This window comes from Alosa alosa, chromosome 5, assembly GCF_017589495.1.
Source record: "Alosa alosa isolate M-15738 ecotype Scorff River chromosome 5, AALO_Geno_1.1, whole genome shotgun sequence".
Classification (NCBI taxonomy): Eukaryota; Metazoa; Chordata; class Actinopteri; order Clupeiformes; family Clupeidae; genus Alosa; species Alosa alosa.
The window spans coordinates 7795892-7867846 of NC_063193.1; the positions used below are offsets into that span (position 1 = coordinate 7795892).

Genomic DNA, 71955 nt, shown 5'->3' on the forward strand with positions numbered 1-71955 from the left:
TGTGTATGTGGTACTGTTGTCCTTCTTTGTTTCCCCATTCTGTAAGCAACTGAGGGTCTTTGAAAAGTGAATTAAAATGAATTATTATTATTATTATTATTATTATTATTATTATTAATATTATACAAAGCCTATATTCTGTGTACTAGTTTATGCACATACCATCATGCTATCAAATTATTTTGTATGAATAAAAATGGAAAGAAATCCCTCTGCTGGCAGAATTGTGTTGTTTGTGGTATATCTGCATGGATGGATTATTGCATCAGGTGCTTCTGGGCCCAAGAGCCCCCCGTCCCACCCACCTCCAACTGACAATTCTATCAGGGAGCTTAGACTCTCTTGCAGTGCCACTGAAGCACACACTGTGTAGATATTCAAAGACCTTACACATGGTGCAAAACATACATTTAGTATGTTTATAATGTTTCTGGTTGAGGACCAATTTATCCTTTTGTAAATTGCTAGAAGCCTTTTAGGGTCAGCCTTGTAGTCAGTGGAGCTAACTAAATTTATGTTGGTTTTCAGGGACCCTGACCCCCTGTCATCTGTGGCCCCCTGGGCCAATGGCCGGGAGGCCCCGTGTATAATCTAGGCTTGACATGGCTGTCATGTGGATGAAGGCATGTTGCAGCAAACAATGTCAAAGACAATCTCTGACAGCTAGTCAGGCTTACATATAGCCCCGCTAGTCAGGCTTACAAAGAGCCCCTTTGGATATTGTTTTTGTATTTGACATCATTTAAAACATTTGTTTAAACAGTTTGTGTTTCAGCTGTTCTCTCTTGCATTATTTTTCTCTGCTTATTATTTGTTTGAAAGAATTTAATTGACAGGCTGTTGTGATTGTTGGAACAGTAATCATTTGTAGTTGCGTGGTGCCTCTCTCAGCCCCTAAGGACACTATAGAGTTAAGAGGCTGAAAAAAAAAAATCATGTTTGTCATGCCATGTTGGGGCCACACAGCACTGGCTCCCTGTGTCTTTTGCTCTCTGCAGAACACTTATGTGATTCGCTTGTGCTGAACCATTTAATGGCATATCTGGTCAATGTGTTTACTGTGGTTTCCAGACTGTTTGCCATTGTCACTTCACATGATGATAATTAGTCTTTGAATCTACTTGATAACTTGAGAGCCCTTTGGCTAGTCATGCATGACCCTTGGACTGCAGCGCGATGCTGCTTGGAGAGGCTTATTTGAGTGGAAAAGCAGTCGTATGTTAGCACTTCAAATAATCGGCCTTTGCTTTCTGCATGGGGAGGCAAATATGACATGCCGCTTGCCAAGTGAGGCTGATGTCTGTAGAATGGAGGGACTGCCACTGCCTGCCATTAACAGCAGTGACTCAGGCTACTTTAATGAAAGCTCTATAATGGATTTACGCTTTTACCTGGTCAAAAGATTGGGTAATAGATCATTGATATTGCATATGTATTTATATATTATTGGAGATAAGTAACAATATGAGAAATATACCAACATGCCCACACACTCCATTCACATTCTTGGTAATCCCACAATTCCACTGTGTCAACTTGCAGATATATATTCAGATATATTTAATATTTTAGTTTATTGAAATAATATACTTAAATTACTTAAATTGTACAAATTATTTACTTTGTATATTCATCCATTAGACCTAAGATTAAATGGTGTTTTGTGCTGCCTTAATAAATCCCTGAAACAGGGCCTGATTGCGCAGATGGGGTGTCTATGATTGAAGTTATTTTTACTCCATTTTTCCCCCACTGTGATTGAGAGATAAAAATGCTTTAAACAAGAACCACACGAATTGAATAGCTCTGCATTTGCGGCAAGAGGGCTGCAGGTCCACAGACATGGCCCAAGCAATTGTATGTGACCGAGGACTTTCAGTGGGTTGACCTTGCCGTTGCCATGAAATGATAATCAAGGAGACTCTGAGCATGTTTGTGTACCATAATCATAACCGGATATATTGGTGTGTGTGGGCATTGGGCATTGGTGTGATATGTATATGGAGGGGGGTTTCGAAGGTTTTAGCCTCTGGGCCTTTGCATGAATAACATCAAACTCATCTAAAACAATTGGCAAAACCTTAACATGTCAAAAGGCTTGCAGTATGGAGAATGACGGTCTATTTCTGTCATAGAGAGTGTCCATTTATTTTTCTTCTTTGATTTCAACTATGATCATTCACACCACATTTCCTCGCTGTCATTGTGACATTTCCCATGGTTAATTGGTTGCAATGAGATACTCTGGGGATTTGAGGCAATCCGGGGTATAATCCCTTGGCATTCTGTGAGATAAATCCAGGATTTCCGACAAGATCTTGACTTAATTTGCACTGATAATCTGCCCAGGGTAATTCTAGCCATCAGATATGCCAACAGCCGTTGTCATGTGCAGCACTACTCCAGTGGAGGTCGAGTTAATGGAACATATAGCACAATTATCTCCATTAAAGAGAAGAATTTGAGCAAGCTTTCTGAGGACATCTGCAATTATCGCACCACTTGACACACACACACACAAACTGGACAGAAGAGTGTTTATATCTTTAGATGCGGCTAAATATTCCCAAATGAAGCCAATCCTTTCCGGACAAATCTTTTAGTATGCAGCAAGGGTGCTGTAAATAAAATCAATTTTAGTCTTCTGCAGATCCCTGTCAGGTGCCTATGGCATAAAATGCAAATATCTCCGCACTGTACCATTGCTGTGAGGGAACTGCTAAGGGGAAACGTGCAGTGATTACTGGGGCCCAAACACTTCTGCTTTATGGACTAAACTATGAATGCCATTATGCACTTTTACCTACATATTTTTGCACAACGGGGAGCATCTTCCGTCTTCATCATGCTGCAGACATCTATCAAAGTGTTGCTTTCATATGAAACAAAGGTCAGTCCAGAATGTGTTACATGGAGTTGGCGGTGTCTGAAAGAAATAATGTTGCTTCCTGACTCTCCTCACCTTTGAGGGGGAAAAATCCATGAGGAATAAGACTTCCTGAATGTCAGAGTGAGGAGGTGGGAGAGCACCTGTGACTTTAGAGATGGTGACCTTTCCTCTCGAGTAAACATGAAAGGCAGCGTTGCCGCACAATTCGCCACACACACACACACACACACACACACACACACAACACACACACACAAACACACACGCCGCTTAAATTCTGTCTGGAAGCACTGGCGGCCTATGCGGGCTGGTTAAACCACGAGGTCTTGGCCAAAGCCATTCATACTGGAGTGTGACAATCTCTCGGCAGCCAGAGTCCCATGGAGTGGGGCGGCAGAAGTAGCTAAATGTGGAGAACTGGGATTTGATACGAGGCCAGATTTGTCCAAGCACTGGGTCATCATCCGCAAACAATGAACATATCACAGCGGGATGACCATCTGCTTGCGAGCTGAGAGGAGATTGCACGCCGCATATAGTAGGATAGTCGGTGGTGTAAGGCAGCGTGTTTTAGCCGTCTACATCGGATTACATGGGCATTTTTTTTTCCTTTTTTGGGAAGCTACAAGTCTTGCCATTGGTAATGGATGAAGTGGGGGTGGAAACCTCCACTCTGCTTCTGTTGTATTTGTCTACATATCGACACAGTTCTCATCACTGGCCCCAGCTGCTCTTCAGAAACCCATTGTAAGACATCAAAGTGAATTTTTGAAGCAGCTCAGCCTAAATGGATTTCAAAATAGGTTACACAAGTGTCTGCTTTCTAAGCCTTACTCCCAAACAATGAACAGCATGTGTTAATAATGACTTGAATGAAGACAGCTGCTGAATAAGATAAACCGAGTATCAAAGCAGTGTTTTATAGCTCAACATGCAGGTCCGACAAGTATTTTCAGAATAAACAAAATTGACAGGATATTACCTATTATTATATAACTTTCTCCACATGATTTGAGTTTACTATGAAATATGTCAGCAACTGAAATACTCATGCTGTGTTAAAAACTGAGAAGTTATCTTTTATGTTGTGATGATCAATATAAGGCAATTACCTGAAAAGTGAACTATAAAAGTGTATGTTTTCAGCAAAGCTTTCCAATTGCATACTTTAATTATAATTATAAATACCTATTCATTAGATATAAATGAATATACTCCATAAAACATCTCTAGAAAATGAGATATTTTATTTATAATATATTTATACTTGTACAACACTAAAATAAAATGCATATCTATAATTCCATCGCAATCTTGGTGAACATTTAGACAGCATTCCTCAACAAATGCCATCTTTAACCATGGTGTGATGAAATCAGAACTCATATTTGGGGAGAATAAACTTTTCTTTTCTTTACTGAAATATTTAGAAACATAAAAAAACGCAACAATTTTGAACAAATGCATCACTTTGAATAAAACGTAGGGAACAGAGATCCTGTCACTTCCCAGGTCTTACAACAGCAACATTTTCTGTGTGCATTCACAACTGCAATACTTTTTTTTTTATCTCTGCCCTTGCTTTTCCTCTGGGCTGTCAACTGTCCTCTTCGTCTTTCAGTACAAACTTTGCGAGGGAAGGGGGAAGGGGGAACTCTCCAAAGTGTTGCTTAGACACAGTACAGTAAAGTACATACGACAAACATGTGGGCACCAATTCTTTTATATACATTAAATCTGATGGGTTCTGTAAAGGCATCCATTTCTTTGATTTATCCTCAACGTCATCGTTTTTTTAAATTCTTTTGTTCTTTGTCAGTTTTCGCAGCTGTGGCTCAAGCCCGCATTCCGTCTCACAGTCTCTGCCTGCGCGTAGAGGTTCCTGCAGGTTCGCCGTCATGAGCATGATGAACAAAAGACATTTTTTTTTCTTTAGCATTAATTAAGACATGGTCACCAGGAGCCAGAACAAGGGCAAAAGGACAAGGCTCAGGGTTTCCACTGTAGATCCGTGACCTTTAAGACACTGAGTGTCTGATTTAGGCTTCTTCACACATTTCTTTTTCTTTCTGGAGGGGGCTGTGGATGGCTCCAGGGTTTCTATCAGCTCAGGCTGTACGTTTCCGAGAGACTGGTCCAGGCCGTTGGATAATGTCCCCAAAGGCCCATCATTCAGGCTCTGCTTGGTGCGGGTGTCGTTTTTTGTTCGCTCCTCTCGAGACTTAGTCTTTGATATGTTTTCCTTGTCCTTCAGGGGATTGTTGGTGATTTGGCGGCTGTTGTAGGACGAGGGGTCAGGGATTGTTTTGCTGGAGATGATGGAGGACTTGTCATAGCCGGTCAGACAACACCTGGGAATGGGTTCCCCCAGCATGTCGTCTGACGAGAAGAACTTTCCAGAATGGCTTTTGGTGCTGAAGATACTGGTTTGGACCTGGGACGTGGAGTCGACACATCCCTCCAAGTCGCCTGTTTTCAGCCTTTTCAGGTCCTTGCCTGCCAGTGTGGCTGGCACGTGGCACTCGAGCTCAGAGCTGGAGCCTTTGAAGCGCTTGAACCACTCCCAAAGGGTTCTGGCACGGCAGTCGCAGATCCATTGGTTGCCATTTAGTCTGAGGTACTGGAGGGAAACCAGGGGGTCCATTGTCTCCCCAGTTAAGACTGTTAAGTTATTAAAGAAGAGGTACAATGTGGTCAGTTTGCTCAAGTGACTGAAGGCTCGCTGCTGTACAAAGGTGATCAAGTTCTGGTGCAGGAGCAGTTGGTCCAGGCTGTTGAGGCCGCGCAGCATGTGGTCCGTCACCACTTTGATCTTGTTGTTGTACAGGAAAAGAATGGTTAGGTTGGCCAGGTCGAGGAAAGTGTCGTCGTGCAGGGCAAGCAGATTGTTGTCCTGGAGGTAAAGCTTCTGCAGGGAGAACAACCCCCTGAACACGCCCACGGGCAGCTGCGACAGGCCGCACCTGTGCAGGTGCAAGGTGTGCAGCTTGGTGAGGCCCTGGAAGGCGGTGGGGCTGATGAGGCGCAGGTTGTTGTTGTCGCTGATGTCCAGCTCCTCGAGCCGCTCCAGGCCGAAGAAGGCACCGGCCTCGATGTGGCTGATGTTGTTCTTGTAGAGGAAGAGCACGGTGAGGTTGCGCACCAAGCTGAAGCTGGTTGAGCGCACCACCGTCAGTTTGTTGCTCTGCAGGAAGATGCGCTGGCTCCGCACCGGGATCTCGGCGGGGATGGACAGCAGGCTCTGCTGCTGGCATGCCACGGTGGGACGTGGCTCGCTGAAGCACACACACTTGGCCGGGCAGCCCTCCAGCAGTGGCACCAGATTCAGCCACACCGCCAGGACCATGAGCCTACCACCTGGAGACAGATTAGGGGGAGAGAGAGAAAAAAACACACAGCGGTTCAGAGCTGGGTCAAATAAAAGTCGGTCAATTTTCTCATGCAATCTATCCATTTTAATAGCTATTAAGTGTCCATGAAATTTAAATGCTTATAATCACTGTAGATATAACTAAATTACCAACTTGAATTATTGTGGAGCAATTATGAGCTGATGGTAGATTATGATACATAGCACTTCACAGAGACAGTCTTCACCCACAGATAAAACAGAAACCTGCTAATTGACTTTTCAAAATGTGAAAAAGGATTAATCTCTAAGGCCTCAGTTTCATTTATGAAGATTATAAAGAATCCCGAATTTGGGTTTGATCCTTACATGGGCTCTTATACAGCACAAGTGAGGAAACAGAAATCTTTCATTTTGTATGGTTCTTTGTGATATTGCCACAATTTAAGTCACACAAAGTCACATTTAGCACTGCCAAAGACAACAAAAACATTTTCCATTTCCTTCCAGCTATGGATTCTGTCAGTTGGAAGGACAGAAATGCCAGTCATCTTGGACACTAACATTAAAAGCATTTTAAGTCATTGGATGTTCACCACTGCACTTTATAATGCATCCAAAATGGCGGTCTGCAATCTGCTCGACATCATAGCACTAAAAGCGGTATCTGTGCCAAGGGACCTATTTCCAGTGCTATACCAGTGAAAGCACGAGGAGTTGAGAAATCGCCCAGAGTCCTCAGAAAGTGATTAACTAAACATGGGGAGGGTGCCTTGCGCAAAACTAGCTGCTGTTAATAGGGTGAACAGAACTAATCTCGTTCCAGCATGGTTGAGGGTTGACATTTAGCCTGCTGCGTCAAGATAAGTGTGGTTGGTCTTTCATGCCTGTGTGGTGCAATGTGTGTCTTTTTTTTTTCATTCGAGAGGAGAGAGGAGGAGAGGGAGATGTGAGATGGGAACCTCCTGGGAGCCCAGCCTGTGTGGGCAAGTGCTTTTTTAGAGTGTTGCATGAGATAAGATGACCCTGCCCTAGCTTTGGACAAGACGTGTGAGAGAGAGAGAGAGAGAGAGAGAGAGAAAGAGAGAGATAGACAGACAGAGAGTGAGAGAAAGAGAAATAAAGAGAGAGAAAGGGAAACAGAGAGAGAGCCCTTCTTTGAAGCGTTCGGGTGAAAAGGGAGAAAGGGATCAGACCGTGTTTCTTGACCATAATTGCAACTAATTTCCATGGTCTCGGTGACCTAACATGAGCAAATCATGATATTTATCTCTCTGTCAAGGCCTTGGTGTATTATTCGCTCTGCAGAAGGACCTGCTGACAGGAAACATGTTAGAGCATCACGAAAAAAAGAAAAAACCCACAGCAAATATTCAAAGCGAGCCAACAAAAAAAAAGACTCTTTTTAGATTTCAAATGACACATCTAAACACACCAGATCTCTTGAATATCCCACGCTCCCTTGTTTACTGTACCTCTCAATATGCTCCACCAAAAAGTTACTCAAAGAGCACCGATAATGTTTTTTTATTTCGCCTTGACTTTCATCAGCCGTCATAGGCCCCCGCGTTTCCTGTCTCTGTCGCTCATTCTGGAGGCTTGTTTAATGGAGCCTGGGCGGTGTATGACAGCACCCCTCTGTTGCACATTCTCTTCCATACCCACTGTCACGCAGCTGGGCTCCTCCGCAGCAAAGCTGTCATATATCCCAGTCATTTCTGCATCACAGCCCTTTTTCCTTTCACTATTTTCTTTTTTTCCTGTTCATGTCCCTTTTTTTATACAGCATGCTTCACGAAACCTGGGATCCAGTGTCTACCTTTCTTCTCCCCTATTTTTTTTTTTTTTTTCATTTAATGTATTTGCCAGCTCCCATAAGCGCAGGCACGGTGTGGGTGCGAGGGGTGCGAGGAGTGGTTTGTTAAGCGCTTCCTGTCTAGCTGTACTTCAAACCTTTGCGCCCACTCCTATTGTCATCTATTGGGTGCCAGTGTAATCCCCCAAATTGCCTGCCAATTATTTCCGTGCACCGTCTCATTCCTAAACTCGTGCCCAGTGTCTTGCCCTCCCGTGCTCACCCAGCATTGTAGACCATTTAGCTGTTATTGACCCCCCCACACACACACACACACACACTGCACGCTCTTTTTGAACTTTTTTTGATAGAGTTCACTCTTCCAGGGTGGGACTTCCTCTGTAACAATTTCTCTGGGATCAAACTGCATGGCCCCTGCATGACTTCTCACTCGCCGTCTCTGAGGCAACACAGACGATTTCGCCACAAACTGCCCCCACATCTTCAAGTGTGTGTGTGTGTGTGTGTGTGTGTGTGTGTGTGTGTGTGTGCCAGCGCTGTGCTCTGATGAGGGGGAATCATGTGACTACCCTATTTGTTTTCAGTGCCATGACTGTCAAGACCCCCCGAGCTCTACGCAGTAGCTTCTGATAAGTATGACACTCTGCGCGACAAGACTATTGAAAGAACAATCTTCACCCACAGCCAAGTGAATTGTTGTCTTTATGTCATTACAGAGAGTCTTAACAGCGTACTCAGTTTTGCATGAAATGCATTGATTGCAGCTCCCTCCTCATTTGAAAAGCACTCAGCCATGTAAAAAGAGACAGGGGAGAGGCATGCAGAGCCAACCAGCCAATGATAAAAAAAAAAAGTCGAAATCGGGGATACCTCTCTTTGTTGTCTCCTTAATTATTTGACAAATAAACGAACGACTCCAAAACAGCAAAGCCATTGAGAGAATACATAAAAGGCAGGAGGGAGGAAACAATGCAGCAGCCACACACTTGAGATAATTGTGGAAGGAGAAGCAGAGCGTTGGGCTCCCATTAGCACAGTGCAGCAGCGTGTGACAGCTTGACTCAGAGCGGATTTGCATTCGTCCTGGCAGAGAGCGGGCATGGGTGAGAGCAGAGCGGCATCCGGTGCCGCCGCGCTAACACCGCGCTAACACCGCGCTCCATTGTTGATGAAGACAAGAAGAGCGCTTGTTCACGGACCTTTTGGGACTGGAAATAGGGGCTCTATGTCTACGCTGCTGTACATTATGCTCATGAAAACGGTTGGATTTACATGCGAGGGGGAACCAGACAAGAAGAACATGACAGGGGTGTTCTGTGAAGCAAGCAGGGCAATGAGGAGCATAATTAACAACATAACATGGCAGGGCAAGTGGAGGATGGGATCTGAAGTTTACCATTAACTCATCCAAAAACACAGAAAGGGATAATGTCAGTACTGCACTGCTAGGCCTGCATGGGTTGGGTAATGCTGTCAACCAGATAAAGCCAAATATATGAAATAATAACTCAAAAATGTGTTCAACAGGTTTATAACGTGACATCCAAATAACATTCTGAGTGATGTGGTTAGCAAAATATCTAACATCAAAAAGTACCACCAACAATACATGTTATATAAATATAAAGAGCTCTTTGCCGTGATTGTGCTCAAGCTGCAGGTGTAGTACCCAGGTTCAAGGCCGAGTGAGGTGACTGCTCTCTCCCTTCACTACAAACTCCAATCAGTTATCAGCTTTTCATTCATTTGCTCTCTTCACATCATGCATGGGACAGTTTTCAGTGTTTCTGATGCTAGTCAGGCTACTGGTTTCATTGTCAAAACCAGATGTTCAGAAACATGCCCACATGAATATGGAATGGGATATTATAAAACATGTTATGCTATCTCAGTAAGTTATATAATATTCTGTTTGCTAAACTGAAGTGCTGAATGGGAAAAACAGGAAATGAGAACAGACTTCAATTATTCAACTCGCGCTGACAACGACACAGACACAAGCCACAAGCTAAATGCAATAACTGTAACAAATACCGCACTCTTCTCGGGTTTTCAAATCGCCTTTTAGTGCAGGTCACTAAGAGCCACACTTTCCCTCTTAGCATGAGACAACACCTAATGGATATATAGTCCCCGGGCCCCAGTCTCCCTCTCCCTCCAGCCACCACAAGAGCAGACCTGAACATCTCTCCAGCCCCATTAGAGGATACTGTATCTGCTGCTGTGCGGAAATCAGCTGCCCTACTGGATATACATGTGTCTATTATTCGGTTGCAACCTCGGCACGAGGGGGTAAAGGGACAGATACCCCCCCGCCACCACCAGCACCAACCTTCTTTTTTATATACCAAGGCCTGTTTTTTTATTTTTAGGAATGGCGGAGCGGCATGTGAGATGGCTGCTGATGCTGCAAGGCTGCTGGTCCGGAATGGAAACGAGGACACAATTAGCGCGTGGAGCAGAGCAGGCAAGGAGGATCAGGACCTGTCGGCCTGCTGTCTGACATCGCACTCATCCCAGCAGATGGCTCATCCATAACACAGGGAATCGGCCACATGGGGGAAAGGAAAAGGGAGGGGGGGGGGTACGGGGGTGTCGGGAATAATGGGGGGGGGGGGGGGGTAAAGGAGGGAGATAAAGAATGAACAAGATCAAGATTTGGCACTTTGGGATCGACCACCAATTATGACCGCACTTTTTGAAGAAGTTGTCTCATTAGAAGGATCAAAGTTTGGAGGATGAGAACAGGGGAGCTGGCGGTGGGCCAGATGCAGAGGAATCTCAAGGCAGAACTGGGGGTTTTGGGGTAACATTAAGTGAAAGGGCATGAAGAGCCCAGTGTTGATGAGCGTGTGATTCCTGTCTTGACGAGGTGCTGGGAGAAACCATAGCCTGCCTACTCTCCACACCTCTGGTGTAGCCATAGCAACAGTGAATGCAAAACTCTTAAAAAAAAACTTCCAAATATTTTGATGTCCTGTCCTCTTAAAACTTGGTTGGCAAGATTCTCTGAGACCTCTGTTACAGTAATTTGTTCTGGAGTGCTCCACAGCATAGTTCAAAAACACAATGAATAGATTGGTGAAAGCAACAGAGCATCATCCACGTGATCTTTCACTTGGCAAAGATGAATGTGTGAAGTAAGTAAGTGAAAGAAAAAAAAGAATACTTTAGAGATACAGACATCTGCTGAGTAAATATGAATGGCTAATCTAAATATATCCCTGGGCCTGCTGAGGAGGGGAAGATGTAAGTGTCCTAGTTTTGTGCGCTGTGCCCATAGCTCCACTGCAACATGGTGGGACAGATATACTTTTTGCCTTCCTTTTTTTGAAAGGGGAGCACAGGGAGGAGAGAAGGTGGCTGCCTAATTAATTTTAGCTTGTGCAAAAGCGTTCTCCTTAATGTGTGCCAGATGCAGAGAAACACACACACACACACACACAACTGGCTGGTTGGAGGGGCCCAAAGCACAAATACGCCACCTTTTTTTGACTTTGCCATTAATTGTGTTCCAAATGAAGCCATCAAAATGTAATCTCCAGCCTACAAAAACAACGTTCTCCCATTGCCCCAGACTGAAATGTAGCGCATGTTTTCAAAGCCTTTATTAGCGATAGAATTCAATTGGAAGTTTGTGGGGTTGCCAACCTTTTGAGGGTAAAAAAGGCATTACCCCAGAATGAAAGGAAATAAGCTCCTAATGATTCACAGTGGCATCAGCGGCGTGCAGCTTCATCATCAACACAGGCTTTTTCAACGATGCTATCATATCCCATGTGAAGTGGTTTGTGAAGAATTGAGAGTGATGATTGTGTGTGTGTGTTTGTGTGCGGGGGCTGTGTGTGTGTGAGGGGGGATGGTCTCTGGTGAAGAGGGCCAACATCTGATGTAAAACATTCATTAACTAAAAGGACATTTTTTCTTTCCCCCCTGCTTCGAAGGTAACATTAATGTGAAAGGTTCACTAACATCGAGATACGTGACATGCTCCCCAGACTGTTCTGGCAGAACGCATAACAAGCTTCCCCCATCTTGATAGTTTATTGAAATAATTAACCCACCGAAAACAACGGCATCAAAAATACTGTATTGATCTTTCTGGTTCATGATTTTCTATTTTCACCGTCACCTGCTATACGCTGTTAGATGTATATATCAGCATACTTCCTATTTCCATTATGAACGCCCACCAAGTACACATTATAAGTCATTTCAATGAGGCAGAAATATGAATTTGTATTGATTTAGGGGTAAACCACCACTGACACATTCCTTATTGCGTTGATGTGTCAAGTAAGCTCTCTTCGCGTCGCCTCAGGTTTTGCAACCTTGCACTCTAGTGGTGCAGCACGCTGACTATGCTGACAGGCGGCAAATGTGTGTCGTGTCGTCCGCCATCACTTCAAGTTGAAGGAGATTGGGTTGGACCCAAAAGGTATGCTCTGACAAATGGAGCTTAATGCATTTGGTACAGCAGTCGGCTCTGCCCTTGGAAGCTAATCTATATGTCGGGAGCGAGGGGCATAACTTCCTTCGCCCTGCAAGTTTGTAAACACACAAAGTTGCTACGCTTCAAAATTCAACACACATCCCCGAGGTTGGTAGAGTAATGAGTCTCTGCACTCAAAGCACCTGATTATAGCGTCATGCAGAATGACTTCATGTTCTCTTAATTACCTCACGGTGAGTAAGTAAATACTGTATAAAATGCAGAATGTTCATCATTATTATTTATGAAGTATGTATACAGTTATCCATGTTGCTCTTCAAGGCTGAATACAGGAAATGTATAATCATGGCGCCAACACAAGTATGCTGGAGGAGAAACTGGATTTCTCCTGCTGAAAGAGACTTTTTCACTTAAAGGAACCATATGTAAGAAATGTATTTCAATTAATCATAAATTGTCCCAGATATGTCATTAGACATTAAGAAATCATGTTCATTTCAAATACTTATATCACTGACAACAGTAGTCCAGCCAGGATATTGTCATTTAAAAAGTGAAGTTGCAGCCCTCAACTGATGTTGATGTTGTGTTTTGTCATGTCGTGTTGTGTTTTGGCCTGATGCGCCACCCTCCACCTATCTACTAATCAGGAAGTCAGTAGTGTTTCGGCATCCGGGTTGGCAACTTCGAGTCAGGGGGGAGGGGGAAGGGATACACCGCTCTACAGTAATTTGAAAGTGATTGCAGTACCAGTTTTGGTCACAATCTTACATACTGTATGGTTCCTTTAATGTTATTGACATTTGTATACAGCCTCAAAGGTGTGAGTCTTTGATTCTACTCAGAGGTTGATATTAGAGAAAAACAGCAAATTAAACCCATCCATTCCATGCACCTGAAACAATGTGTTGATTGCCTGAAATAGTGAAACTTGGTTCATGCCACATTGCTTCCCATTCAAAGGAGTCATGTGGGATTTGGTAGGCTTTGAGTTGTCTTGAACCCAGCCACGCGGCACTCTTACACTGCCTTGCATTGCATTTAATACAGCTGGCACCAGCCATTAGCTGGTTTGTATGCTAACTTCATTGGATATCACACAAAGACACAAAGCACTCGCGTTTCTGCATTATGTTGCTATTACAAGCATAAAAAAACAGCATATGTAAAGCCACAGGAGTGATAAGCTGACTTTTTAAGCACATAGCCTACACTGGACAGAAAACCTTTAGGAATACAATGAATTCAACAATAGACTATAATAGACTGCCGATTGGTACTACATCAATTAATACAACTGAAATCGGACAAATTATACTGAAAGAAAACAAAATGCATTGCTACAAGTATCCCCTACACACTGTTTACAAGGAAGCATAATCATCAGAGAAAGAACAATAGCCTATTTACGATGCTGGAATCAAAACAAATAACTTCACAAAAAATGAAAAAGAATTAAAAATGTAGAGAAAAGATAGTGTTTTCTATCACATCAGCATCACAGTGAAATACCACAATCATCTATAGGAAGACTGTATAGGAGGCGAGAGAAGAGGCTCTTGATGCTCAGGGAGAGCTGAGGTACCCCACCTCTCCGCACTCTGAACTAATTCTGTGCAGCCTCTCAGAGATCTATCTAGTTTCCATGTGTACACACCCTTGAGGCGTTTTGACCTGGAAAGAGAAAAAAAAGCCTCAGCAAACTGCACTCCTTTCATCTCTGCATTCACAACATGTAAATCCTGCTTAGGCTTTTTCTCAGGAAAAGATAAATGGGCTCAAGCATTTGCAAGACTTCTACCTTGGGTTAAACAAAAAAAAACATGCCATACTTATACACATTAGACTGTGATGAAGCACTTTTAAGATACTCTCAGAGTGCCACTTTATATGTACACTCCAGCGTCATTTGTCAGCGTTACTTTGGACTGTTTTACTTTGGATGGTAATCTCCCTGCACCTATTAGTCCCCACAAGAAGCGCCTCTCTCTGGCTGGATTGGTAACCTCCGACGTCACTGATGGAGCAGAGTCAATCAGCTCCATCAAAATCCCTGTCTGGGCAGCCTCACAGCTGCAAAGATGAGTGTAAAAAATGAATTGGAAGGATCAGATAAAGCGATGACCTCTTTATGCAAAACAGCTCTGAGAGCCCAAAACTGAGCGGGTGAGTAAGGCAGGGGAGAGATGTTGCGAGGTCAGGGGGAGGGTGGGTGACTGGGTAGAGAGAGATGAGCTGTGGAAATATCCTCTTCTCACCATCGGTATATGGCAGACAGAGAGACAAGCTTAAAGCCCCAAACTTGAAGGCAATCAGCTAGCTGCTGAATCCCGTCCAGAGAGGGATGTGCCATCTGTTTGGCTTTTGATGTTTGCTGCTGTCAACGGCGTAAGCCAGCAATTACAAGGCAGAGCACAGGGCTGGACTATGTTGTGGGAACAAGACCATCACTCTCCTGCAATGGGTTTTAAAATCACCATCATGGCTGGGGCCATCTTAGGGTTTTTTTGGGGGGGAGAGGGAGTGGCCAGGGATTTGGGCATTCGGGGAATGGGGCTGAGTGTGTAATGGTGCGTTTTTTGTTCCCTTGTAAAAAGGCTCCACCATTGCCCAGGGGAGTGAGAGTTTTTGAGGTGGGACTGTTTTTCAATGTTTTTCGTTTTTCACCCCCCCCCCACCCACCTACAAAAAGAGGAAAGGAGGAGGGAGTAAGAAAGCAGAAGCTGAGTGTCTTTAATAAGTGCACTTCAGACAATCTCTTGGGCTCCGCGCACATCTTCAGCGAAATAAAGAGAAAAGCCCGTGCATTATTTACCACCTGCGTCTGCTCTGCGGCATCCGCCGATGAGCTCCTGACTGCAGAAAATGGATTTGCTGCAAAGGGGCGGCAGTAAAAAAAAAGAAAAAAAAAGAGAGAGACAAACACGGCCCCCAGCCAGCAGGGGCCCAGTGCCCCCCCATACAGTCTACTGTACCTCCTAAGCCTCTGTCTGCCTCAATGATAAGAAAGTGCTTTACATTGAACCCCTCCCTGGATCAGCCACCCCTGCAATTCTTCCTAAAGGTCATCAGCTGCCTGCATTCAGTATGCCTGCGCTCACAGGCAACGGAGACCATCTGTTTAGTTTTTTTCTCCAGTCCTCGTATCTTGCATGACAAGCGGGCAGAGGAAGAAAGACGTGAGGGTGACGAGCAGTGGCACAGCAGATAGGGGGCGCTAGAGGATGACATGTGTGTGTGTGTGTGTGTGTGTGTGGGGGCCGCTAGAGGATGACATGTGTGTGTGTGTGTGTGGGGGGGGGACGAGCAGTGGCACAGCAGATAGGGGGCGCTAGAGGATGACATGTGTGTGTGTGTGTGTGTGTGTGTGGGGGGGGTGACGAGCAGTGGCACAGCAGATAGGGGGCGCTAGAGGATGACGTGTGTGTGTGTGTGTGTGTGTGTGGGGGGGGGGGGACGAGCAGTGGCACAGCAGATAGGGGGCGCTAAAGGATGACATGTGTGTGTGTGTGTGGGGGGGGTTCTGAGGAACCTGCATCGTGGGGTGGCCATCTGATAAATGGAAGATACATCCGTGGAGTCGTGTCCATGACAACGGCGGGAGTCAAGCGACGTGGTTGGGATGGGTTCCCTATCAGTGGCCTCCCTGTGAAGGAGCCAGCTTCACAGGAGCGCGAAAGAGAAAGAGAGAGAGCTCCAGCAACATGATGCTGATAGGAGGGAAAGATAAAAGCAGTTGCCTGCCTCCCTCCCACCAGAGAGCTGGGACTCGGAGCCACTGTTTCTTTGCCCTCCAGCATTTTCACAGGGGCACATGAAGTGCACAAAAACCCCTGATATGCAATTTAGCCATTTGTCACAACTAAAATGTGATTACAGTCCAAAACATCATGGGCCTCTTCTGGAGCACAAGTCGGTCTCAGACTCTTTTATAACCCGTCTTAAGAATGTGCAGTCATTCCTCTCATCCCCCAGGTCTGCTGTAATTTGCTCCCCCCATTGCTTTCCCATGAGTCCATGCAATATGTGCGCTGTAATGACCCAAATGACATGGGACTTTTCTTGCTTTGTTGCCCGGCTAATGAGTCACCCCGCCCAGGAGAGCAACAATCTGCCTTTTTTTTCTTTCCGTCTTTAAAGGGAAAACAAAAGAAAACAGGCGGCGTGTCTAAGATCCTGTTTCCTGTGAATTAGATGTCACTTCCACTGACTGTGAATGTGAACCGCCACCACGTCCTCAGTGAGCCATTAGCTTTGCTCATTAACACCAATTAAACCGTTTTTTGGTCTTTACCAGAGTGGAACCAATACTAGTCGTTTCAGCTTCAGGATTGTCAACATGTTATGACTCCTCTCGTTGTGGTGGGGTTATAAGCTGATGGTGAAGTATGATCACCCATGTCTATGTTTTAATGCATGGATTAAGGCCTAGCAGTACACTGCAAATCGATTAATATCGCCTTATACTTTTGATCCTGATTCACAACATATATTTTCCATGGGAAACAAAATGGCCTATATTTACAGGCAATTTCAGTAGAGATTAACAGAATTCAGTATTCTAGACAACCATTCTGTATGACTGTATGTCAGCAAAATAGCAAGGAACATGATACACAATGTGTAACTTATGATCACATCTTGTGTATGAGATCACACTGCAGCAGACGTCCCAGGAACTCACTGGAAATGACCTCGCCTCCCAAGCAAAGCACTGGGGCTATGAATTTTGCTTACAAAGTCGACGGCCATCTTTGCCTTCCCCAGCAGCACATGACAAAAGCCATTTTTGTTATTCTGCTGAGCCTCTACATTTTCCCATTACGCTGTGAGTGTCATCATCAAGGACTGTCACGCTAATTGCCTACTGTGTCAAAGGAAACGCTCGCACAGTGCACTTTGTCGAACCTCCTCCGGCCTGTGTTTATTGACGCGGTTACACGCTCAGACGACGCCCTTTTTTAATTAATTCCAAGTGACCTTCCCCACACAACTTAATGCTATTAGAACACAGAAGGCCAAAGACTTTAGGTTTAGTTCCCCTTTCCAGGTAGTGTTAGTTGGGTCATTTCCACTATTGTTTCTGCTTGGTTTAGCGGTTGAGTCTCGGAGAATGTGAAATGAGGTTTGTCCGCTTTAGCACTTTGTCCTCAACCTCATGGGTTGTCAGGGCATCTTGTGTAAGCTCTTGCCACTGCTGAGATCAACAGACAGACATGTTCTGGCTTTTCTAACCGGTCCTCCTTCAGTAATAAGTAGAAGAAATCATGGACTTTGAACCCTGCCAAGGAAATGGCACAATATGATGCACAAGAGAAAGGAGGAATATGGAACAAAATAAAGGGTGTTGGCTATCAGAGGTGTCTAAGCACGGCACCATTATAAGCTCATTACACACCCAGAGCAATATTCTACTAAGAAGGGCTTCATTCATTCCAACGGGTGTTCAACGGTACCATTGATTCCTTTTTTTTAGCATAGCGTGGAGCCATCTGCCTTAAGTACTTCGCTGGAAACGACAGGCAGGAGCACAGCAAGCCACTCCTGCTGTAGCGAGGGATCTGGGGGGAAGCACAGTGGCGCAGGTACAAGGGAGTTAAGCATGGGATAAAAAGAAACTGTCGCCCCGTAAGGATTTGATCGAGGCCTGAACTGACATAACCGGCAGAGGGCTGATGCAAATCGAAGCAGTCACTGCAAAAGCAGGAAGAATTGTGATGGCAAGTGCCAGGCATCATCAGCAATGCATTTTTAATCCAGATGGAAAGATTACGGTCCAAATGACTTCCCTCAATCAGAATGCTATGTTACTACCAAACATTATTTATACATTAAGATTAATGTGAGAAACTTTCAACCCTCCAGAGGGGATGAGAAAAGAGAAAAGGAGAGAGGGAGTGACTTAGAAGAAAAGGGCAAGTTTAGAGGTCTTCTTTACAGGGCTATGATGCATACTATAGAAAAAAGCACAAGCTTGCCCCCTAGTGTTCATGATGAACCCCCATGACTTGTAATCAAATATAAATGACCTCCTTCTCTTGCAGTAAAAAGGCCTAAATATAGCATTCTTTGTACATACTAGGCATAATTACATGATTCCCCTTGCAACTCCCAAAAGTCTTGGCTTTATTTCTAATTCAGCATGCCGCCCTGACAGCCTACACCATTTAGCCCAGGCTGAAGTAGTCAGCTGGATGTGTGCAAGACTCATGGCCTTTTCTCTCTCCATGCCCCTCGGTAACAGGCTGTCTTGGTGCTGCTGTGTCACCCGCAGAGTACACAACCACAGACATAGTTGCTTCGACGTAACACACTTGCCAGTTTGGGGCTGGTGGTATTTTCCGCGCAGAGCAGCAACACGTTTTTTAACACTGTTCTGAGGTTTCTAAAAATAATAATAAAAATAAAAATAAAAACACACACAGCCACTTTAAATAACCAGATGCATCTGCAGTGTTGAATCATGCATCTGTGGTTCCTGTTCCTTACATGGGCAGAATGAGAGCAGGCAGAGAGAAGGCGGGTTGGGTTGGGTTGGGTAGGAGGGGTCTCTTCTGGGGGGGGCGTGAAGAACGGCCAACGCTCATTAATGAGACCAGAGAAACCAGCAGGCATCCTCCCTCCCAGCCTGCGCCCGCCCGCCTGCCACTCCACACCATTTGCATTCACTAGCACATCTCTGAAAAGCAGCGGCGCCCACCGGACTGAATGAATGAGCCATGGCTGCAGCTCACTCCCTCCATGCGCTGCATAGAGAGAGACACACTGATAGAGCAGACGGCTCCTGCCATCTTATCCAAACATCTGCTTTCTGTTTTCTCTCTTCAGAAAAGAAGCACTGTTGTGTACAGTAAACACAACAAATAAACAAATAAAATAAATAAACTGTATACATTGTAATATACATAATATATGCCTTCACACTATGCTATGCCTATAAGGCTTTTGTTTCCAAATGAATCCATAAGCATGCCTGTTAAGGAAACTATTCAGTCTCTAACAGAGTCACTAAAGAACTAACATGCCTCTCAAAATATACCAAATGATGGTCCCTGGGAAAGAGCAGTGCCAGCCTCATAAGTCATCTTAAATACATAGGCAACACAGACACTTCCTGATATCCTGCTGAGTGATGAGTGGTTTCAATTTGACCGAGGAGGGGTTGACATCGGAGCCATCCGCTATGTGAGGGCATGTCCTCCAGACAGCATTTATCATCATCTTCACTGCGGCCCTAAAAAGATTTTTCTTATCCCCACTGGCCATCAACTGCCACCGAGGGTGATGTGGAGGAGATATATGCCGTGCTCCGTATTTATTGAAGTGAGTCCACACGTCAGTCTCTGGCCACGGGTCAGTAATCTAGCAAGATTAGAAAAACAAGCCCTTCTCCTCTAGCTCGCTTCCTGGCACGGCTGTGCACTGTGCCTTTGGTTAAGGACCCCTTCTTAAACCTCTGACAGCACAAATCCCCTTTGCTGTTGGCCTGTTATACTGATGAGATTTATATTTGTCCAGCGGCTTTTGCCATCAGGATGAAGGCTATTGATGGCTGTGAACGCAAATCAATGGCAAGGCTCAATATTCAAATGAGCAGTCACATTTGTCCAGTGTTTTTAGCTGCGGGGGTCAGATGCAATTTGGCTGACATGCATGTCCCTGACATTATTTAAACAGCTCCCCTTGCATTGCGGCAGCTTTCACAAGCCCAAAGCCTGACACCATTTTCCTGTAGTGTGAAGAAGTTGAGCTCACAGTTTGGTTAGCCACTGTGGCTGCAAGGAGTGAAAAGAATGAAAAAAAAAAAAACCACCATGATGGAAAAATTCTCCTCAAATCTCCTCTATTTGATGTCATCCCCCAGAGATAGCTTTTGGAAATTAGTTTCAAGCCGTGGCTTGCTTCACACGAAGGCAACGATTTTCCTTTCTTATGACGATCACCTGTAAGCATTGATCACAGTGACTGAGATAACTGCCTATCCCGTTTAATTTGCAAATGGTGGCAATAGTAGTATTGACTGACAACATTGCAAATAGAGAAGTGCATAGTTTAAACATTGGCCTAATTAAAACAAACCAGTTGCTGAAGTTGCTTTTGTTCGGCCAGCTAGCAGGAAACCACAGACCAACCTGAGACCCACCCAGAGCAACGATAGGAAGAAAAGGACAGATTTAATATGCAGCAAGCCTTTGAAAGCAGTCTGCCCTCCTGCCATTGCCTTCCAGCCAATCTCCGCCTGACTGAGGATACACGAAAGCAGTCTGCCCTCCTGCCATTGCCTTCCAGCCAATCTCCACCTGACTGAGGATACATCTTGACAGAGCTTGAGAACTTTAAAGCACGAGAGAGAACCGGCTTCAAAGTGTGGGACTGCCCCAAAGCCCGGACTACTGAGAGGTTAGACCAGAGGCAAAGCCCCCCCCACACACACACACACACCTGAAAACACTCCAAATATTGCTGACATACGATGCGCTGGAGAGAGTTGATCTCTTTAAACTCACAGCTAGCTACTCAGGCAGCAGTCTCATCCTTTACAGCGGTGGTGCATCTCTGGGTGTGGACAATCCCCATTCAAGTTGCTCATAATAGTAACTCAACCTTCACTTCCCTTCCAAATATATGACTGCCCTAAACCCTGTCTGCTCATTATGATTTAATAAGGTATGGCAAACAATGCTGACAAACCCCATGATACCTAAACCCATTATCTAAGCATTTCTGCTTTCCCTAGTGGAACAAATTGGTCGGCTTAAGTGCAATTCCAATACAGGTTGCTGTAAAAATGGAAGAAGCACCCTCGTAATATATTTCCTCGTCCGAAAGTGCAATTTAATACCCTTGCCATTTTTTTTGTCCCACTGGACTTTTATGTTCTACAATCACATCAGCAGCATTGATCTAACAGGAACAAATCATTCCCTGTCCCAGAAATGACCAGTTAATTAGGGCCTGACATGAAGGTCATGTCTGTCAACATACAGGCTCAGCTTAGTGCACAAACAGACAGTGGAGACAAACACAATGATTGGCTGCCCTTTTTAGATAAAGTGGGATAGCCTGTTCGGTATCGCGAGTGTTGACCTTATACCGTCTTCTGCTCTGCTATTGAGCAAACGGAGCACGACCACAAATCCCGCTAAGCCATGCTTATATGCCATATTCCATCAAGCATGCTTTTCTACTAAAGAGATTTGTTTGTTTTGTCAAGGTATGCTCACATAAGCATGTATGACAAGGGATTTAACTTGGGACGACATACGGACTTCGTAAGACAAAAACCAACATTCAGCTAACCTGGTGAGAGGGAGAGAGAGAGAGAGAGAGAAAGAGAACTATATAATATACTATAGACAGATAGATCGATAGATAGATAGATAGATAGATAGATAAAGAAGACAAGTTAAAGAAGATCTGCTTGCAAACACTTCTGTACAGACAGTTGCACTTTCAACTACCCCCCGCCGATTAGTGTCAGGTTAAAGCATCCCAACTTTGTAATGGGATAAGTCACCCTCTATTCCACCCCCCAAAGATAAAGATCTTTATCACATGTCCTCAAGCTTTGTTATTCTTGGAGGGTATGTGGTCAAATTGGCTCTCTGAAGATAAAAGGTTTTAGACCCTTTTGCCAGTCAGTCCCCTCCACTTCAGCTGAACAGCGGATGGGGGACTCGCCCCAACCTGGACAGATAAGATATACGTTGGCCCTCGACCCCTGCTTTCATCGAAGGGGGAGAAAGTGACGGACCGATAAGGCAGCATCAGTCAACACAGCCTCCATCAGCGGTACCCACAATATAGATAGCAGCCAGAGAGGCTGCAGGGCAGCAGGTGATGGGCAGTTGCCAGGGCTCCTCAAGAGGTGTGTGGAGGAGGAATTAAAGTGCTGAGGGGGTTCGGGAGCTTTCCCCTCACATCTCAACGGCCTCTTTGAACAAATGAAAGGCCTTCCTCATTTTCTTTCCCTTTTTTCTGAAAGAACATTTAGAAGGAAAAGGCATCTTGGGCTTGACTACAAAGTCTTTTCCTAGTAAAGATTTTTTTATTCTTCTTCTAAGAAGACATGTTTGGCCACAGTGCTGGAAAGTTACAATGACATGAACAAAGTATTTTTTTTGGATGGACTGTGTGTTCACCGTTAAGCTAAGGCAGGGGTGGGCAAACTTTTTGGCTCAAGGGCCACATTGGGTTTTGAAAATTGGCCAGCGGGCCACACAACAAACATACAAAAAGTATATATTTTTGTAGCCTATAATTTAGTATCAAAAGTATTTATTTTAAAATATTAATTGCTTAAAAAATACTGCTAATTTGATGCTGTTGAACAAATGTATAAATTGTGCACTGTTGCTTTAACGTTTTTAAATTCACATAATTCACGTTTATTTCTCAATGATCTTCTGCCTGCTCCGCTATGGCTAGTGCTGTACCTATGGCTGTGCCCTCACACAGTTTTTAAATGGTCAGTAGTGGGAACTACTGTTGCCTTAATGATTTTCTTTTAAAAGTTTCTTATAAGAAGCAGATATCAATTATCAACAATGACAAGCCAGCTGGAACCTGCCGCTCTCTCCCTCTCGTGAGTGCAGACGCGTTCCCAATTAAATGGATCGCATAACGTTCACGTTAGATCTGCTGCAAAGGAGATAACTAAGAGTAGGCCTATCATCTCTATTTAACATGATGTTTTGACATTGACATTATAAACGTTCTCTAAGGAGAGTGAAAAGCAGTTTGCAGTAAAGCTAACCATCGTCGTCTCTATCGCTGGAAAAAAAATAGCGAGCAGCCTGATAACCAAATTAAATGCTCGGCGGGCCGGATGAAAGTGCTTGGCGGGCCAGATGCGGCCCACGGGCCGCAGTTTGCCCACCCCTGAGCTAAGGTAATACTGTGAATGTACACACAATTCCTTAAAAAGGAAAATATACCCTAATGCAAAAAAACAAACATCTACATTTTTACACACAGTGTTACATAATTAAATTAATATTGGTTGTGGAAAACAAAATTTCCTCTTCAGGCAAGGTCTTCCTGTGGTGAAACTGCAATATGGCTAAAGCAATTGCTTCACTTCTAGTCCTGAATCTGATCTAACAGTGAGGCACTACTGTTGAATTAAAAGTTCACCCAAAGGCTGTTACCTTCACTTCTAACATCCTGACATGGTCAAATGAGCCTGGACATTTCATTGTGCTCAGCTCAATTTGTCAAGGCCCTCAAGAAAGTAGAGTCACTGGAACGGTCACTTCAGTGAGCCCAGACATGGCTTCTTCTCTTAAATGAGATAACAATGTATCTGAGAGGTATAAAAAATAATTTATGCTTTACTGCATTTTGCATGTAACCAACGAAACCTAATACTGAATGTGTTTATTGTGAAATAATATAATTCACTAACAACGAAAACAGTAAAGCCTGTGGTAAGTTGCTATATCACAAATCAACAGTGTCAACAAAAAGATAGATATTGTTTGCCTGTCAGCATATGCTGTTTGCTATTGAATTAAAGAACACTGGCTTAGCAGGAGAGATAACAGAGAAGTTAGAGTTAATTCCCAATCTGATGTGGCCAGAACTAATTATTGCATCACAATTTTCATCAAATGATACTACAGGACAACATAACCTCTTTAATAGTCATTCAACAACAACTACAATTCTAAAAGGACATGACTGTAGGTTGGATGGTGTCATCACATGTTTTGATTTTGTGTTGATGCTCTAATTAGCACTCTAGCATTCAAGCTGTTTACTGTCAATTGTAATGTGCATGTGTAATGTACATAAGCACTATAAGTCCTATGTCAATCACTAATTTGAAGCTAATTTCAGAACTATATTTGTATAATTAATATATAAATTATATACAGCCAAAGATGTTCTCTCACCTTTCTGTTCAGCTCCTACATCTGGGTACAGTTCAGTAGCACACCAAAAGCATAGCGTTGGAATAAAGTGAAAAACATTCCTATGTGCATCTGTCCGACATATAAATCATGGCAAGAAATGCATGTGCGAATGTTATTGCAATCAATATTCTGATCAATGCTATTGTGGGATTACTACACGAGTGGGAAATCTCATCCACAGCATATATCATAATAAACTGGCAGATTGACATTTTGTGGAATTAGTTGAGATATACTGTATATGTCTGGGGATCCATAGGAGAGCTCCTCCTGTAGAGGAGAGGCCATCTCCTCGTGAAGACATGAGATAAAAGAGCAGACAGAGTGCAGGGGAGGCCATCAATATTCAGTGCACTCTTGCTTTTGACTTTCCTCTTCACAGCGTCTCTTTCAGGACCTTCTCTTGTGTAACACACACCATCTCATCCTGCTGTCTTTCTCCTGTAGCTTCCCAGGGTCTATTTCATCCCATCTTTTGTTTGTGTTGTGTGTGTGTGTGTGTGGGGGGATGATTGAGAACATTCAGTTGTTATTTTATGAGACAATGCAAATCTGCTGTTTTGAATGTGCACACTTTGTGCCAGAGATGGAGGACGACAATTACTAAAAAAAAAACGGGTGGCCGAGACGCTTCTCTTTTTTCCCCCCACAGAAATGGCACAGCTATAAAATATGGATGGCCACCGCCAACAAGAAGGCATTTGTGAGCAGCTGCAGCGAACTTGTGTTTCACTGTGAGGGGGCGCGCGCTTTGCCAAAATAGACCGTCTCTATTTCCCAGGATGATGTGGGAGGCCGGGCACCAGTTCACAGAAGCTGTTTGTGTTTACATTTGATATGCGGTTTCTTAGCCCCTCCACAAAGCGCTCCCATCGTCATGCCTCTCCATCCTATTTGCAGACCCCTTTGCCTGCTCCTCACACAAAAGCCAAGGCTCCCCCAGGTCTTAGGGCCCATTCGCTGCGATTAAACCCTGACCTAATACTCACAGTTCTGTCTGGCTATCCTCACAGCAGTTCTGAGTGCACACCATAACTATGCCTACAAAGAGCTAAGGCTAACTCAACCAGACTAGCGGTCCATAAATGAAGGTGAAGACATAGTCTAAAAGATGACATAGAATGGATGAACAGAGTATTTCACCTTTTTCTCTGATGCTAACATAGAAGGTGTCCAACTTTGGTCTGTCAAGAACGTGTTCAGATGCTATTTTACAAGCCCATTTACGCTGGGGAATAAAATGGCCCATTTTAGCAGATATCTAGCGCCTCCTCATGGCACCCATATGAATAGTTTACTGAGCTTCACTTTGATTGGCTGCCTTGCAGCCAAAGATCGTTCACAATAGGCTCCAGCAACTTCTTCCTGAATCTCCAACAACGTGACGTGTGGAGCTGGGCGGTAATCAGAGGAATGATTTGCATTACATACAGTAATTTCCTGTGTATTAGCTGCATTGTGTATAAACCACATGACAGTGTTTTATGCAAGTTAAAAGAAACAAAACCATACTAGTACCATATTAACTGCCCCCGTGTACTGTATTTTGCAAAATCAATGTATAAGCCGCGGCTAATAGTTGGGAAATTACGGTACTGTATTTGTGTCACAGGCCCTCATGTGCCACTTTTTAGTGGACATTTCAAAGATTCACACATGATGGAGGAAACAACCGTGTTTCCAGTATACGGTTGCTTTGTGGCCATGCAACAAACGTTCCTTATTCAACAAAACCTAAGTCAAAACAATTTTCCATTCTATGTCACCTTTAACACGTATACCGTACCTAATCTTCCCCTAGTTTTCTGTCCTTAACCCGTTTACTGCCCCTGACCCCCATCTATACTTCTTCATTCCGTGATGTTCACTCTTTGCGAGTCTGGTATTTTTAGACTGTTTTATTCACTCTGAATTTTAATTTTGCCTGGCATCCTTGAAATTACAGGGAGATAAAAGAGATCCAGAGCTATGTTAATATCTCTTTGAAGATGGAGTCAAATTGGCCATAGAATCCCTGGCTTTCTTTTTTTGCCTCCTGTGTTGAATACACTATGAGGTGAGAATGCAGCGTCAGCTCACCGTTGGGCAGAAGTGAGAACAGTCCACATCTCCATCTTGTTTTCCTCAGCAGATTAGTTTCTGAATTCCCATTACCAGACATCAATCTAATCTCAACACAGCTCGACCTACCCAATCCCACTAAATGGAGTTTTTAATAAGGGGGAGAGGTGCCACACCAACCCAATAACCACCAATGAAAAAAAAACACATATTTCCTTTTCTTTTGCCCTATATTTCACTCTTTTTCCAACATCCCTTGTATTTATGATGGAGCAGGGACTCGGACATAGCACTGCAAAATAAGGTTATTGGACATGGACTCAGGACTCTGAGGCTAAATTGCAGTGTTCTTCCCTCCCAACTGCCTCTTGTCTCTTTTGATCAGAAAACTATTTCAGAGTTCTTCAGTTGATGACATGGCCCAGTAAACTGGGGTGTTTTCTTTCCTTCTACTTGTTCCTTTGATGCACACAGGGTTATATCTGCCCAAATGAGAGGCTTCTCAAAAATAGGGGTGGGACAAAATATATCCCATGATTTCTTTATGCAACAAGCTATTGATGTGCTGCCACCAAATGTTGATATTTTCACAAAAATATTATATTGTACATTTTGTAAATGGACTCATTTGCCAATTTACCTTACCAGAGTCATTACTTAAAAGGGACACCAGGCAACGTTTTCGTGTTAATTAATCATCTTCGTAAGTCGGTATATGATTAAATGACTCATTACGGGGCGAATGAAGGCTCTCTCGCCCGCCCCTACTGCCTGTAGGAAGAATATCCCACTTGCAAGTTTGATGTATCCTACCCGCCGACCGAAGCAGGATCAGTTTACAGCACAGAGGCAGGCTAACGAAACGCTAGAGATTGTCACAAACGTGTGTATAATGGCAGAGCCGGCGAAGAAGCAGCGAAAACCCTTGACGGAAGACGCAAAGAAAAGGAAAAGAGCTTCAGACCGAGCGAGGGGGAGTTTCGTAGAGAAAAAGCATCAGGCTTGCCTGGTGTCCCTTTAATGAATAAACATAAGCATGCTCATTGGGATGTGTTTAGAAACACTGAAATATGCATTTAAAAAGACATCTATTTGTTATTCCTTTAGAGGCATATTTTTTGACCATTTGAAGAAATAAAAAAAAGATTTTTAAGACGCTCTCAGCTAAAACTCACTGATACCCTGACCGTAGATTCATGTTTTGCAGTGAGTATAGCAGAACCACTGAATCGTGATACTATCATTATTGTGGGCAAAGTTTCATGACAATATCGATTCGTCAGTTCCCACCCTGTGATTCCAACCTCTACTCAATAACCAAAGAGGCCAAGGTGTGCCTTACTGAAAGAGCAAGAATTACTCTCATATTCTATGTAAGTGGGAGGAGGATTTTTTTGCCAATACATCTACCCCCTAGAAGCTTGAAAATAACAGTGTTTTAACTACCCGGTATTTTTGTATGATGAATATTCAACTGTCAAGCCCTTTGATCAGCAATGCTGACAACCAATTCTCCCCCACCTCTCGGCCCCACTCTTCACACTCTCCAGTGTAGTGTATTCATTTTGCAGTATCTGATTGCCTCTCAGATCACCAAACCCGATTATTATGGTAATCTCCACCATCCGGGCTGATAAGGAATCAGACAGAGACATTCCAACCTGGCATGTGATATGTATGTGATCTCGTGTTCTCTGCATCTCTGAAACACTTCAAACTAACATGCAGCAATGCAGGATTTGAAACAGTTTAATATCAAGCAACTACATGAAAAAAAGACTTCCTCCATTTTGTCTCTTTACTTCACTTCCTGCTACATCTCTGATAGAGACGGAGTACAGCACAGAGGCTTTGCTGAACCTCCCTTCTCCCAATGGAACAGTCTCTGGTGCTACAGCAGAAATAGTCAGCCCCTAAACTCCAACAGCCTGACACTATCAGTGCATGGCGCAGCACCTCAATCTGCCTCTCCCATCCGTCTGAAGAGCCGTTAAATGTACCGTGCCGTGGATTAAATAGTGAGTTAATTACTCTCCTCTTGACCTGCGAGTAAAATGAGCCACAGAGTCTCAGTTATCTGCGTAAAGCGCATTAGCTCAAGGTTTCTGTAATTGCTTTAATTAGTCATAAACCATGCCAATCCACTGTTAATTGACCACTGTTCTGATACAATGTAATCAGCAGAGCTTGTGAAATGTGCCAAGCACTCCCTGCAAATGTAGATGAATAACATGTGGAAACAAAAGGTGTCAGATAAGAGAGACAGAGCCTCCATGCCAATGGCAAAAGCAGGATGTTGTCAATGCATCATCTACAAAGGGCACTATAATAAGCACTGAGAACTAGGGGGGTTTTGATATTTCATATTTCAAGTCTCCCTTTCTTGAATTGGTAGCTTTGAATTCAGACTCTTTCCTGATTGTAGCTGCGAGCAGCGTGATACTCTTGAGACCTGCGATTGCATGATGTTGCTGCATTGTTCCACCTTTTTAAATATCTCTCATCACTCCATTAGGCAATCGTACATGCTTATCCTAAGAGTTGAGGTCTGTCTACCCCTCTGTCTTTCCATCTCTCTAGCTGTCTTGGTAACTGACCCAGCTGAAGCTAAACCACCGCTTTACTTTCTAGTTCGCTCAAAGATGCGTGAGCCGGCAGCAGGGCACTGAAGGAGTCTTAAATGGAAAGCGGATGATGACTAAGAGCATCTCTCCCCCATGCCGTGGTGGGTGTTCCCTTTGCATATGTATTCCTCCTCCTCCTCCTCTCTCCCTCAGAAATTGCTTAAGATGCCGTGCCATCATGGCTTTGTTATTTACAGCGCCCTTTGAAAATGTCTTCTGCATCTTATGCACTCTAAACCTATTTGTGAGTCAGAGAGTAGATGGGTGGGTGACAGATGACTACATGTGAGCATGTGTCTGTGTGTGTGTGTGTGTGTGTGTGTGTGTGTGTGGAGAGGAATAAACACAGAGGTCAGAGAGGAAGACTTCCTGTGACTTTCCACTCTGTTTATCTCAGCTTATTCCCATAACGCTTTCTTCAAAGCGTGGTGCGATATCGCACAGCAGCTTGGTACGAAACTCGGCTTGCTCACACCTTCAGAGGAGGTGTATGGGTGGCAAAGCACATGTCCTGAAAACTCCTCATAGAGCAAACAGAATCAAAGAGTCGTGGCCATACTCTTATTATGTCTTAGTTTATAAGATGGAGATGGAGAGAGACATGTCTGAGGGTTTGAGATCATTTCTTTTCATTTTGTTTATCATTTCTAGCCTGAAATTTGGAAGGATGGGATGGAACACAAACTATGAGTCTGGCTATGGACACTAGAGGGTTCAACATAAGCAGTGGCCTGCTGGCCCAGGGCAACGAAAAGGGCACATTGAGCAAAGTAAAGCAGGAGCTCATTACAATGTAAGAAATTAACCGTTTTGTGTAAAAGTGACTCTTCTGCACCAGTAAATATATACAAGGGGCCAGCTCAAATCTCATGCATTGGCCTATAAGGGGCCAGTGACAGTGGGTCAATAGATACGTTCACACCGCAAGTCTTAATGCTCAATTCAGATTTTTTGCTCAGATTTTTTGTTTGGTTGTTTACATTACCTTTTAAAATGTGGCCAATATTAGATTCCAGTGTGAACTGTTTGCGGTTCCGAACTGACTAAAAGAACAATAACAATGACATCAGCTAACTCCCGCCGGCGCATAATTGTGACAAATATCGACGTAGATTGACATAAAAGTCACATCAAATCTGCCTTGGAATTTCACACTGCGGCCGCATTGAAAAAAATCAGACCTGCGTCTGATTCAGGACCTGGACATGGAAGTGGTCTAAATCAAATTTGAAAAAATCAGATCTGGGCAAAATTTGAGTGTTCACAAGAAGTCTGACCTGGTCACTTGACCCCAAAAAAAAAATCAGATTTGGGCCACTTTTGCCTGCAGCCTGAACGTGGCCATAATAAACCTTTTAAATTGGTTCTGTTCACACAAAACAGTCCAGCCGGTTATGATGAGCGCAGCATAAAGTAAAGCATGCATCATTCTGAAGTACGCAAGCGAGCCACCATGCCTCATCTCAGTGTTTTCATAAGAGGGTCATGCGCCTCTGTCTGGGTCACTTCTTCTGACGAGAACGCTACAAAAATGGCACCCTCTTTTGCACCACCCCTTGGTTGGTAGGTAGGTCGGTGCCCGTCTGGTACAAGTGGGTTCAGCCACGTTGGGAAAATCCATATTGTTGCAATAATGCCAGATCCACAGAGAGGGATCCATATTCTACCACCCCCAACCCCCTGCTCATCTCTCCCACCCCTCTGTGCCGGGGAGATTACTGATATCATTATAATAGACGTTCTGGCAGGGTGGCGGCAGTCACATTTAATTTGGCATGTCCCGATATCTATACAAGATAATCAGGCCCCACGCCACAGGCCGCCCGCTCGCCGCTGATCGCAGCACGTACCTCAGGGACTCCAGGCAGTCGCGGATGGAGAACACTCTTGTCAGACGTGCATTGTGATAAGCAGCCGCCCAAAAGAATTCCCTGCATCCGCCTCACAATTCATTGGGCGCTGAGGTCCAGTGCCTGTGAATGTGACAATTATCCTGAGACAACTTTTCGACTTGCCAAAAGAAGTTTTGTAACATAGTTTTCATTTGTTGTTCATTGTTCTTTGAAGTGTGTATGACTGTGTGTGTGTGTGTGTGTGTGTGTGTGTGTGTGTGTGTGTGTGTGTGTGTGTATGTGTGTGTGTGTGTGTGTGTGGGGGGCATCCCAAGCGTAAAATGTATATTTTACCAATTTAGCTGAGGCTACATTCAAGCCATTACACCCACTTGGAATGGTTTAGTGTGTCAGACTTCACACCCTAATTGTTTAAAGTGACTCTGCTAAGCTTGATCCAATCACTCTGCTCTACATCTTGAGAGACAGAGTGCGGGTTTGTTTGAGAAAAAGGCTATATAGCAATTGACTGAGAAATTACTTCACATGAAATTCTTACTTGGTTGCTTCTCTAGAAGTGCTAAATCCATTGCTCTGTGGAGTGAATCAATCGACTCGCTGTTTGATTTTTCTGGCTTCACTCTTTATTAGAATTGATGTTGTTGAAAGACCAAGAAACTAGCAATTCATAGCAATAAATCTGCATGAAGTTAGCAGTGTCATTTCTATGCTACGCAAATCTCACGCTAGGTACAGGGAATCGGCTCCTGCTTGTTTGAATTCAGTCAACATATCAGCAGAAACAGTAATTGCTGTAATTGTACAGCAGTGGAAGTGCCTACATGTTTGCCTTCATCACAATGGTGCTGAGCAACCCTGCCGAGCAGCATACTGATTGCATCAGCACAACAGAGAGACGATACAATAAACTCAATGTTGACAAACATGTGTGACATGCCTGCTTATACTGAGCTTAACCTGACATTTTTATAGAAAAATGTCAGGTTAAGCTCTTGTTGGCCTAAAGGAAACTACTGCATCTCTGCCTGTAGTAAGGATCCATCTTTTGAATTGACAGCACAGCCATGGGTTTATTACTCTGTGTACTGTGTGTCTTAGATATCCTTGTGTATTACACAACAGTCCTCTGACAAAGCTAAGCAGCACAGTAAACTGACTCAGCAACTACAGTATTTGTTTTGCTTGAATAATCTATTACACATTTTAAGCAAGTTTTACACCAGATGGCTTTTGATCTCCCACAATTAGAGTAAAAGGATGGGAAATCACAGCAAGGAAAACAATAACTACCGCTTTCTCACCAATGCAGCTGCATTTTGCAAACATTTGCAATGCTTTGTGATATCACCCATTTTCTATTTGCTCAGGTCTTCAGATGTTCTCCAGATAGAACATTCATCATTTGATAACTGACCTCCAATAACCTCGGTTCACCTCATACAGAACAAAACAAGAACAGGAACACGTACAGTATTTCTCTCAGCCTGATACCTATGTTTGTTGAATTTGTGAGATTCAATCAACGATTATTGAACATTAACAGCTTCATTGTGGTTTGTTTCTCAATGGACTGGAAACCAAAATCCAGCACAGAAGTTTCTGCCAGAAAATTTGACTGTGAAATCAACAGTGCGGGCGATAAAGAGAGAGAAGAACCCCTGACTTATGAGCATGACAAAGGCTCCAGTCATCCACCTAATTTAAGAGCGGCTTCTCCTCTGTCTAATTAACAATTTACTAGGCCATCAGTCAGCCTTTCCATTGTGCTATAATCAGCGCAGCAATTGCAGCCGTTCTTTTGCCCCCTTCCCACGTGTGCTGCAGATTAAATGATAAAATTTTCATGGGAGACATGCATTGGAGCTGAATGGATGGATGGCAATGCCAAATCTTGCTAGCGCGTGGATGACAGAGAACACAAGCTTTTTCCCTCCCTTGCTTTAAACATCAATTAGCCTTCATGAGGACAAAATGGATGTAAGTGTACAAGAATGAGAGAGGTGGGCTCTGGCTGTTAGGTTGGAGATTTATAAGTGCTGTTTTTTATTTTTTTTTTTCAAGTGGGGAGTGGATGCGGTGACACTTGAGCTGCCCCATTAGTCGCGGATAGTCACTCCCCAGGGATCACTCAGGCCACTGACCGTGTCTTGTCTAGGGTGTGGGAGCCTTCCTGCGCCCCCCTCTCTGCCCACCACTAGAGTGTGCTTGAGCCTTGTGCCATGGCGGGACACTGCATCGCACCACCAATCAGGACAGCTGTAAACACACGCACGGTTATGATCCTCTTCGCGCCGGCACTGTGCTCTTTTAAAGGATTATGATACGGTTTATGGCGGAAGGGATTTTGGGCAGTATATAAATAAATCTCCTGATGTTGCATAACACAATTTCAGCCAAAGCTCCGGGGGATACGGCCTCTACCTTTGAAAAAAAAAAAAAAGTTGGGCCATCTTTATTTATTTTCCCATTCAGTTGAACCGTTGCACTGTTGGAATACTTGCATTATGTTCACCTTGAAAAATGTCCAACTGTCAAATGCTCTCTCGTAGAGGATTAAGTCATATTGGTGTGAATTCCATATTCTTCCTTTATTGTGTTAGATTTTAATTTCTTTCATAGATGCCAATGCAATTTCAGACCATTAACATTTTATATCCTCATGGCTACAGACTTGTCTCTCTTTGGCTAGGCCATGAATAGAAGAGCCATGATCCAGAGAAAGCACTTGGCATGTTTCTTTCATTTCAACCACAAAGGATGAAGATTAATTTGGTGTACTTGCAGTGTGGGATATTCATACCCGACTGTTTTGTCATGAATACCTGTCAGATCAATTTGTTTTGCGCCAGCATGAGAATACGACATTCAGAACCTATCTTCCATCACATAATGAAATGAGTCTTTGATGCTGACAAGGAAACCTCAAGTAGCCAAATTGCTGTTCCATTACACACTATTTTATTCTATTCTAATGGGCAAAACAACTCAATTTTGTCTCCCATCTTATTTTATGTTTATGGTGTGTGAAATTGCATTGGAAATTCTAGACTTCACTAACCATGCTTAGAAGATTACCCAGAAATCAATAATGACAAGTGCCCACCACGTTCTCAACTTATACTGCCAAGATTCACATTGCCTTTATGGACATACCAATGCATACTTCCTGGTCATATTCTTATGGTCACAAAGTATTTTGAATAACGTACCATCCCAAATGCAAATAATAATCACCCTTACAGCAACATAAAACATGCAGGCACACAAGCTCCCTAAAGGCCAGAATTGATATTATAATTGGGATCAATCAACGTTAATTGCATACAGATGCTTGCAACATCTTGACAAACATTCATTTTCTGTCAACAGTCTCAGGAACACCCCTATGAGATGGTGCAGTATATTTGGCAGTGGCACTAATCTCTCAATAAAGACAGAACTACTTCTAACATCCAGACAGCCATCACAGACCATAAACAGTTAAATTTGAACGATTTGGTGTTAACATTCCATTGTAACAGTAATTGCATTGTTACATTAGCCAAACCCACGTCCAGCTCCACCGTTTGTTCACAGAGAGCTACCTCCTCAGACTGTTTGCGAGTGTTTGCAAACGTTCGCCAAAAACTCAAGGCAAACAGAAACCAAGGGGGTATTCCAAGTATGTGGTTAAGTGACAAACCTGGTTAACTCAGAGTAAGCGGTAAACCTCCTAATAGAAGAGCTGCATGGCTTCATTCTCCTAACAAAACAATGGCATAGGGCTCTTGTTGTTAAGTTTATCACTTATTTTGAGTTAACTTACCCAGGTTTGTCACTAAACTACATCCTTGGCTGTTTACAAATGTTGGCCTATCTTGAATGTGAATTTGAACCCACCTCAGGTGTGCATATTTAGGTGTTTCCGGACGTAGTGCAAACAGTACCTTGGTGAAAAAAATGATAACAGCAAGAGTGAGAAGACATCACACTCCCCCTTTAACCCAGCTGACTACATCCAGTTCAGACTATCTGCTTTATGTATGCACAGTTAAGAATTGAGCAAGGTGTCAGCTTAGACAGGTAAACACATGTTGTATGGGAGAAGGTGTTCACTGCAACACATTTCAGGAGGTTTATCAAGCCCCTCGAGGGGAAAGGGCTCTGCCGCAGCAACACTGGCCTCCTGCCAATCAGGGCTCCAGCGGAGGCCTGACCTCTTATCAAAGAGCAGCCTCAATTAGAGTGTCCACAGAGAGTACATGCAGCACTACACCCACACTCCACCCTGCCCCACCGCACCCAAACCCATCCTTCCTCTATTGATTCCTCTGGGAGACTTCATGGAACCGGCTGAGAACTCCTCCTCCCCACCTTTCTCATACTCGTTTGCTGACTCTTTGTCTAATCATCTTTTTGGCTGTAGTGGAAATATACTGCGTGTGTGTGTGTGTGTGTATGATGGTGTGTGTGCGTGTGTGCGCGCGTGTGTGTGTGTATTTATAGAAGGCTGTGTTAGATTGGGACCCGTGACCATTTTTGTGAGACTGCAGACTCCCACCTGGCGCAAGTGAAAAACATCTTTCCCATCTGCTCCCCTCAGCCGGACAGATTGCACTATTCACAACAGAATGCGAACCAAGCACTGACCTGTGTCGCCTGGGTGAATATAAAAAAAAGCCCCAATGGATTCTACGAGCACAGACGGCGTGTGTATGAGGATCTGCATGCTCTCACCTTTATGACGGGCTTAAATGAGCTCAGCTGCTTTTCAGTGAGTTGGCGGTTGGGGCGTTTCACCTTTGCCAACGTCCTTCATTTTCCCAGTGAAAAGGCTAGATATTTTATTGTGACAAATAGCATTTAGACTTTCTCTTACAGAAGGAGGGAGGAGGTCCTTAATTTGAGGTGGTGCTGCATTTGTTTATGACTCTCTGTTCTCTGTCTCTCTTCTCTCTGTCTCTCTCTCTCTCTCTCTCTGTCTCTCTCTGACTCTTTTGTTAGCTCACCGATGGAAGCAGGCAAAGATAAACACTCATTCATTTCCGATTCCCTTTCAGAGCAGCGTGGAGGGAGCCCAAACTCACAGCTCATTGTGAATTTATGGTGGTCTATGATGCCTGATCATTTTAATCTGAGTGGTATAGCAACTAAAAATCCTCTGGGAAGAGTGACAGGAGACACAAATGTTATGTTGTTTGTGGCCTTATGACATATACGTCCAGTCTGGTCTAACAAAAATTATATAGACATACAGTATACTGCTAATGCAACCCATAAAGGACAATGTATTTACAACAAAGATATCTATTTTTCACTAGATGTGTGTAATGCACACGCGCAGACACATGACTCTGTGTGCAGTGAATTGTTGATGCATAAATAGAAGAGTCAGATTATACTTGAACATTATGTAAGATACCCTTCTTAATGAAACAAGCCCTAGGTACTCTATAACGCTTATGGGGTTTGAGAGTGCAAGGGTAGAGTTGTAGTGCTCTTGAGGCTGTTGTCCATGCTCAGTTGTCATAATTCCAGTCATATGAAACACACTAACCATACCATCAGAACTATAAATACCACTTAATCAACACTTCCACCAGCCAATCCCAGTCATCTCTTCACAAGCCTACATGGCACATCAAATAACAACGTATAGGCGGCTTATTCCCTCTAAAATAGGTAAACATTTAATAATTCTGAGTCATTACTGCCTAGTTAAGAAGATACCGACACAACAGAAGTCATCTGACTTTTTGATGTCCAACTGGACGAAACACGACGAACAAACATTGCATTAGCCCGTCTAAACGAAGAAATAACAACTCTACCAATACTCAACACCAGACTAGAACTGCATAGCCTGTAAACTTACAAAACCATATGCAATAGGCTATAAAAGCTTTACACGACACCAACGTATATGCATGAGTTTTCCTTGTACATTTATTAGAGACTGGTTAGGTATTTCTAATAAATTAAAGGGGTGCGTTAGGTAGCCTAGACAAAGGCTGTGCTACGATTATATCAGGAGAGACAAACAAACTCATCCTGATACATAAATAAATTATTAAATAAATTATGTGTTGTCAATGTACTCACCTTCAAGAACTGTGGTCATGATGGATCAATTAATCCAGTAAATTAATAATTCCAACAAAAGGTCCCCGTTGAGGGAGACAGTGTTTTTTTTCTCCAGGTTCTTGCAAATAATTAATTGCAAAATCCCAAGGACGGTTGAACACAAAGCAAAACCAACCCTTATATTTTAAAAAAACTTTACCCAAACGTGGTCTTCGGGGAGCGGGATGGAGAACTAAGTCTCCTCTTAAAGCCGCTTTCAGACATTGAGGGAAGTCTGGGAGAAAGAAACAAAACTGCAGGAAAATCCAAAGAGAAGGCAAGAGTCAGACAACGGGTACGTCCACTAGACAGGCGGGCGCTGAAATCACATCAACCCAAAAAAGTAACAGAAAAAGAAACGTCCTACAGATGAAAAGCAGACATTTGGAAAGAAATCCACCAAAACCGAGACATACTTCCAGCTTTCCCTGGTTTGGACAAAACGCAGCTGTATTCCGGTGTGCATGTACCCTGTGCTTGTGGAGAGTGAGTGGCTGGTTGCTGCGCACTGTACAGTAAGCTTTAGCATAGGCTAACAGAGGGAAAGGGCGGGAATGTGCAGCGAGGGGCTCTCGTGCATAGAGAGAGCGAGGAGAGAGAGAAGGCAAAGATGAATGTTTTATGGGTCTGGAGCAGGGAGTGAGCACCGATTAATGTTTGATGGAATTCTGGTGCTTTGGCGAATGGGGAGTCTATTGGGTTAATGTTTGCAAACGCACGCTTACCAGACAAAATGTATTTAAAAATGGGTAGACATAGGGGAAAAAAGAAATGACGCCCGATAAGTGCAAATAAGCGAGTGACTTTTAGTAGTCTGTAACAGAAGTCCATCAGGCCACATGTGTAGACTACCAACCCTTGTGAACAATTCTTTCAGATCTTGTCCGGATGCGCTGACCTTTTAAAAGACCAACCCACCTAAAAAAATTCTAAAGACAATCATATAATACAAGTGGACCTTAAGAAAAAGGAGACGTTTCCAACTGAAAACTACAGTGAAGCCTCAGCTTGGCAAATCGGCAGTCTGCCATGCATTATTTTGACATGGAAACCGTTTACAATTAGGTTGCTTTATTATACATGTGATAAATAAAGGTAGAAATAAAGGTTACTGAAAACATGCGCAAATCCCCATTTGAATTTTCTTGACCAAATTATCCAGTCTCTGGGCAATTGAATCAGCACAACAAACTTATTACTAGTGACAAAACGCCCCCCAGTGGTATCAATGCGACACCAGGAGTAGCTCGTGAAAAGGAAATGAAAATCTTTTAGTGTGGGCCTTTTGAATATAAATGCAATTAACTCTGCGTGCAGCCCCCGAACGATCCTCAAACAAGTCTTTTTTTAAACATGGTTCTTACGCAGAGACAGTAAAAAGGGGAACAGGCATACAGCCTATTACCAATTATGATTCACTGACTCGAAGTTCATTCTTCGAAGATGAATTGATTTAAAGACGGTGTATGGCACTCGATATGTTGCAATAACAAGTTTAAATAACATACCCTACAGTAAAGTATTTAGGGAAGTGGTTGCATAAATGGCCAAATACTCGAATAAATAACACAACCAAATCAGCACCATGGACAGTGCATCATTGACCACTCAATAGAATGTTGATGACTGTTCGACCAATTTCCCTTTCTACCTATCATGTGTTATCAACACACATTATATAGCTTATGAGACCAAAAGGTATCTTCACAATAACCAGTTCCACAGAGTATGAATGTGAATGTACCCCACCTTTTGATGTGTTACTGCATGTCCTTATGAATGGCGCAGGTATCTCCATATGGCAAAGCATGCTGGTAGATATAAATCTCTTTGTAATGAATATAATGAAAGACGTCAAGCTGTCAAATTTCAAAGCCAGTGACTCTGGCTGGATAATCCTCTCACTGGGAAGCAAAGGCCCTCACAAGCTGAAGATAAATGACTGCATCAGATGGAAGAGAATTTTGCCATTACTTTTCCAGGAATGAGTGCATAGATAAACTGACATAAACACAGCAGACATGTACTGGCATGTATTTAAATTAAGCAGGTCCCAAACTACTGGCAAAGACACTGGGGCGTGGCAATTCCAAGCAGATGCATGTCTTGGATAAGTGTATTTGTTCTATGTGCCCACATCTCTGGAATCACTGACGGTAACAGGGTCAACAGATTGAAAACGTTTGAGTGGAATATGGTCATGCCCTTTCTTGCCAAAGTATAATTCGCTCTCTGAGAGCTCTCTCTTCATTGGATACTTCAAAATGTTATTCATTTGTGGGATGCCCTCTTAGTAGACCATTAGGCAAGACAAGGGAAGTTTATTTGCAGTACAACTCATGCAGAGGCAATTCAATGTGATTTACATAAATAAAACAAGAAGAACAGATACAAGTTAAAAAAAGTAAATGAAATAGAATAATTAAACTGATGTGTATAAGAGCTGAACTCAAACCCATGCAAAAGAGATGCAAATCATTGGTCTTTCTTTATTGAGCTTGATTCCAATATAACAACTTTGGTAAAAGTCACACATGATGATGCTGTCCAAACTGAAGATGCCATTACAGACAGTTCCACTGCTAGTGTCAGTGGAGCTCTCTTGACCCCTGTGCTGATTTCCTCTTCCTGTCAACAGTATAGGTCTGCAGCAGCTGAGGAGTCCTTTTAGCTATCTAGTGTTGTGTCCTTGGCAACGAGTCCATGGCAACGGGTGTTGGGTGTTCATTACCCAGTGTGCTTTGCTGAACGTTCTGGTGTTTTGTTGTTGATTCTTTTAAATGTTACTGTTACTGTTGTTTTTGAAGATTACTGTTGCAGCAGATGCAGTACTTTCAAAAGTGTTGTGTTGTGTGTGCTCTCAGTGAAGTGTGTCAGTTAAGATGGGGACACTAGATTGCAAGGGTTTTCATGTTGATGATGTAAATGTTAAAGATTTACTCTGATCATTCTGACTGAATTAAAACTGTTGTCATTACAGGTCATTAGAAATCATTGATTGTGGAAGTAAATGCTGAGGGCCACTTTTTGACCATGCTGTGTATGTTAAAGTATAGGATCACAAGAGGAATGTATCCCTGTTCTCTGTAAAAATGAATGTAACCCTTCAATTAACGTTTTGTGTTTCTCTCAACACATTTGAGAGGATCCCCTCCTCTCTCCTTTCCTTGGAATGATGCAAAGTGAAAGCCATTAACGATCGTGTATACTCTGTGCTGCACTCATCCTTGTTCTGTATCACTTTATCAGAACAGAACTCACCTGGCATAATGCATTGCATGGCCACTCTTCCATTAAAGAGAGGAGTCAGATATCCATTCCTCCCCACCAACTCTTTAGCCATTAAGATCCAGTGACAGCTAATTCTCCTCTGTGGCCTAGGAAGACAATATCCTTGACAGAATTGTTTTCAGTCTGTTCATAACTCATTAACTCATTAGAATAAAGATGATGGTGAAAACCTGTTTACATCATTATGCAATTAGAGTTTCTCTTACTTTTCAACCACCCTGTTTTTTTTGTCCATTTGCTGCCTGTAATTGGATTTCTAAATGCGACTGTGCATGCTTGGCACATGCATGAGTGAGTGAAGACATAGGTTTTATGGGCATTGCACTTAGGTTGGCTGTTGAAAGAGGAGAAGCTGGCTACATTATTATTGCATCAGAGAAGGAATGACTAAACAAATAAATCAATCAGTAAGTAAATATGTGCGCGCATACATGCATGTATGTGAGAGGATATGGATAAACAAGAGGACACAATCCATCATTCCGGTGAATGGCCAAGGCCTTACAATGCCAATTTCCTGTGGATGTGCGTGCTACTGGTATTTATTCAGCATCTTAAAGCCACTCCTTATCCCCAGCTGACCTTGAGATGCGTGAGATAATACTTGGCCCAGCTTCGACTGTATAAACAATCTGACCTGATTCTAAGTGGTCGTGATGCAGGTTGACTGTAAAATGCTGTGCCAGTTCCCTTGGGCCATGGGCGGTTTTCATGAGGAGTGATTTTGTCTTTAGTCATGGGGCTACATAATCACTATTAGCACACCTCTTACTCTACATTTGGTATTGAAGCTTTATGACTGGAAAGACATTATAGTTTATTCAAATTAATTATTCATAAAAATATATTTTATCTAGACATGGGAAAAAAAGATATGACAAAAAAAAAAAGATATGAGATAAGATATAAAGATAATGACTTTGACATACTTGTTTGGCATACTTTATTTCAGTTATAATGTTCAACAATTTCAATTAGAAGACGGTTTTCACACTGTCCACTGAAATTTCCTGACATATTTCCGAATCTGAAATTTGACTGCCTCAATGTGAAATACAGTATTAGGTTTTTGACACTAGGTACATTTTGATCAGATCAAGGCACCAAATGTTATAGAAAAATGACCCTGCCTATGACATCATCGTAATGTCATAAAGGAATGAAGGAGGGAAGGACTGACAGTCTCCCGCCCTTCAATTTCCTCAACTCCCTGCAACTCAAGATTATTTGGATTTCTCATCTAAAGCGCTTCTGCCCCCTCAGGAGATAAAGCCGATTACACCCAGGATCAGAATAGAATTAGTTCATTTGGCTTTCCTTATCCCTATTCATTATAATCTCCACAACAGATATTTGGAGGCATTTTAAACTTGATATCTCACCTGACCTCAGGAGAAATGTCCACACTGAGAGAGCGATACAGTAGCGTGGCTATCACTGTCCATTAAGCGTGCATTAAGCGTGCATTAAGAAGAGTGCATTGTGGGCAGTGATAGTGGAGTCTGTCCTTGCAGTACTTACATTCTTGGGATTAGCACATCTGGCTGATTACATGGACATCACATGAAAAATGTAACAGAAGCTCTTGCTATGCATATTATTATTTATTTATGTATTTTATGTGCAATGTTTAACATAAATATAATCTGTATGACATTTACTGAAAGTACATTTTATACAGAGTCTTATAGTTTCAATGTAAATATAGTAACAACCCCTCTGACTAAAGCCTTGAGGGCAAGGGCCTGTTGTTTGCGTTCAGTTAGTTCATGACTTAGTAGTCAAGCAAGGCGAGTTTCAATGTACTTTACATAAATAAAGCATGTCAATTCATGTTACAGAGACATCTATAAAAAACAACACACTTAAATAAATAAAGGTGCTAAATAAACAAATAAAGATGCATGGAATATTCAATAAATATTGACCACTCAAATGCACATAATGTACAGTATGTTTATGTTAATCATCAAATAGTTACGTGTATATAATCATCCCTTCCCATTTAACATGCGTAGGCCTATACAAAAAACTAATCAACACTACCCTGACATTTTTGAAGTGCTGAGTATGTCTGAGTATCTGTAAACACAAGGGTGGCATCTACCTACGGATCGTTACCCTCATATTTTATAAGCACCGTTAATGAGAGGTCCCAACCCTCTATCATTACACAGGCTTGTTTTGCAGCTATAAGCTTTTGAACAAGTCTCTCCATTTATGTGTATGGTCAGAATAATCTCATAGCCACAACTAATGTCCATATTTCATATATAACACCCACCAAGTCTGTGAGCAAAAATGGTTTTCAGGAGTTCACTCAGTAACCGAGGAAAATGGCCTATGAAATTGAAAATATAAATAAATAAATTCATAAGCACATCATCATTGATCATAAGCACATCATAACATTAAGACCATCACAGCTATGTTTCATATTATTTGTTTGGCATGGTCTCGGAAGAGCCTTTCAACCATTCAGACTCTTCTGATGTCCTTAGCTGACAAGCCAGTGTTCTGGCTGTAAACATAGCTGCTGTTTTGCAGCAATATGCAAAAGACAATGTGGAATGACATATTGTTTTCCTTGCCATCTGTAATAGAATTTCACACTGCTTTTGTCTGTGCTGATTTCTCACTGGCATATTCCCTGAGGGGGAAGCGGGGGCCTTGTTTAACACTTCAACTATGATCTCCGTTTCGCGCTGCTTGTTTTCTAACCTGTGGCAACAGGTGATCCAAATTATGATCTTTTTGAAAAGCATTCTGCACGGAATGGGCACAGCATGACTGAGGTGTTGATGCAGCCATGGAACATTTGCGTTCTTTTGAACATTGCCAGCGCAAGACCCCTGCTCCCCCAATGGCAGGCATGTCACAGCGGGGCATCGTTACCATGTCAACCTCTCTAAATCAAGCATGGCTTCAGCACTTTAACACAAGGAAAAGATTATTAAGTCCTAAATCATACAGTCTTTTCTTTAGCCAACTTTATGTGCCTGGCTTAAGCGAGAGTATTTTCCTCGACAATGAAAAGAAGAAGAAAAAAATCTTCCTTTGAATTATGATGGGGATGTAATCGCTAATAGTTGCGTAACTGCTCATTTTTCTTGAGATTCTTTCTATCCCCACTGCAAAGGTCCTAAAGCTTCTTAGAGACTAATTCAAATACTATATGAATATATATTTGAGAATCTTAATCTGATTTGTGGCACAAAATTGCAGGGCGGTATCCACTGCATTCCTGCAGTCGTTCCTAATACTCTTTCACCTCAGGATGAAAGACAGTTGGATATTACAACACCCCGTGGCTTTCAAGAATCACGCCTATTATCAGGAAAACGTTGATCTGAGTCCTTCTGCCAATGTTTGCAACAAGTAGTGGGTGCATCTGCACTGCTTGCTTTTGCATAAGAAGTTGATGTGAGGTCAAACTGGAGCGGCTTAAGAATTTTTCTGATTACGCGTCTGTGGCAAAACAAGGAATGTATCCAAGAATTTGACATGGCTGACTATAATTTATTCTGAGGAAGTGCCACGTGTGCTTGGCTTCTTAGCTTAGCTTGTCAACACTCCCACTTAATGTCAAAAGGGACCTCTTATGTTTACTGTCTTCACCTCAAATAAAAACAAACATGCTTGGTCTCATTCATTAAAAGTGCTTGGCAGAAGATGGCAAATTCATACTAAACAAGAAGAAAAACATTGCTCTGCATCTTGAGAGATCAGCTCTAAATTCAAATACACAATGTCATTTCAACATTTCAATATAAAGCATGTGATGACTGGCTATGTAGGTGAGCTTGGGCGAATATCATTCTCATGGATGTGACTACATCAATGATTCTGAAGATCCTTTTCATGAATGTAGCTAAATTTCCACACAGACAAACATGCATGCCAACATAGAACACAACAACACACACACACACACGCACACAATGGTTTATAATGTCTTCAAATAGAATTAATGCAAAAAGAGTTCTGGTCATAGTTCTATAGTTTATAGTTCTGGTCTGACATGTAATTAGCATCATATGTACAGTATCTCTTAAATAGAAAGTTTTGATTATAACATATGAAATATTGGAGTTTAGTAGTACATTAAAGTTCCAAAAATATTATTTTTTCCTCTCACTGTCCACATCTTTCGTCAAGCTAGTCAGCTCTCAAGCTGCCTCTCCGATCATGCAAATCCGAGTGCAATATCCCCTTCAGTTACCATGAGGCTTAGATAGAGATCTTAAAAACTTAGGGCTCGGCAGGGATTAATTTCAGCTACATAATAGCACACCAGTAATTATAGTAAACAGTTGTTCTGTATGCAGTGCAGGCATCGGCTGCTGCACCTGACAAATACCAAGGACCTTGCTGAGGCCGCCCTCTTTAAGGAGTCCATTAAGAAGCTTCCATTTGTCTGTAACTAGGCAATGAATGATGAACACACCGCATACCTGACAGCCGTGCCCTTCATGCTGCCCAGCGTCATAAATTTCATTCCTGAACCAAGTGTCTCTGGAAGTGTGTGGCATGCTAAGAATGGCTATTCGTCAGCGCTCAGGTGAAGCAGCACTTGGGAGGCATGACAGAGGCGCAGCGGCGCAGTAGCCCAAAAGCACGGTGGAGAGACCATGGCCACGTCCGTTCAATGTGGTGCATATGGTGGTGACTGGCTATCTAGTAGCACTAGAGTTTGGGTGAAGATCATTTTCATGGACGTGGCTACACCTCCACACACACAAACACGCATGCCAACACACATAGAATACAACACACGCACACAAAATACACAATACAACACACACACAACACACACACACACACACACACACACACACACACGCACAGAGAGACACACAGACACACACACACAAACAAACACACGTGTGCTAGGGCCCCCACATTATATTACAGAATGCCCCTGCAAACGACTGCCAAGCCTTTACTTACGCAAAGAGGTAGGTGGACTGGCAAGGCCTTCTTATCCACCACCACCATCTGATCTGTGCCCTGGCGAAAGCCCCTCCAGGCCCCTCCGAGGGCTCCCTGTCAACTGGCTCCCCGGTTAATTGCCCGGGGTAAGTCTGTCTGTGGGGCGTCAAGGCATCGGAGAGAGGACGCCTCCAGAAAGGTCAGCTGGAGCCCAGTGGACTTATAAGAAGGGTCCAATTAATACAGGCTCAGCAGCGCGGCATTATTTATTTAGAAAGATAGAGAGAGAGGAGGAGGAGGAGGAGGAGGAGAGAGAGAGAGGAGAAAGAGGAGGAGGAGAAGGAGGGCAGGAATCAATGGAGGAACTTAATCACTGCACCAGACAGCACTCCTTCATTGGCTTAACCCCAGTCTTCAGTTCCACACGAGTGAAACGTCGCCAAGCTCCGCTCCAGCATCCAATGCTGGTCTATTCACGCACCGTAGTCCATATCACTGACATATAAAGAGTAAGCAAGTAAACTGTTTTATGGACCCCGAAAATGGCTTAAGTGAGCCCTGAGGAGGTGTCCATCTTTTTCGTATGGCCATTTGCCGCTGTTTGTCTTTTGTCCTCCTAATCAAGTTAGAAATTCACACCTGTGAATACAAACAGGCCTTTCTAGGCCTTGTGCATGATAAGCTGTGTTTGGCTATGCATAAAAATGAATGGTTCAGATTGGATTATTATCGCAGTTCATGTTTTATTGCTATTTGGCCAGCCGCGGGCTGAACATGGATTTCGTTTCACTATGAAATGTGATCTTTGGAAAATGTGCATTAGCGCGACTTACAACCCTCATCAGAAACAGTAATCACTTCTCACCTCTGCAATTAATTCTCGATACCTTTCTCCTCCCATCTTTTTTTCCTATCAGCAATAATGATCAAATTTGATGGCATACTCATTCAATTTGGATGAGCTGGGGAAAATGTCCAGGATGTTAATAACATGCCGCCATTGCTGAGCCTTGATCCCGCAGTTCCTATATTGAGAGCTCAGTCATCATGCTCATCATGATCATCATCAGCTCCATATCAAGATTACCATTTCACTGTTTCACTTCCAACAGACATCAAAACATTTGTTAGAATTAAAAGGATATTTGTTTATATTTGTTGTATAGGAAGATTATAATACATTAAATACACCAGGATCTAAATTCTACTACCCATAGAAATGTATCTCATCCGTCTCAGTGCAGTGTGTAATGATGTTATTTGCCATCTGTAAATGTCAGTTCTGAGCATAGTCTGCTTCAGCTAGGTAGCAGCTTTGGCATACAGTATATGTAGGTGAAATTCAACAGCCAGATTGCCATCTAGATTAGAGGCATGATCACTTTTAGAGAGCCGATTTAAATCACGTTGACTAATAGCTGAGCCTAGTGATTAAACATTGGCATGTGTCAGGAGAAGCTTAGCACATCACCGCACTTAAACATTTCACTTCAATTTAAAATCAGACCAATGGTGAATACCATTTTAGCAGCCCTGTACTGAACGTCTTGAAATCCATGCTTCCTCTAAAACCTCTTTTTGAGAGACTCAAGGTTCTATATTTGGTTTTCTTCCACTGAGTATATTAGTTTGCAGTGCCAGTTCATAAATTAACCCTTTCTTGATATTTCACAATAAACCTTTGAGCAGAACATTTTTAATACAGTAAACAATATATAATAGAATTATCAATAACAATGAGAGGATTCTCCCATTACAATGAGAGGATTTTCTGCAATTTGCTTAAAGAAGAGCCCGAGGGTAGAATGCAGTGGTACACAGTGTGAACCAGTGGGCCTCATGAAAAATGCATCTCGGCCACCCACACGTAATCTCTCCTCCTACATACCAAGATATTTATTTCAGGCAGTCTTTTATCTGAAAAAGCTTTAAGTTGGCAGAACCTTTCCATGATCCTCTCTAGGAAATGATTAACCATATGTTGGTACAAGTTATTCTGTGCATACTATTATCATAAATTCCAATCCATAAAATGTTCCCTGAGCCTTCTGACTGTATATCACATAGTGGAGCTGTTGGCTCTAAACTAGACAGATGTAGACACAGTGGTCTATCTGATGTGACAAGGTTAGACAGATCACATGCATGGTACATCTTTCTGCATGCATTAAATATAAACATGAGATGACACTTGATGAGGACTGATGGTAAAAATGACATCCTGTTCTAAAGCTGTTGATGCACATACACTGCAATTGGATGGAAACATATATGCAGTTGTGTAAGAAGCGGCTTAACGTAAGGATTCCTGAGTGGTGGAGGCATGTGTTTTGCTCCACAGCAGCACGACTAGTAATTTATGGTGCGATGCATCTTGTAATGTGTGTCGTTATGCCATGTGTCTGCAGTCATGTATTTCTGCTCATCCTCGAGCTTTTCATTTGACATTCGTATTTCATTCTGTTTGAAAATATTGCCATATTATATGCTACAATAATGTCAACATCACTATAATAAGACTATAGAAACCATCAGGTGAGGAACAAATTGTTGACACAAACATAACAAGGTGCCTGAATGTCTTTAAGGATTTTATTGGTATATCTGATAATTTTCTATTAATGTAGGTAGTGGTTCAGCAGGGGCTACGGTATTAAATCAGTAAAATGGTTGGAGAGGTGTTGGGGGAACATCTTGAATAAACAACACATATACTAAGAGGTGGCATATATTGAATTTTCTCAGCATGGCCATTGTACAAATCTGCATGAACTGCACCAATAAAAGAGTAACCTGTTGAGCAGGAAATACAGAAGGGACTACAGAACAAGTAATCCTAAACAAACATTTAGAATACCTGTGAGGTGAAACACACTAATAATAACACAAGCAACCTTTTAATGTCCATCGGAGTAAATTGCTATTTAAAAAAAATAAAATCATTAAGGGTAATTTACAAAACCAAAAAATGATAAATAAATAAACAAATGGTGTGGATAAATAAAATCTAGAGGATATATGCAGATCCAAAAGCTTCTGACTGCATGTTAACATGATGAGCCTGTGCAGTAATCCTGAGGGTGATGTAGTGGTGGTAGTGGTCTGGTGGTGGGGCCTGCCGACTCGTCAGAGCGTTCTCACATGAAAGGCAGGCTGGCGCGTGACCTGTGGGACTGGGGATGGGATTTGGAGGAGAAGAAGCGGCTGCCTTTGGCTGTGCACTGGGCACATCGACCGCAGACCTGAAGGCGAGTGGTCAATACATCCAGACCCAATTAAGCTGGGCTCCGTGTGCCACCCGTAGAGTAATTGTGAGGCCTTTTAGGAGTCATTTGATACAGTTAACCTAACATGCATGTGTGCTGCAGGCACACACCTCTACCTGTGCTGGGCTTACAGGAGGAGAGTGAGTGTGTGAGTGTGTGTGTGTTTGCCTGTGTGTATGTGTGTGTGTGTGTTTGCCTATGTGTGCATATTTGTGTGTGTGCATGTGTGTGTATTTGTGTGTGTGTGTGTGTGTGTGTGTGTGTGTGTGTGTGTGTATTTGTGTGTGTGTGGCTTGTATGGCTTGGCTTGGCAACTGGGGTTTTGGAGAGGTATACAATTTCACATCAATCTTGCATCAGCACTCTGCTGTTCAAAACAATTACTAATAGACATGCAACACTGCATCACAGATATGACAGAGTGCTCATCTGATGGTCTGACTATGCAGGATGTGGTGCAACACATGGCCACAAGTGTTGCGCAATACAACAATTAGGCAGGTGGGGCGTAAATCTTTTTCCTGTGTGATGACACACCAGGGATGTGTTTTACATGCTCTGGCTGTCTTGCTCTTGTCTTTCTTAATACTCTCTCCATTGCTCTCTCTTTCTCTCTACCTATCCGTCTCTCTCCCTCTCTCTCTCTTTTTCTCTTTATCTATCCCCTCTCTTCCTCTAGTGCCTCATTTGTCTGTATTGCTGGTCTCTGCTTACCTTGAACAAGCGAAAAGGTCATCCTTGTCCCTAAAGCGTTGTGTGAGCATGCTCGTGGGAAATTAATGGCTTATGCGTTCAACAGCAGCCTCCCTGTCCATTATATAATATTTTTGGGGGGTTTACTTAAAGGACACCTTTATGGACAGGGCTACATGAATATAGATTGCTGACAGGCACTTAGGCTGATGTATATGGAAATCAAACTTTTTCTTTGTCAGCTCAGCAGCTCCGCACAAAATAAGCTCCAGAGGCGTTGGATGGAGGGTCCTCTCCTCTGCTATGCAAAAAGTGCTTATTTATCTATTCCCTTCTGCGTACGGCATGCGTGGGCCCCTCCGGCGACTCATTGGCAGACGCGGCTCGTTCACTTGGGCAGGAGGGGCAGAGTCCTACTAAAGATTCATCCACTAGAAAAGTAGATCCACAAAATATTTTTTTTAAATAAAATGTTGTTTGTTTATTATTGTAATCAGTGGCAGAGTACTCAATCATGTTACATTTTTGTATGATTTGCAAAGAAATTTCGCAAAGATCGCAAAGATCTCGTTGATCATATCCGTAGTTGTTGTAGGTCTACTGTAACGTTACATTTCATTGAAGAAATTGAACAGCGCCTGTTGTTTGTCTATGTAAATCTGTCGACCGATAATGGAACTGCAGCTAGAGCGCAGTTAGTAGAAGGTCGGGTGGGCAGATCATGCCACTGCCCTCCCTATACGACGTCAGAACTTACTGCCTACTGTAGGTAGTAGCCTATGCCTACTGTATTAGTCCACACGAAGTTTGTGAGGTCAGGCAGACAGTTGAAAAATGGCGAGTGAACAGCGTGTGTGCAATAGTGTGGAGTTTCTCTTAAATAACTTATTCGAAAGACTTGAGTTTGTAGTTAACTTAGCTATCAAAGACCTAGGACCTGATCAGCCCGACATTAACATCGTATACCAACAAACAAAGGACAAGAGTCGGTCATTTAATCGGACATTTTCACGTTCGTGGTAGGCCATATGTCTGATAAGAAGCTCTGGTTGTCCTGAACGCAATAAAATGTTCTGTTTTCCATGCCTGCTTTTCCGATCTTCTGGGGGACAAGGGGATGTTTGGAGTAGGCTAGTGTAGGTGTGTGTGACATGAAACATTTTTCAGAGAAGGCAAAAAACATGAGGCTAGCATCTGAGTTGTGCAAATTAGCCATGCTGGGGAAAGCTAATATTGCAGCACAACTCAATGAGGGCTACACTGTAAGTGCGAAATCGTGTACGAGTTTGTTCACCTGAGAGTGACACAGATAAAGTAAGGCTGATTGCACAGACATTTGATGGGGCTAGTGTCATGGGAGGAGCATCTGGTGGAGTGCGTAAGAAAGTGCAAGACGTGTAGCCTACCCTAATTGCTATGCACATCAATTGAACCTGGTGATGGAAAAGGCTGCGTCAGCAGCATCCTCAGTGCGTGTCTTCTTCTCGGATTTTTATAGTTTCTCCGCTTTTTTCACAAGATCTCCGAAAAGATTTAAAAGCTTATTTTGGAGTGTTTCGAAATAATTGAAACATCTGGAGATTTTAATACAATCTCAGTTAGAGAGGCTAAAGGGTTTTCTCGAATGCTCTCAGATCCCGAGTTTTTATTCCTTAGACCTGTTCTAAGATCATACCCCGTGTAGATGTGCTCTATGCACAGCTGCAGAAAAGAGCAATCGATGCAGTGGAGGCACACAGGGTTACAGACAAGTTTGCCTCCACTGCCGTGCCTTTGTGCAAAACATACCGGTGTCCAGGATAAGCGCAGGACCACTGGTAACTTTGCGCAAATTGCCTATGAAGTGTGTGACAATCATAGTTACCGCCACCGACAGATTTTCATTCACTGGCCATTTGTCTGCCGCCATCCTATTTGATAGTTCAAGCTTCCTCAAATTTTCCAAATCATTCCCAAAGGAGCTCTTGAAAAAAACTGCCCTTTTACGTGTATGTGTCACTTAATATTAATTTCTATACAAACCACGGTGGACACGCAAGCACTCATTCATACACACAGAATATTTACCTTTTTAATGAATAGCCTAGCCTACTTTTAATTTACTCTTTAAAGTTGAGCTGGCTCTTGAACACAATAATTTCGTTACTTATAATTTCTTTTATGAGTAGGCTAGGCCTACATGACAATAAACAACTTAAACTTGACTATGAGAGCTGAGTGGTGTAAGGCGGCGTGAAGCCTACACTTGGAGCTCTAGTGGAATTTTGATTTCGCAACGAATTCTCGGTTATTTGTTTCCCTCCTGAGTTTTTCCCCCAAAGTAGTTCTCCACTGATCTGAGCTAATGAGCTGATTACCGGTACCTACATTGTAGCTTTTATTTGTCTGGAATTTGTATGGTATTTTGTATGGTATTTTGACCGCAAGTGGTAATATTATGGAATTCCATTCCCCAGATTTCGCTCATAGCCTAGCCATAGAAAGAAAGAGTCGTAAAAATGAACAAAATCTCCGTGGACCGCCCTTGTGCCTCCAGCTGCCGGTGACCTGGAACTATGCCAATTTTTTTTCTAAACTTGATCAACAGACTCTGCCCCGCCTATTTGTCAACCCAGGAGCCGCTACTGCTCATTGGCACATTCAATGCACTCTGATGCCTTTACCCTGCTTCACTTCTATCAGAGATGCACGGCAGGAGAGAATCACTTAAGCGCGTCCCATGTTGTCCTTTTTGTGGTTAGTGTGTGGGACCGAACACTCTTCGTCGTGACGCTTCTCTCAGTGAGCAGACAGTTCGTATGCGGAGACATGTCGGAGGCCTGACCTCAACGACAGTGCACCTCATGCAGTTCAAAAATGTGTTTACACGCACCAGGGACACTCTTGGTCAATAATATATCTGCTGGCTCTCATGCAGAGCTTGTGCTTGAAAATCACCAGAAGGCTGGAATAACATGACAACAGTTTTGATGCGTTTCATATTCGGCCAGTATTCATGTTCTCCTTGCATTCTACACCAGCCTAACTGAGGACCTCTTTCCTTTTGAATAATAAATTCAGCTAAATATGGCCTTGACTGTCCGGTTGTACTTCCATACACTACAAAATTGCAGTGAATTCAGAACATTAATATCATTATCAATTTGCTTAACTGGCAGATCATTTTGCTTGAAATAAGACACTTTCTCCCAAAATTGATTGTTTGTTTTTTCTTATTTTTGAAAAGGCATTTTTTTGCAGTGTATACAACCTGCATTTATTTTTTTTGGTAACTCTCATTGGCAAGTTTTGATGTTGAATCTATAATTCCTCTGCCTGGGTCTAGAGTGATGATGCTCAGTCAGAAACGCACAGATGTTCAGCGTGGCATATCGTCACACCAGCTGTGCGGCTCTCTTTCTGACAAACTGGAATCTGCAAATGCTGGTTGTTAAATAAAATATCCCCTTGAGGGTTCTTCCTGAAGTTGATGTGCCAGGATTTTCTCCCAAAAATATGATTTTCTTCATTACGGCTTTTTCATGCCAACACATAAGCATTTGGCTTTTGGCTAATTCACTACTTTGACTGAGAACCTTATTAAACACTGAAGAACTTAAGCTGGTCTCTGACCAGAATTAAAATTGCCTAAAATAGTAATTGATTTCCAGCCAATACTCATTCCACACAATGTGAAATCACATGGGTTAAATGAATATCCACCACCAAAACAAATGAGCTGTTTGGTAGTCAGTTTCTCATAGCAAGAGTGCAGTTTTCGTGCCACCATTTTGATCTCCAAACCATTTGTCAGGGAAGGTGTCTTTAAGGGTGCTCCACAAGGATTGCATTCCATCATGCCTCGTATATATGGGCAGCCGTGTCCTACTGGTTAGCACTTCGGACCTGTAACCGGAGGGCTTGAGCAAGGCACCTAACCCCTCACTGCTCCCCGAGCGCCGCTGTTAATGCAGGCAGCTCACTGCGCTGGGATTAGTGTGTGCTTCACCTCACAGCCCTGAAATATGTTGACTGGTCAATGGTTTGATTATCTATCGCCATTTTGGAAGCACTCCTGGCCTGGCAATCTTTGTAGAGTTGCGGCCTAGCCCAGGGCACCTGGGAGTAGGAAGATTCATGAATACACAGAGGAAATGCTGTCTTAACCGCTCCTGACTGACAGGAATGTTCTGATACTTGTGGCTTTAAGATGTTTACGTCTTTTAAAGTGCCAAGGCATGTGGCACGAAAACACACTCGGTGCTCTGCTGAAATACCACCTGCCCGCCATGTTGACATGTGAACTTTTGCCCTTAGATGGGAGCTCTCATATTTGTTTTAATGATGTCATTTTCCGTTGAGCATCAAGTTTTTTTTTTCCTTTTCTTTCCTAAAGATTTTTGCGGTCAAGGCTCTCATCGTTTTCTGCTTTTTGTGCTAAACGATTTCTGGCACACCTTCTCTAAAGGAAGGCTTTCTTGCCGGTTTAAAAGGCTTTCTTAAAAGTCAAAGTCAATACTAGAGCAGAAGTGGTGACAGGTCAAAAGTGTGACTCGTTTTTATTAAGCATCTCTAAAACATGGAGGCTCGTACAAGGCTCCTAACTGCGCTGCCAAATATCTATTCTCATCTCTGACAGGTGGCCACTCGTGACACCAAATGTGGTTTATTCCCCGTGATTGTCAGTCTCAGGGGCTGTTTATACGAGAACAATTGCGAAGGAAGACGACAAAATATTTGATCATAAGTGCCTTTCGTTTACACGGTGACCCCGCCATCGGGGCTTGAAGACAAAAAATCTGAAGACTCCTTCCAGAGTGTAGAGTTTTGAAGAGCGACCGGGTTCGCGTCTCCGTCTAAGCGGCTAAACCAAAGATCCTTGATTACCTCTCTGGCTAAACTGTCAAATTAGAATGTCTCACGGCGTGGCGTGCCGGGTTCTATCACACCACCACCCAGCGGTCTGGAATGCATATCAATCGAATATCACATACTCTTGCGTCTTCATATAAACAAAGATTTCCCCTGAGAATGCTTTCGTCCTAAAGAAATAAATAAAAAATGAAGACGAGACGCCACTTCTGCGTCTTCTCTTTTCATCGTCACCGTATAAACGTAGCCTCATTCTCAGCACCATGCTCTTTACAGTACTGTATGTATAAGTGGAAATAAATTACAGGTGTGAACTCTCTACAACTGTGCATTAAATTAAGCAACAGATTTTTTCCTTCTCTGCATTGAGGTTGCTATTGTACAAGCTCACTCACAGTACTCACAGCCACATGAGTTCCCTGCTAGTTCCCACATGGGGTGTTTGCAAGGTGGTAATCAGCAACTGGTTCAGGAAAATGGATTTCTTTTCCACAATAGGTAACTATTCCTGCCAGCAGTGCAAAAAACAACCTTGTCGAAAGCATTCTTATGTAAATGACTTTCCATTCTTGATTATTTAAATGTCACCTATTACAAAAATGCATAAAACACACACACACACACACTGAAGCACCGTATTAACTAATTGTGTCACATTATGTTTGCCTGGTGGCTGTTTGTGGAACAGAATGCAAGTAGCCAGGATACATTGCTAACTGTTATTTTGATGGTTTTTCACATTGTGGGAATAGCATACAGTCCCACAGAAACACAAATTTCACAAACTGTTATCCTCATTACCATGAAGATTTGTGTTTGTCTATTTTGCCATGTTTAGGGGGATACTTTGAATTAAAATCTTTTTTTAAGACAATCCTATTATCTCACAAAAGTTATCCCAATAATTACCTGAGACTGAGTTCATGAATTCACAAATATTATTTAGAAATAAGCCCTTACCAAACAAGAACAACTCTTGGATTGCATTTCTCTAGGATGCATGTTTGTAGAAGAGGAACCAACATTCTGGATCTGCCCTGTGCCTAAAAGAAAAACAGTTTTTACAGCTTAAGGACAAGATAGAGCATAGGCTTTGAAATCCAGTGCTATGCTCCATTTTTCCTACAATTTAATGGATGATTTACTTCACTACCCTCAAGTCAAATAGTCCTTGTGTAACAAAAAATGCAATTAATTCTGAATTTGAATTTTGATTCATTTATCTTTTCTATCCTCCTCCGTAACAGCTGTAGAGTAGCACTCCATTTGGTTATATTTAAAAGAATAGAATCAATCCATCAATGACTAACTGTTGACAGATGTATGAGTAGATAACAGGCAGTCCAGTCCGTGTAGGAGAGGGGCATATGTATATCATATATATGATCAATATTATAGACCAAATATGTGGTAGAAGTCTTTTTGTCAATATAAGAGAACTCTTACATTCAGAACAATTCACTTAAAAAATAACAAAAATAATATCTTAGTTTGACTCTGCACCTCCTCAAGCTCCAGAGCAGGTACTGTGTTCCAGGGCCAGTGCTCCTCAGCTGTTTATTCCAACTGCGTGGCGCTTCCTCTGACTCATCTCATTTCCTCACATCTTTAATAAAGCAATATAGCTTTTAAACATCAGTGGGAAAACTGGGACATTTGTTCCTTTAGGCTTTATGAGTCACTTTATTTAGGTTGCATAATTTACATCTAGCTGATGAGTTCAAGCAAACACAGAAACACCTCAGTGTACTGACAGACTATCTATAATAAGTCTCCATATGTTTACTATAAATGGGCTTGTGTCCAGATGCTTTGAACATCCAGTGTGCTATCGGTCATGGTCTCTGATAGTGTTCATACCTACAGTCTGTTTTCAGAGAACTGACAGGAATACAGTCCCTGTTTGGAGTGAAGAAACCTTCAGTGGCTGCGTCAAGGTAAGGCCATGACAAGGAGGTAGCTCACTTCTCTAGCACAAGGTTGATTGTTTGTTAGAACGCTCATGGCTCTTTCTGGTGAAGACGTTCTGTGCCTGAGGGAGAGACTGATTGTCCTTGGCTGTATTGAGGGTAGCTAGAAGAATTTGACAACTGTGAGCTCTGAGGAAACAGGTGATTGTGCCTCCTGATACAAAGTTTCCTTCACTTGTAAATGTATAGAACAACCCAAGATGGTTGTCCACTCTTCGAACAGTGCAGCTCAAAAACAAACTCTCTTTAAGCACAGCTGTTAGAAGAAAACATTGTTTGGCACGTTGGGCCCATATGAAACAGAATCTCTCGTCTGCTCTTAAAAAAACACTCAGTAGTTAGAAGATAAAGGGCATTAATCTCTCCCAGTCACCACAGTAGTCCTGGTTAAAGAGTTGTAACCCTCGCTGCGTGCCGTCTGAACACAACGATCACCTCCCCCCTTTTCGACATTAACAAAATAGTTTGGTGCCGCATTCTAATGCCATTGAATTAAAATAAGCGTTCCACTTCTGGCCAGGGGATTAGAGCTCTGTAAATGGGAAGATGGGGCTAACCTTTCCAGTCAAATGTGCTGTGGCGAGGCCAGGGGCCAGTGGCTTTGTCTTGGTGCTAATCTGTGGCCTCACTGAGGGGATTTCATAGTTTAATGCAGTGCAGGGCCAGTTGCCTCTCTCGCACGTGTGATCGTTAAGTGGGGACTTTTTTTTGCATGTAAAACTTCATATCCTCTGATCCATTTCCATTTAAAAGAATCTTTAAATGAACCAGTGAGTTGTCATTAACTGGCACACGTTAACCCTTTGGTGGCCAACGTATTGGGAAGGCGGCAGGATAATCTGCGTGAGAGTTAATAGCACGCTCTAATGCTGGCCTATGGCTTCACTTCTGAGGCCTAGTGCTCAGCGAGTGTAAAACTATGTAATTGATATTCATGTAATCCTTCTGGCCCATTTCAGAGGGCTACAGATGCTGTACGGAGTGTACATGAGGGTGCATTGATTTTGGTCCAAAGCAACATGTCAGAAAGGACCACGCCTGTGTTAATCTGCTTAATCTAAATGTAATTGCTTCTGTCTCTTTTTTTGCCATCCTTTCAACCCACAGTAGGGTTTCAGTGGAGTTGGAGCATGTTCAATGAAACAGCATGTTTCGCGGGGTGTGCTTTTTCAATGGCCATAATCAATAATAAATTTGGCTGATGAAGTGTTAGACTGTGTAATTTGAACAAAAAAACATTGTTCTTTCATCTTGTTGGTGTTTTGAAAGTCTCTGTTGAGTTGTACGGAATCAGAGTAGATGGGTGTTCACTAACCCTGGGCAACAGTGTTAATGCAATTACATACTGTAACATCTCCATGGTGGCTTTATGACGGCTGAATAAACCGAATTCATCTGTAAAAGTTGACACGATGTTACACATGTCAACTGTTGTTACACATTATGAAGTGTCACTTGTGAACTAGTCTAAATCAGCAGTCTGGCAAAGTGCTACAAAAGACCTTATAAAACAAGTGTTTTAAAACAATTCCAGCACCACCAGTCATGCATCTGAATTTAAATGAGCAGGACACAGAGACATGTAGTGTAGTTGCTGCATTAGCATAGCATAATCAGAACATGGATCTCATTATTTGTGTCTTAGAAGAGATGAGCGCCTGCCTGCTCTAGTCTGCATTCCCAATGGGATTTTCAGGGTGTCCGTGCAGAAACACTGAAACAACAACAATATGTGACACAATTTTCCCTTATAGCCTGGCAAGCAAGACTCATTCACAAAGTGAATAGGGTCTGGTCACTAGCAATTGTCGTTTACAATGCTAGCATGGTGACAGACATAAACAAAACTCTAACTTTGAAATCATTGATCCAACCTAACCAATCACATTGATTAAGGAATCCTGACATTACTTCCTACATCGCCTAAACTTTACAAACTGACATAAAATAGAATTGGTAGTAAGTAAACAATCTATGTGAGCCTACCTTTGCTGTAAATAAATGTACACATTCTTTTTGTAATTTTTTGATGTTTGCAGATGTTGCTCCTATCGTTTACCATAGCCCCTTTCGGTTTCGAGTCTATAGCGTCATCACCTTTTGTTGCTGATTGAATCCAGAATTGGTAGTAGACCTGCACTGTTGTCATAATGCTACAGAATAAACTACACATATAGTACCAGAGTGTGGAAGAAGCAGGCTTGGCTCTGTCTCTTACACTGAAGAAGGCACTACTTCAAAACGCGTCTGTGCAATAAACACAGTGCACAAACAAAGTGCAGCCTTTTTCCTTCTTTCTTACACCTACAGTACAGTACACCTTAGAGTATCTATATGATGGTCTGATTCCAGTGAAATCAAGTGGTAGGGAGAACTGACTAATGAAAATACCACATGTCGATTTTATCTGTATACTCCTGAGGACAGGGCTTTGATTCTTCTGAGATCGATTGAATTTAATGCACTTAAATAGCAAAGTTCAAAACAAATCTGAGGTAAAGTTGTATGTAGGATCTGTGTTTAGACAAGGTTTTCAAAGTACAAGGTAAATGCAGTGTTAGAGAACACTGCTTGTGCTTGATGTTCTTAAAAAAAACATTTAACAGTTTAAAAGAGTGGGTGCACTAGCAATCAATAGCAGGTCAATCCATGATGGATGGCGCTGCATTTACTAATTTCACCTCAAGAAAAATGACTGTGCTCCTCTTTACAGCGGGGGTATATGGGCAAAAATGGCACACCAGAATTGAGTCAGTGCTCCCAATCAACTGCACTATGCTCCGGTCCATTCATCTTTATCTCATTCTGCCCTCATTCACTGTCCAGTCTTTCTTCAGCAAGTGAAAGGTGACAGTGGTATCACAAGCTGAATTGAGATCTTCTCTCTTAAAATTGAGTTTTATTGACTTAAGTAGAAAAAATACTTTCTTGAAGCAAATACTATTAAAGAATATTACTAGGTAGTAGAGACAGTAACCAAAACCCTCTTTTTTGGCATCAGAGTATGGATGAATGGCCACAGAAATCAGAGGAGAGATTCTATTTGGTAGCCCTTGAAGAGTAATCAATGCGGTAGAGAGCACTGAAACAAAAAGACCGTCAGTAGGTTAGGTCAGATGAGAACGTAGGACATGTCCAACTTTTCAGGTCTTGACGCTCAAAAGAACTCATTAGAAGTTAATTAATCACAGCCATCGATCCATTGTCACTTTTGCCTGTGCTGGGCTCAGTATGCAGGCGGCTCAGGTTCTGCACAAATGGCTCTGAGAGGGAAAGACTCTCATCCTAAAGGATAGCTGGCATGCCCAGATTAGCTTTTGTGGCGCCACATCGCACCACAAGCAGCTCCATGCAGCCTTGTCCCCCATAATCCGAAGGGTGGTAGGATTCATTTCTCCTGGACCACATGCCATACACAGAGAATGTGCTTTCTACATTTTTCCCTAATACACTATTTTTTTTATCTACTTAAAAAAAAAAACACCACAGAGATGTTTACACTGCACATCTGCAAGTATGTACAATTGTAGCTAATATTGTGTTTTTATTATTATTATTATTATTTAGATGTAGATATTCCATTCTAGGTAGCCACAGCCACCCCAAAGACTGCATTATAGTATAGTAACTTTGAGGGCATTACTGTTAATGTGGATCAATATAGGCATCAGCATTTCCATTTGACACGTTTCCAAGTGAAATTTAGATCATTGGGGTGTTCTCTGTTCCATCTTTTAGTACTGTACATACTTCCCTAGCTCCTGTCTCCACCACTCTCCCTCTGCCATTCTTCTGGATACATGTACATGTTTCTGTAGAGAACTGAGGAGTTGAACTCATAACTCATCAGCTAATGGTCATTGAACTTACTAGCACCATCAACAACTGGCACTCTCTGAATTAAGGCGGGTCTATTGAGGCCAGTCCTTGGTCATTCTAAAACACCTGCTGATTTAGCCAAACTAACACCTGTCACCACTTCAGCTCCACTTCTTGCCATTCATATAGCCATACTGTATGTTCATCATGTACTTTTCATATTTAACTAAATTATTCCAATGATCTTATTTATTAATTGTTATTATGGTTACATCATATTAATCTTGTTATTTTTGTGTTTTTATTTGTGTTTATTTGCACGAGTACATTATTACTTTATAAATCATGTTGTCATCTGCTAGCTTGTTTGGGGAATACTACTCTCCAAGTATGCTTACAGAGTAGAAGTCCCCCTGAACTAAGTTGTTCTTCCGACTGGACACTGGCCAATGAAATGTGGTTCTGATTCAGAGATGTTGTATGCCTCCCTGATAATGCACCACTAAGTTCTGAACTGTTACTAGATGAGAAATGTGTTTTTCCCCTTTCTCAGTGCACCCTTTTGTGCAAACTGGAGGGCATGTAGTTTGTTTAACCATTAGATTAATACTGCAGGCTCTGAAGACTGTCCTTGGAGACCAGTGCAGGGGGAGGTCATCGCGCACACTGCAAGAATGAAACAACCAACGGAGCCTCTTTGCCTCTTCTTTTACGGATAATTTGGCTTTTAGCCTTGCAAAAAAATGGACAGAGACAAAATCCTCTTCCTGCTGATGCTCTGCCGAACCCCAGAATAGCTAGGTACTGCCACCGCAAATATGTAGGCTTCTTTCACAACAAGCTTCGTGCACCTTGTAGGAATGGATACAGAGAAACTGCAGATAGAAAATATATCCAGACCATGTCTAGACAATACACCATTTCTGACTCTCTCTTCCCTGGCAAATAATGTTGTGGAGGGCAACACATACCAACATGCTACCTTGATTAGAGTAGTTTTGTATTTATGTCTTGAAAATCTGTATCAAGCTTGATTTAAGTTAGCAACATTCGTATGAATGAATGAATGAATGAATGAATGAATGAATGATGAATTCATAATTGAATGAGTTATAAATTCAATAGATCATTCAGCAGTCACACACTGCAGACCTGATATATCTGAGATCCATCCAAGTATTAATAACATTACACATTGAACCCTCTGCAATTATAAAACTATAATTATTGCCCCAATGTATCAGCAAGATCACAGTTATCTATTATGTCCCTACATATTGAAATTAGACCCCATTAATTAAAATATTATACTGGCTAATCTGTTTGCTTTGATCACTGACAAAGAAATGAAATTATCCATCGCAGACGAACCCATACCTGTAACAGTTCCATCAGCAAGAGCAATCCTTGCCTACTATTTCAATTAATGTTAATGCATTCCTATTTATAACCAGTGTTGGTTCATTATATTAAAGGGTCCCCTCAAGCTCCAAACATTTAAAAATCGGCCATCTGAGGGAACAGCATAAACTATGCAACAAAAGAATTCTGAAACACATGATTACAGTGAGAGCTAGAGGGGACTTGTGGGTGTAGGCTATTTCTTCTTCTTTTTTGCCCCACAGAAACGCGAGGAGTCTAATGTAACACAGTGTGTCTGACACAGATTCTGGTTAACATTCAAATGACCCTTGCTTAGGGCTCGCACATATCAAGTCTGCTAATATGCAATTACATCTCGGCACTGAGGTCTCACATCCTTATTCCTACAAGATGGCATACCCTAGGACACCATGTCTTCCATGTTGAATACCAACATTGATGTATTTGAAAGCTGCATGGTTAAAACACATTAACCCCATCAGGCTCAGGAGCCACACATAGATCCAGACGTCACATAAAAATTAAGGGTGTCACGATTTCGATTTTATTTCGAAATCGATCGAAATTACATCTCAATCTCGAACTTTGAACTTAAAAGTAGAATCGACGATGCAGCCACACCTCCAATGTCACGTCCAGCATGTATGCCAAGACGCACAAACACACATGCACGTGCTGAACTGCAGCGTCAACACTCCTCTAATTTTAGGCTGCAGCCAGTTAAAATATAGGCCTACACATCAACCTACGAAAGCCCCTCTTGCTACTTTGAAATCACCCGGTGTGGACATTATTCGGTTCCTTCCGTCAATTAAAACTAACTTAGCCTACTCAACTTAGCAAGTGAAAAGATGGTCTAATTACAGTCCAAAGTTACTTTAAGGCTTAAAATGCACATTTATAAGTACATATTCCATGAACACTAACCTTACTACTAACTAAGTAATATTTAAAAAAGATAAAAATTCGAATCGAATCGTGACTTTAACATCGAATCGAGGATTTGGAGAATCGTGACACCCCTAATAAAAATACATTCCTCTACGTCCCCACTGAGCATCTGACATTCAGCTATAGCTCCTTTCCACCTCCTCCTCTTTTTTATGATCTGGACTGATATGGACTGGACGCCGGTCTGTAGGAACCCCAGATGCACAGAGTGCGTTTTAACCCCTGGTGCTAAAGTCGAGCTTTTAATTTCTCAAGACCATTGAAGTCACAGATTTCTACGGGTGAAAAGCCCTAGGGTGAGGCTTTTTTCGCCAGGTCTATAAAGCCAATTAATCCAATCCTTTTTGCCAACCTCATTTAACAGAACGACGTGCAATTAGACATTTTCCTGCTGTGTATGGATGTGTGTGTGTGTGTGTGTGTGTGTGTGGGGGTTGTGGGGTGGGTGGTTGCTGGTGTTGGAGTTGAATCCCTGTCCGCAGCAGGATCAATTATTTCGATTAATTTAGCCCCCTGATTTCTCTATGGGATTTTTTTGGCCAGACTCTGCCGACGCTCAAGGTCAGACCTCCCCTACCATGAGATGTGTGTGCCAGGGTGCGGACATCCTGCACCGCTTACTTACACATCCCATTCCAGCTCATCTAATCAAACAGTGTGATCGGAGATCTCATATCGCCATGGCTTTCCACCGTCTGAGGATAGGGATCATTGCCAGAAGCCAATTAAAGTAATAAGGTGTTGGTGGTGATTCACATCCTCTGTGTGTGTGTGTGTGTGTGTGTGTGTGTGTGTGTGTGTGTGTGTGGCGCACAAGGTCAACCCACACAAAGAGAAATAACAAAGGGCTGGCTCCCTGTCTTTTATACAGCCGCGTTATTGATCGTCTGTCAGATGGATCTTCTGATACCCAGTGATAATTTGGCCTCAGCATGTTCCAGCAGTAATGATTCTGTGAGTGTATGTGTGTGCCTCTCTTTCGCTGTGTGTGTGTGTGTGTGTGTGTGTGTGTGTGTGTGTGTGTGTGTGTGTGTGTGTGTGTGTGTGTGTGTGTGTGTGATGTGTGTGTGTGTGTGTGAAGCGTGCGGTTATATGGTGCGTTAAGTATAACAGCCTTACCTGTGATTCGCATACCTATTCATTCCTTCCATAATTGTGATAAACAGATTCCAGTACTGAGGAGGAATTTTACTGTCATTCACCCGCACTCCCCCTGACAAGTTATTCTATTCTCGGGGAAAGTAATCTCCCCTCTCCAGTGAAACACCATGTGTCACTTTGGATCCCTGCTCGCCCGTCGTGAAATCTAGATGCCGTGTCCGAAGACGGCCGGCGCTAAAATATGAGTGACACTTGAAAAGTGAGCGCAGGTGAATGCTCTTAGCCACAGATGAGATCAGTAATGAGATACAGCCCCTTACTTGGCTAATGGTGTAATAACTGTAGCTTTGTTTGACAGCGGTTTGACTTGAGTTGCCTGTGGATAGCCTGGCAGGCTGATATCAACTCACCCCACTTCTCCACCATCGACCTGTTCCTGAGCCATCATCACACCCGTCTCTGTTGAGGCATTTTTCCCCCTAGCTTTAATTTCATAGAGAAACACATGGTGCAAATCTACCTTTCGCTGCAGCATCAACAGCTTTGCACTGACCTACATACAGGGGCTTCAGCTACAATAACTGAAGAGGATATTGCAGTATTAAGAACTAGCAGGGTAATTTGATAGAGGACACAGAGCACTGGTTACATTTGCAAAGCCCTAACCACAAACAATATTTTTTTTTTCCATAAGATGTAACCAGGACACCCGCAGCTGTTGATGTAGCATGATTGATCCAGTGATCGATGACACGGATCAATCTTTAAAAGTCAAGCTGACATTTTGTCTATTTGGGTTTAAGGAGGTGATTTGGAGAGGAGAGCGTGAATGACGTAGTGACCTTTTGGGTCAAGTTGACTGACACCAACCACCTTGTGATTAGTGGTAGTTGTACGAGAACCATCAGTGCATCAAATTTAATATCATTGGGATTGCCTTGTAGTAGGTCAAGGATCATTAACCATTGATGGCAATTCTGGATGGTCAATTACCACACTGTACCTCATTATGTCCATCCGGACCCATTTTCACCTACATTGTGCTCGACTTCAAGGGCAACTGCTGCTGTTCCTGCAGCTTGAGGTCCCAGCCGAGACAGAAACACGTCTTCATGATTTAGCCAGCAAACCAGAAGGCACAAATCAGTTTCTCAAACCGAAAGATAATGCTCTCCCCTCAGAGGACATGGCGAGCAAGCATCCCCAGGCCTGGTTACATCAATCAATAAGAGTGAAATTAGGCAAGTGGAACAGAAAGTGGCGAGGGAGAGAGGCGGCCGTGTTTTTCGGCTGGGGAAATGCCAAAGCCTGCAGCCTCATCTGTTAAAAATATGATGGTGACATTTTCATGACATCTCAGGACTCTGACAGAGAGCAAGCCTCTCTATCCCATGCATCCCCGTTGTGCACAGTCTCTTCTCTCTCCCTTTTCCTTTTTTCTCTCTGTTCGTATCAGTCTCTGTCTCCACCTGCTTTGCGCTCCATCTCTTTTTTCTCTTTTGTCTCAGTCGTTCTCCTCCTCTCTCCTGTCTCCTCCGTCAGCCCTGGGCTGGAGGCTAGCGCCTTGTCTGGGGCGCAGTGTGCACTCTGATAGATGAGAGGGCTGAGTGAGCTGTGTAGGGGCCTGCTCGCACAGGGGGCTGAATTACCGCCATTGATTGTGCTGCTTCGACACTCTGACAAAGGCCATGATCACTCATCTTGTTAAAAGAAGATTATCTTGGCTGTTTGTATCTTGTTACCCAGATAAAGATTTTTCTTTTTTCCCCTCTCTCCTCCTGCCCCGCATTAACCATTTCTGGGGTTCTTCCCTTCAAATTGGTTAGACTGAATACCTTGAAAAGCCAGTAGACCGATGTAGGTTTTTTTTGGCTGTGAATGGTAGGAGGTATGATTCACCTATTGACAAGCATTATTATCCTGTTTTGTTGCAGTCTTTACTCCCTCTATACAGTACAATGCAGTACCCTCATCACAGAACACTCCATTTTCTAAGGAACTAATATGTGAAACAGACAAAGAAATTGAGAATCAAATAGGAAAACAGCTAAGTATAAGTATATATAATCTTTTGATCCCTTGAGGGAAATTTGGTCTCTGCATTTATCCCAATCCGTGAATTAGTGAAACACACAGCACACAGTGTACACACAGTGAGGTGAATTACACACTAATCCCGACGCAGTGAGCTGCCTGCATCAACAGCGGCGCTCGGGGAGCAGTGAGGGGTTAGGTGCCTTGCTCAAGGGCACTTCAGCCATGCCTACTGGTCGGGGTTCGAACCGGCAACCCTCGGGTTACAGGTCCGAAGTGCTAACCAGTAGGACACGGCTGCCCAAGCTAGCTTATGTATAGCATTCTTCATGCAAGCTTTCAACAATATATTTTGACGTTTTCATATAGGTTAGAAGTATGCATGTTTGGTGCAGATCTATCACCTGACAGAACAGTTTGATGTTCAAAGAAGATGAAGTAACAAATATGACATCATTGTAAGAAAACAGACATCAAGCAGCCCCACTAAGAAATCACCAAGTAACAACTGAAGTGTCCGGATCTATATAGAAACTCTTTTTCATCACATTTTTCTGTGATTACATTATAGATGCGGAAGGTGATGTTTGTGTTTGTGCATTGTGCCTACCTCAGCCCCAAGAGCATAGGCGCCAAAAGAATCAATGTGCTAAATGGACAATGCAAAATAACATGGATGTCCATTTTCCTGTTTGGGTATTACATTACATAACCAATGTATTCTATAACCTAAAATTGTGAAAAAAATAAATCAGTTAAAATAGCTTAAAGGGGTAGTAAATCAGACTAAAACCTGACATTGTCAAATACAAAAGGATACTTTTATCTCTTACATCTATGGTCATAAAATGTCTGATCAGATCTTAAAAAACGAATCTCTATCAGGTCAATAGCAACTCTTTGTTATCAAGTAAGAAATTAACATGTTTTGCAGCCCAATTAGACTTAGTAGTCTCTCATTTTGGTATTTGCTATACTTTCCTGTATTATTGCATTGAAGTGTCAATGAATCAGAACAGTCCACAGGGGAACAATGTCTCCACACTGCTCCTACTGAATAATATTTGCATGCATGCCTTGTCAATGTCTTTGACTAAAGCTATTGAGTCACCTCCAGTACTATTTTTGAAAATGAGCCTTTTTCTCTGCACCTGTCGTCTTCTGCACTCTCGACAAAGGTACCTATCTTTTTAGTGTGACTGGAATAGCAGTCGGAGGTAGAAGATAGCAGTACAGGGTCAAGAGTTCAGACAAAGCAGCTTAGACAAAACCACAGGAGTGTCTGAAGCCAGAATTTGTAAACATATGTTGTGCTCTATATTGCTAGTTCAAAGGATGCCTCTCCTTGGCTTATTTATTAACCCCAAAACACACCTGAAGATATAGCAGTGTTAAGCTTTTAAAAGTAAAAACTGTTGTTAGCTCCATGTAAGGGTGAAATGTTTAAAAATTGTGTATATGCATGTATATAGCAGCCTGTCATAATGCTTATGCATTGCATTAACAGTGCCATTTCTATACATGAACATTTCAGTAATATTGACTGCTGGTAATGGTTTACCATACAAATTAAATCTTGGTTTGCAGAGAGAACCCTATAATGTCAAATTGGTCCTATTACAACATTTGTTTGTTGCATTGCTATACACTTTGAAACCAAGTTCAGACATAAAGGGCATTTAATCACAGCTCATCATGTGCTCTTCAGAACTTCTGTTCTGAGTGAAACAACTTCCGAACCAGCCTTCAGGTCTAGTAAGAATTTAAAGTATATGAAATGGTATGCCAAAAGATGTTGGAAAGAAATCAGTGATTCATGACAGTGATTCATGTCCCTAATCCTCTACGACAAATTGTAGAATAGACATAGAATAGGGTTCCCTGATGTTTTTCTTTTGTTGTTGTTTTGTTTTATCAGAATGCCCAAACCCAGTTGTTTTCACTGCCAGAGTTCACTAGAGACTGGAGAGTGAACTGCAGCACTCCCGCCCCGACAGAGATCTGGCTGCCACGGAGCTCCAAGCCAACATCAAAACAGATACCGCTCCCTATGAAACATAAGCAAGTAGAGCTGTCTCTCTCAATGACCCTCTTGCCAGACCCCCAGTACGTGATGTCATCGCGGTCTTGTTTTCCATGCCACGCTGGCCAAACAGGGCAGATAACAAGGGCCTACTCAGGCTTTTTTCACACACCATTGTGCACCTGCTTCTTGGCAAATGTGCAAATAACTCACATCTGTTTCAAAAGCACATGCTCCTTTATTCCTTATGTCCATCGCTGCTAATGCACCCTTAATGCACCCCCTAATGCAGCCAGCCGCCGAGCTTATATGTGGTGACACCTCCACATTTCGTTTCATAAGGACCCAGTTTAAGTAAGGTTTGATTACAATTCATGAGAACAGCCTCTCTCCTCAACTTTGTGCGCATGACATTTTATATGCTAATGGTTAATCCGTCTGAAAATCCCTCGCAAAAACTGAGAGAGAGAGAGAGAGAGAGAGAGAGCTGGGCCATTTTCCTCTCTGAGCTCTTTGTTCTGCCATTATTATTACTGACAAGCAAATACAAAACAACAACATGGAGCACCAACCAAACAAAACCACAGTGCTTAAAAGTGCACGACTGCTCTATCTAATTACATTGCATGAAGGTTAATCCAGAGAGTTTTATTTTATTATATTTTTTCGCCTTCACCTGGCACACTCTCACCTACTGTATCCATGCTATCAGCACATGAGCCAGAGTGGGGGATATGTGGTCCACTTCGTGCTGAACCTGCTTTCCAAATTAATCCACAGGACATCCTGTTAGCTTTGAGCATGTCACTGTCGCAGACAAATGCTATTCTTCCTCCAATTGTATGAGAGGGGTTTTAAAAGCGAAGAGGATTAGAGGCAGGCCTAACAGTAGACACCTCATAAAGTGGGCCAGTAATGTTATCCTCATCAAAGAGGTTAGTCCTCGCCATATGCCCATGAAGTGACCTCAATGGAAATATCTGCCATCAAAACAATTCCACAGTAATTTCACCTCTCTCACTCTCACCTCTTGTATTATGTGCTAACACAACATGGATTTTGCATAAAGCTCATAACTGGAAGAATTATTATTTGATTATATCACGCAAAAATGCATTATATTCAGTGGAGAGGCACAATAAAACAATTTTCTTGTCGACACTTATAGGTTGGACCATAGGATGACTAAAGCAACATTTGCTTACAGATGTTAACAATATTTTCTGAAATTAAAACTATCAGTACAGATCTATGTAACATGCAAACAGTACACAGAAACTATATTGGCAACGATCAGTCATGGAAAAAGCATGAATGAGTCCTGCCACATGGGCAATGGGCATGTGTTGTTCGTAGTGCGTTGTGCAATGGGCATGTGTTGTTCGTAGTGCGTAGTGCGTTCGTAGTGCGTTGTTCGTAGTGCGTGCGATGACGGCTCTGATGACGACCTTGATTCTGAGAATCTGTGATTACGTCTCTGTTATTCCACATGCATTTCCCAGCTGGGGTTCAGTGACACTGCCAGGGAATGTACCGTCTGAGTCTTTACTCTTTCGGGCGAAAACAATCATCTTGCCCCACGCATCATGCAAATGATGGAAACAATTCATATTTTTCTGCTCACGCTCAGGGTAAAAATGGAAATAAAATAAAATTATGTGATGGGAAATTAGGTCAGAGAGGCATTTAATACCATCACTTACTAATAATTTTCCTTACTTAAAAGAATTGTTTAAAATACCCTTCTTTTTCCCCTTTTTTTTGACACTTAGAAAGTAGCTTTATGGGGAAATGAGCTTTCAAAACTTCTGCAGAATTGCGTGAGATTTCAGTTGAGTTATTTTTGCTGCTGTGATTTCAATGAGGGACCCTTTCCTTATTAATAATTCTGTTTTTTGGCTACATAGCACTTCTACTCTCAACAACCAGGACTGGGTTTCCCTCATCCAATCACATCCTTATTAAAGCTCTTGATCAAGGGTTTTCATTAGCTATTGTTCCTCTACGTCTCTCTCTGCATGCTTCACACAGAAGAGCATTTGTAACAGCGAGAGTGTTGCGTCATCTCACGGATGAAAGACGTTCAGACGTGCCTCAGTCTTGCTATCTAAATCAATGTTAATACTACATGAGACAAGTTTGTTGATGATTCTGGTGCCATGTAGTGCAGGGACTCGCCTTTATCCAGGCGACCATATGTGCCACAGATTAAAGCAACAAACCCAGATTAAAAGACACTGCTGCCCCGTCCTGCAGTGCTCTAATGAAGGAGACCATTGGGCTTAGCTTTTTAAAAGGAGAGAATTATTTCCAGAGCCTCCTAAGAGCCCCTTACTCTATCAGATATAGCACGCTACACGGATTAAAACTTCTGAAAGTTTTTTTCCCTCTCTCTCTCTTTTTTTCTCTCCGTCTCTCTTTCTTGCTCTCTTCTACATTAAAAAATGAAGGGGGGTATTAAAGTGATTTAAATTAATTTAGAATCTCACAAAGAACTACTACTTAAAGTCTGCCAAATCGCCACCTTGCCAAAAAGGACATTCAGCTGGATTTCCAACATTATGGCCTCAAGTAAAGTGCTGTAGAGTTTGGACTAAGAACATTTATTTGGCCCAGAAGGATTGTAGTCAAATGTAAAAGGCTCACACACAAATTAAATCACAGGTCTTGTCAGTGGTTTGGTGCTTCTTTATTATCTAATTTGATATTTGATTTGAATTTTACTATAGAACACTTTCCAGTATAGGAATTGTCAGATCCTCATCAATAGCATTTCATCTGGATTATTTTGATAAAGAATAAAAATACAAGACACACCAACTTTTTGTTGATGCAATGTCTTAAAAAGACGTTAATGACTGAAAAGAACATCTGTGATATTTTTATCTCATTATTTACAGTTGCCAATCCCCTCTGTGATAATTCTGTTTATACAAAGAACTTTTGTTTATTTGCTGTTTGCTTAATTTACCGATCATGAATCAAGACCTCTTTGCCATGTATCACATTACACTGTGTGCTGTTTCACATTTCCTCTGGCAGGCTATGGGTTGGGTTTCAGAAAAGCACTTTCAAAAGAGGGCTCTCCCTCTCTGGTGAAAGTGCTATGTTCATGAATGAAACTGACAAGAGAAAAAAAGTGATAAATGAGTATTTCTCAATTCCTGACAAGGATTACCTCTAATAGTCACTCTCAGTGATATAACAAATTTGATTGCCTGATTAGTCATAGCATGTGTGGGGTGTGTGGGTGGGGGTCTTGGAAGCGTCCAGTAAATAGCCTCTAGTTACATCATGCACTGCTGAGCTCTGTAGTGTATTTCGTTGTTGATATTCACAGGTCTTTCAAACTCATGATTGGGTCACAGACTACAGTGCTGTGCGGTCAGCATGACGAAATCAGAACACAACGTGGGGAGATGGAGAGAGGCCAATAGAGGCCCTGTCTGGTCCAGAAGATTGGCATGAAACTGTCCTGTCGGACACAGACCTGACCGATGCATCTTCAATTTGTCCCTCAGCCTGGGGTTTGCCTGGGTATAACCATGGCTTGAGGGTACCACTCAAGAAATAGATCCATCTTAGTCAGGCAGCTAACCTCGCTGCGGTGACATGAAGTAATGCTTGATGTAGTGCTTTACACTAGTGGGACATAAATGTTGTATCAAAAGGCAGGGTGATAAACAGACAGCCAGTGCACAAGGTATGGGGTAAACTCAAATCATGGTAAACAGTCAGAAACGTCCAGAAGGATTTGGTTTCAAAGATGTGGGCAATGCTAAAATGTGCCTGGATTCCTTACTCAGTCATTGTCATTGGTGGCTGTCACCCGCTTTCTGTGCTTCTCTCTCTCTCTCTCTCTCTCTCTCTCTATCTGTTTCTCTCTTCAGTGATCTCTGCTCATTGCAGTAGGCAGAGGATTTGTCATCGAGAACAGGCGGCTGTGTGTTTTGCCCGGCGTTCCTCCTCTGAGGGGCTTTTGGTGTTTCTCGTGTCTGTTTGTTTTGAGGGATTAGGCCAGTGGTGTCCTGAGGAGACTGTTGAGATAGACTCTTAAAGGGCCAGAGAACACGCTGGGGCAGCCAGCCTGCACTTTTGGATTGAGATGCAGTCAAATGGCCCACCAAAAGGAAAGGCAGAGAGAGAGAGAGAGAGAGAGAGAGAGAGAGAGAGAGAGAGAGAGAGAGAGAGAGAGAGAGGCACAGAGAAAAACTGTGAGACGGGAGATGGCCATGAATGACAATGATGAAGAGTGAGCCATCCATGGACATTTGAACACTATCCACGCACAGGAACCCTATTGAGTCTAACCAGTGAACACATCTACCATGACTTCTTTTTACCCCATGCTTTTGGCAGTTGTGATATTTTAGTCAATGAATGGTAAGAGTGAGTAAGAAGGGATAGGTGAATATGAAGAGGGGATGCCAAAGCAAGATGGAGAGAGGAATGGAGAGACCACAAGAGAGTAGCACAAATGAAAGACTAAAAGCAAAAAAAGGAGTGAGAAAGTGACAGAAAAAAAAGAGGGAGAAAAGAGGAAAGAGGGACTGTGACAGGAAGAGATAGGAAGGG

General features: G+C 42.6%; 1 protein-coding gene across 2 annotated transcripts; it reads right to left on the minus strand.

Annotated features, from left to right (window-relative positions):
- Window positions 1-4120: 4120 nt before the first annotated feature.
- On the minus strand, window positions 4121-37580 carry rtn4r (reticulon 4 receptor). Of its 2 annotated transcripts, none has more exons than XM_048242597.1 (2): window positions 37046-37580; window positions 4121-6247 (listed from the first exon to the last, which is right to left on the minus strand). In XM_048242597.1, the coding sequence occupies exons 1-2, from the start codon at window positions 37062-37064 to the stop codon at window positions 4833-4835; spliced, it is 1434 nt and encodes a 477-aa protein (XP_048098554.1). In that variant the 5' UTR covers window positions 37065-37580; the 3' UTR covers window positions 4121-4832. The 2 variants fall into 2 exon arrangements, with proteins under 2 accessions (XP_048098554.1, XP_048098555.1); XM_048242598.1 differs by lacking the exon at window positions 37046-37580 and adding an exon at window positions 35681-35762.
- Between the last annotated feature and the right edge of the window lie 34375 nt (window positions 37581-71955).